The sequence below is a fragment of the Bos mutus genome, chromosome 5, assembly GCF_027580195.1.
Source record: "Bos mutus isolate GX-2022 chromosome 5, NWIPB_WYAK_1.1, whole genome shotgun sequence".
NCBI lineage: Eukaryota > Metazoa > Chordata > Mammalia > Artiodactyla > Bovidae > Bos > Bos mutus.
The window spans coordinates 34,819,452-34,891,540 of NC_091621.1; the positions used below are offsets into that span (position 1 = coordinate 34,819,452).

A 72,089-nucleotide genomic window follows, 5' to 3' on the forward strand; every position below is an offset into this window, starting at 1 on the left:
TGGAAATGAAATAATAATAAGACTTGAGGCATGCCCTGGGATTTTATTATAAATTTATTGTGATCATAAATATGGAATTTACATGCAATATATATATTTCAATATTAGATTTTGTTAAATTAGTTCAGCATTTAGTCATTACCTTGTTGGTGGTATGTTATGGTATGTTATTTATATTCCCTTTGTGTTACATACTCGACTTCTGAGACCCACAAAATGAATTAAAAATCAATTCTTTACCCTCACAATATATTCTAAAGCAGAGTTTACATATGTTCTCGATGTTTTAACCACTTAGGAGGTTTTTGGCCAAAACACCTGTGAGAAATTAAATCTGTTCTGTAATCTTTGTGCGTGCACGCGCGCGTGTTTGTGTGTGTGTGTGTGAGTAAAATTGAGGGTCTGACATGGAAATTGAGCCATAAATGACTTAATGACCCACCTAATGATCTACAAAGAAATCAAATGACTTCCTTCTCTAAATTCCTAAATGAAACTCCCAGGGCAGTCTATCATATTCACTCACCAGGGAAGTCTACGTGTTGTCTTGAGCTGCCATTTTCCAAACACACGCTTGAACGAATCCCAGACCTGGGGCTTGGGGAGGTTGACATTGCTGTGCACCATGGGTGAGTGTCCCGTGGAGTTAGTTTTCCCTCCCACCTTTATCCCCCTGTTTGTTTCTATCTCAATCCCCTCTACCACATTTCTCCCACGCCTGCCATCACCCCCTCCTCCTATTAAGCAGCTAGGAGTAGGATGGCCAAGAGTTTTTCTAAATTCCTGTTTCCAAAGCCAAGTCAAATACATTTTAGGACAGTGCATTTTCGCTTGCTTTGGACTATCCTGGGTCTTATAAGGAGTATCAGGAATTTCAGTTTTAGAGAGACTTTGCTGATCCTGTCGACCCCCTGGATTCTGAGAATAGGATTTATGTTGCATTTGATCTAAGCTTATTACACAAGGCTTTAGTGAAGAAAAAATGTTTCAAAAGGCCTCACTTTGCAATATTTATTAAAACACATAGTGTTCTGAAATCTCATTATAACATCATTTTAGGGTTCAATTCACACAAATGCAAACACAAAATCTTTCAGTACTTTTTGTAACTAAATTTACTTGGATGAATTTCAAGATAGATCAAGTTTATAGTCACAAATTGAATTGTTATACCCCAAATGTGAGCTGTGTCTACACCCATGCCACCTACTAGTGAAAGCATGTAACAGTGAATAGTGACTACAGAGTTTTGTATAGCGGATTTGGGCTGGAAAGCTGGAGCTTGTGGTGGGGAGCTGCATTTGCATGGCAAGCACATTTTTCTAAATAAATTTGCTTTGTTTCTAAAATGATTTTTATGTTACAAATCAATCAAAATAGCAGCCTTCTACTTCCAGACGCCTTTGTTCACACCTTATTAACAGTGAGACATGTCAAGTGACTATTTTGGAAAATATTATTTCATTTTTCTTAAGGCAATTGATAGATTGCCTTTGTGTGTGGGACTCAAGCCTCCTCCCCATATCCAAGCCACCCCTTGGTGCCAAGAATACTGAAAGTTAAAGCAATTAAAAAAAAAAAAAAAAACAAGAACCAAACACAAAAATCTCATTTTGATCATGTGAATTTGTTGGTTGATTCAGGTCTTGGATTCCCCAACCCCAGCTCTCATAATCTAATGAGTATTGGGAGATGATGCAATTGTAAACAATACACAATTAAGGAAAAAGGAAGAAAATATTAAACCTGGGAAAAGAAAACAATGATAAAAATTCACATATCAGGCCATATTAGCAACATGAATGTAAAAATTCTAGAAATTCAAGGAAGATTCTCAATTTTTTCTCTTTTTCTCCCTCTCTAAACCCATTATACTAGGGGGTTGGGGCTGAAGTCCGTGTTCTCACTGTCTCTGTTTCTCCATTCCCTACTCCTTCACATTTTTGGCTTGTAGCCCTGTACTACCACTTACATGTTCTTCTTGTAGAAGTCAGCCTGAGAACTCTGGCCATGCTCCCTCATGACTTATGACTCTTGTTTAGTGGCTCTCCATTCACAACTCATGGGTATTTCACTTTTCACATAGATAATCCTTCTATTAATAATAACCTGTCCTCAAATTTTCTCTCTTCTAATTTTCTTGTCCTGCATCCCACTTACATTATTGATTTCTATTGTCATGCATACCATACACAGGCTCTTTATCAATAATGGCATCTCCTTTATCCTAGTAATTTTAAGTGTCACACTTTCTGACTCCTTCCTCCTTTCTTTCCAACTTAATCCTTCTAGAACTTGGCTCAAACTGTTCTCTGGACCAACTAGGAGGAACAGTCCGCATCCTAACCCTAACCCTATTTGATTCCCCTACTGTTTCATTGTTTCCCATTCCCTCTGGTCTTTATTTTGCTCTTTACCCAACTTCCACTCCATAGTCTTTCTTCACCATCACCGTTATCACTATCCTAACAGTCACGACCTCCGTCACCTTACTCCACTTTCCCTTCATCTTGCTTATCTGGAAAATCCTAACCGTGCACAAATTCAACCCTGCATCCACATGGCTGAATGTGGCCGGAGAGAAAAACCCTACCATACTACCCAGTCTCCTTTTCAATTCATGACTGCCACCCTAAGGTGGGTTCTCAGAGATGCCAGGCAATCCCACCTCCTGTCCCTGATTCCGTGGTTCTTCTAAATGGTTATCTCATTCCTTTTCTCCCTAAGTCTCTAAAACCTCTTTCTACATCTCTACCCTCAATTGATTACTTTCTGCATCCCTAAAATTGTATTGTATATTCTCACCACCATATCTACCAACCTACTAGCACCTGTATCCATAAGCTTTTGTGTCTATGTATTACTGTGGAAGAAATATCCACACTCCTCTTGCCTAATTTTTCTGACTGTGCACTAGATACCTTCTCTTTCCCTTTTCCCGAGGACTCCACTGCAGCAATTCCCCCTCTTTCCTGGAATCTATAAACTTTGCCTTCTATGGTTACACAATTTCATAAAGATACAAACACGCTGTAATGTCTGTCAGCTAAAACAGAACAAAACACTTAAACTACTTTCCTTTCCATACACTGCTCCATTTCTCATTTCTCAGCTAAAAAATTTTCTTCAAAGAGATTAAAAGAAAGTTTACTAGATTTCTTGCTGAATATGTGTTAGTGGCTAAGGAATTACAGCCAAACTGTATATCAGAAAAGTGCACTGGGTTCTGGGGAAAAGGCAGGAGGAGAAGCAGATGTTTCTCAGACTAAACCTGTTTGACTTGGTAACAATTTCTGCCCTCACACTTCTCTCTTTGTACATCGAAATCTTTAGTATTCTTAATGATTCTTATTAATATGAAGATCTAGCTTAAAAAGAGTTTGAAACCTAAAATTGTTTTTATTTTGTCAGCACTATTTTATGAGACATATATTTTACCCACAAACACTGTAAATTTTGGTAAATCTGAATCAGCATTTTGTTTGGTGAAACTCTTACTGGGAGTTTAAGGGAAAAGTTGCTAAGCATAAGGGAAAGGAGGGAAGAAGTGTCAGGACAGAATTCATCCTGCATTTATTATAGTCCTTTCTGTTAGAAAATTTTCTAAATGTTTAGAATACATGATATATTCATTAGAGTAACACCTGATGACCATAAATTATATGAAGAGTATTTATTCAGTCATTGCTTACAACTTTCTTTAAGCTTGGCAGCTAAGTGAAATCCTGCTTTAAACCATGTATACATGTGTGTGTGTGTGTGTGTGTGTGTGTGTGTATATATATATTTCTTGAAAAGAATATTTTGAAACCCAGTGCCCACCCACCATGGTGTACAAGTGGTCCAAGCAGAAGAAAAAAGTCAGAGAAAAATGTCTTTCAGTTTAAAAAAAATTAAGTACTATTTCAATAAGTTCTTTTTCAAATAGCATTTTTCAGAAGTTTTACTTATTACCTTAAGATAAGGTCCTAGTCAATGGGCCCAGGAGTACGGGCCCAAGAGTATGAACTTTGAAAAGACACTTTATTCATATTGTGAAATAGCTTTCAGGAATGGTTGTATCTATTTATTTTCCCATCTGTAAGATAAAATGTTGTCTGTCCATTTCAATTACCACATACATTGAGCAGATGAACAGTAGACCATGTAACTGGAGACGGCAATGGCACCCCACTCCAGTACTCTTGCCTAGAAAATCCCATGGATGGAGGAGCCTGGTGGGCTGCAGTCCATGGGGTCGATAAGAGTCGGACACAACTGAATGACTTCACTCTCACTTTTGACTTTCCTGCATTGGAGTGGCAACCCACTCCAATGTTCTTACCTGGAGAATCCCAGGGAAGGGGGAGCCTCTTGGGCTGCCGTCTATGGGGTTGCACAGAGTCGGACATGACTGAAGTGACTCAGCAGCAGCAGCAGCAGACCATGTAACTATTTTGCTACTATTTCTGATCTATTTTTCTTATAAGTAAGAGTTCCATGAACACACTCTGGAGTATGGCATTGAAGACCCCAGACTGGGTTGAATTCTTGTTTCACATACTAGCTGTGTGACCTTGCACATTGGAGCCTCAGTTTCTTCATCTGCAAAATGTAGAAATAATGGTGGCTCAAAAGGTTCTGATGTGAACTGAATTTATTCACCTAAAAGTAATATATCATTGCCCTTTGTCTGCATTCTGACATTTTCAGTTCCCCCATTTAATGAATTTATTCGATCTATAAAATAATTCCTTGAAGAACTAGAAAAATTTGGAAAAAAAAAAAAAAAAAAAAGAAAGCTGCCTAGTCAAAAGTAAAACAGAGCAAAGGTCTTTTGGACAAGTGAATTTTCCAGAGTAAAAGGTAATGAATTAGCCATCTTGAGAAAGATGTGCCATAGAATTGATAAAGACTCTGTCATATTTATTCTCCTAGGAAAAGATAGAATGCTATTAAAATGGTTTTGCAACTCTTAGTCATTTTGTCTCTATAGTTATAGCATTTCACAATGTAACCAACACCTGACTAATTCATGAGTCCAGAAATTAGCATACATCAGTAGTCAAGAGACATGAAACTGCTATAGAAATAGAATCTTGCTTGAAAAATTATCAGGGAAACATAGGTTTCTGAAAAAACACTTGATCCCATTGATTTCTATTTTTGCATTTCGTGTGTATATGACTTCTGTATTTACTTATTTATTTTTTTCCCAGAAAAATTCAGCATCAAAGTCATTCCTGGAGGCCATGTAGAAAAATGTGAAAACCAAGGTGAATAAGAATAAACAAAAGCCATGTGTATCGAGCAAGCTATTTGAGACATGCTTAGGAGATGCTGTCTTTGGAAGTTTCTAAAGGCAGAGCTAAGTGACCCAAATATCATCATTTCTGAAAACTAGAACTATATATATATATTTATATATAAAGATGCTCTCACTATTCCTGAGAACCATTTTCCTCTCTTATTCTCTCTTCCTTAAGGATACTTCAAGATAAAAGGGAACAATGGTGACTTTGATTTTTTTTTTCTTTTGTGTTAGTGCCAGGCTCCTCCCCTCCCCTTTGGCACTTCTGGAGTCAGCAGAAGCCTTTCAGAGCCCTCCCTGAGCTGGGGCCTTCCAGTTTGCAGAGGCCAGAGTTCTGGCAAGAATCCAGTTCTTATCACTCAAACTCACTGTTGTTTCTTCGCTGGAGTGGGTAGGAAAAGGCAGACAATTTCATGCATTGCTTGCATCCAGAAGAAGTCTTTATTTTGAATCTGTTCAAATAATATCTTTTTCAACATTTTCTATCTATAAAACTTAATGCAAATTTTGAAAAGGCATTTCAGCAGAAACCAGATTTCCTGACAGTTGCTTTCTATAATTCATTGGCTGGCTGTGAAGAAGCCTTTCATCCAACATAAAATGGCTTTCATTAAAATCTTTGTACCAAAGATAAAATAAAGAAAAATCTATTTATGAGGCCCAAACAAAATCTATTTTTACCATCTTATTTTGGCAAAAGGTTTCAGTCATACAAAATTATGGTATAAAGTAAGAGAACAAATAACTGTTTCTAGCACTTAGTTAAGAAACGAAACATTATAAAAGGAGTGGAAACATCCTCTGTGCCTTCTCCACTTTTACACCTAACCCACAGATAATGATAGTCCAAAACTCAATGCTGATCGTTTCTACTGTGACTTTATATTTTAGCATGCTAAACCTTCAGAACAAATTTAGCAACCTAAGTCAACGCACATGGAAGAGTAGAATAAAAATACATGGAAACTATGTATATGGCTAAAAAATAGAGAACTTTACAGTCTCTCCACTTTAAAATTTCATGATTCTATAAAATGTGGGAAATACAGTGAATCAGCCAATTTGTTAACACAAAAGCAAATGACAAGTTTGAAATCCAATCCAAGCTTGCCATTCCTTTAAGTAATTTGCATTTATTCATTGCAGTTTTATTTGATTGAGTATATTATTATTACTCTATTATTACAATTACCCTTGGAAGTTTTAAAAATGAAAAAAAAAAAGATTCCTATTCCTAAGGATATGACTTGATTTCTTCCCATCCATCTTTCTATTGATATATACTTATAAGACAGACCCTGTGAGACTGTGAATTTCAATTTGCACTGTAATTCAGCCACGTGGGGGATTAAACTTTGAGTTTGAGTTTTGGTTCTGAGGCTTCAGAAACAGTGGCAGTGCCGAGGCAACAGTTTTCCTTGGGTTTCTCCACCAGCTTCGCCCTTTATGGGTCCACTCTGGTAGCTGGGCAGCCTAGAGCCCCAGATTTACCTGCAGACTCCAGCTTGGCCACCTGCACCTTGCTTCAGGAGAGCTAATGAGTGGGTTTCCTCTGATGCATCAACTCCCCCTGCTGAGAAACATAATTATTACTTAGCCAAGAAGACATAAATCTAAGAGTTATATAGTCCCTTCCCCAGACCTGGAGTTGGGAGTTAATAGGCTTGTGTTCATGATTTTCTTTGTCCATGCTCTGCAGTGCACTGAGTGGCAAACCAACCAGTGTATTTTTTAATTTTCACTAAAATACTAATATTATCTGGTTGCAATTTCTTGTTCACTTGAAACCTTATGTACTATAATTATCTGATTATGTGATAATATATGATGTTTAAATAACTGTCTTGCAGTAGCATGCCAGGGCCAACCAATGTCCTCTTGACTAACGAGCACAGGGTCACTGATGCCTTTAAGTCCAGCTTTATCAGAGCAGTAGTTCCTGAGATTCCCACTGTTATGTGAATGTCTGTTCTCTGGAGCTAATTCTGGTGGCAGTAACTGTTGGTTGGGATTCAACTGGGGAAGCAGAAGCAATATAAGTATTATGAAACAGGGACTAGAATTTAGTCTATGTTTTGTAGGAGAAGCTGGAGACATAGAGTCTGGAAAGGGGAGTTGGAAGATCAGAGAGTATTTTTGTTAAGCAGCTCTCCTAAAGCCAGGTTCATTCACTGCTAGGAGTGAACACACAGGAGAGCTGGTGGGAAGAATAGGGAAGACTCTTCATATGGGGATGGACCTGCAGTCTCCAGCATCATCAGACCAGCTCTCAGCAGGAAGAGCTGGATCTGGAGTGGGAGAAAGGGACCACAAGCTGGACCCCACAGCACCTGTGCATCGTCTCTTACTGCATCCAACCACCGACTCTCAGAGAGTAATCACCCCTGTGTCATTTCTGACCCTTGTATCTTGCCAGTTTCTCTTTTGGCCAGTTCCCACCTAGAACCCCGTAGGAAAGAAGGTTCTGGGAAACAAAGTTCTAGCTTTGCCAAGCTGATGCAAAACAAAACCACCACACCTTCTTGTTCTTGGCCCCATTTGCTGACTTGGAATCTATCTTTAGACTTAGATTTTCTCATTCATTCTTGCTCAGACTTGTCTACTACTTTTTTTCCCCCTACTGTTGTTATTATGCTACTAAGAGTATTAGATCTACTCTTTGTCCATACCAAGTATCTGAATTTGGTATGTCCTTATCTTTGATTTCACCAAAAATATTGGGCTTTCTTATTTTAATGCATATTTTCTGAGTATCTAACTTCAGTCTCTAGGATACTTGGCTTTCTTATTTTATCTACATTTTCCCAGCAGTCTTTAGAACATTTATTATATTTGTGGCCACCAGCATCTCTTGAATGTTATGAGTTCTTCCATCATAAAACATAAGCTGCATCTCATTTTCCTGCCTCCAGTGATCCAAGTTCTGCAAATCAAGCTCACCTTCATGGCCTCAGATTGGTATTAACTTTCTGGATGCAGCGATAGCAGAACTTTCTGTGGGTGTGTTCTGTTCTGAGAGGTGTGCTGCCTGTCCCCACAATATCTCACACCCACGAGCATCCTGATACTTAGATAATTTTTGCATGCAGAGTCTCCAAGATGATTTTCTAGGCCTCTCAGAGGCTCCTATAAACTTCCTATGTCCTAATGTTCTTTAGTACAGCACTTCTCAAGCTTTAATATACTTAAGAAGTAAGTCTAGAATAGGACCTGGGATTTTATGTTTCTAGTAAGCTCTTACTGGTGGCAAAGTTTGTGGTCTTGTGAACTAGCTGATACAGGCCAAAACTACTTTTAACTTTACTACTTTCTGCCATCAGTGATGAGGCCAGAGTAGTGGGGAATAAATAAGAACTCTAACTGTATTAGTGGTGAAAGATCCAGCTGGAAATCTGGAGAACACTGGTGTTCCTAGGATTTTAGGGTGGTGAACCTCCTGCTGTAAATAGAAGTGTGACCATTATTTCTTTCTACCTTTAGGGAAGAGGGCCTTCTTACAACATTTTACTTATTATTTCATAAGCTTCTAAGTATGATTGGCAATGCTGGATGATCTCATGACTTCAGGCAATATCTATACACTGTTGATCCTTACTTTTCTTTGTCCATTCGAGAACTTATCCCTGACCCATGAACTTAACATATCTAACCATCAACTCAACATTTTCACTTGGAAGTCTCATTTTACACTTAACACAACCCAACTTGATCTCTGGCTTCAAAGTCACTGGAGACAATGACTGCAGCCATTAAACCAACGGATGCTTGCTCCTTGGAAGGAAAGCTATGACAGACCTAGACAGTGTATTAAAAAGAAGAGATATCACTTTACCAACAGAAGTCCACATAGTGAAAGCCATGGTTTTTCTAGTAGTCACATATGGATGTGAGAGCTGGACCAATAAAGAAGGCTGAAAGCCAAAGAATTGATGCTTTTGAACTGTGGTGCTGGAGAAGACTCTTGAGAGAGTCCCTTGGACAGCAGGGAGATCAAACCAGTCAATCCTAAAGGAAATCGACCCTGAAGATTCATTGGAAGGCTTGATGCTGAAGCTTTAGCTTCAATACTTTGGCCACTTTAGGTGAAGAGTTGACTCATTAGAAAAGACCCTGATGCTGGGGAAGATTGAAGGTAAAAGAAGAAGAGGAAAGCAGAGGATGTGATGGTTAGATAGCATCCCTGACTCAATGGATATGAATTTGAGCAAATTCCAGGGGATAGTGGAGGACAGAGGAGCCTGGCATGCTGCAGTCCATAGGTCACAAAGAGTTGGACATGACCTAGTGACTGAATAACAGCAAATCTGATCTCATGATGTTTTCCCCAAACCTTCTCCACTCATAATCTTTCTCATCTCAGTCAATGGTAACTGTATCATTTGAGTTGCTTATGTCCAAACTCTAGAAATGTTCAGGTTCCTCTTATTGTAAATAGTATATAATATATCAGCAAGTTCTCTGCAAAACCCAATTCTTAGCACCTACATGATTCTCACTCTTGTGTAAACCATCATTTCTCACCTGGAGTGTAAGAGTTCCAGTGCTCCTCTCCTTTCCCTGCCTGTCTGCTTGTAGCACAGAAGTTGAAGTTTTACTGATAACACAATTCATGTCACTCCTTTGCTCATAATATACCAGCTACTCTTCTTTTCTTTCAGAATAAAAACCAAACTCCTTACCATGGCCAGCAAGGCCCTAAACAACTTGGCCCTTTTCCAATGTTTGACTGTATCTTTTACAGTTTGACCCTTTACTTTTAGCCAGATTGGCCTTGCTCTCAAACAAACCAGTCACAGACCTACCTCAAGGCCTTTGCACTGGTTAGTCTCTCTGCCTGGAATGTTTTCCCCAGATAGTCACATAATTTGTTCCTGCACTACCTTCAGGTTTTACTGAAAGTCCCACTTTCTCAGTGAGACCTTTGCTGGCCATACTGAAATTCAGTCCTCTCTCCTGACTTTTCTTGTACGTCTTCTCTACTTTAGGTTTTCCCCCTGATCTTACTACCATTGACCATGCGCATACCTTGTCTTGTATATTATCAGTTTTTCTTATAAGAGTGTAAGTTCCATTAAAGAGAGGTTATGCTTTCTTTTTTTTTTTTTCCATTGCTCTTTATACAGTGCCTAGAAATGTGCCTGGCATGTAGTAGGTGATCACCGAGAATTTGTTGGATGAATGAATTAATGGGAGAGGAGGTAAGTTGGTTTGAAGACTACCAGTTGACAAGAAGTTCATTTTGGCCTTTTGGGTAGATATAGGCATAAAATAGGAGGATTCAGGTGCAGTTAGATAAGATGACACTATATGGGAACAATTCTTTGTAGTAATGTTTATTTAGTACTAGGAAATATGGTATACTAGATGTACAGAACTTAGTCTTTGCTCCTAAAAATATAGAAATCAAATTAAGAAAGAAAATATTTCTGAAAACAGATGTAATACAAGCTGAGTGTTGGTAGGTGCTATAATCAAGTAACTTTTTCAAGGTTCACATAGATATACTGTGGTGGAATGGTCACTTTTAAAGCCTTACAAAAATGAGATGATACCTGTAATCATACAACCCAATGCTAAGTAAATGGTAACCATTATAAATAATAGCAAGTCTTCATAATAATGCCATTAGAAGTAGGAGAGGAGCTGAATGAAAGAGTGCTTGTCTCAGAATTGGCATTAAACTACCATAATTTTTCTGATTAGTTAAGCAGGACTGCTTATTATGTAAAATTGCAAAATTGAGCAAGGTCAAAATATCAAATGAGGAAATTGAAACTCACTGATAATCCTACCATCCAGAGCTAACCAATTTTGATGCATATAAATGAGATCATAAGGCATATTCTCTCTTGTATTTTTTTACTTATTTGGAAAATTTCTCTTTTTCAAGTAAACATCTTTTAAAAATAATTTTAAGTGCCTAAAATGTTTCCTTTTATGAATTTTATATAATCTTAACAATTATTCTCTAATTGGATATTTATGCCACTCCTTTTTTCAAAATCATAAGTAATAATGTCCAATTTTTTATTATTTCCCTAGGATGGATACCACAAAATTATAATCTTAGTCAAAGGTTTGATTGTGTTTAAAGAAAAACAAAACCCCAAACTGCTGTATAGTACATATCTTCTAAAAAATACCAATTTACTTAGTATGTGAAGGCATAAATCAATAGAGATAGATATTTTCACCAGCTACATAATTAGAAAAATGTACTTTTCCCATGTTGTAATACAAACCCTTTAATTCTGTGTTACCTGTTGACTTGGTGAGTATTGAACTCCCTTGGCTCCAACCAGCCATTTCACTGTTGTTAGGAAGAACTTGGAGGTGAAACATTTGGATACCTGGGAGTGTAGTTCTGCTTTGCCCATCTAGTTTGTACTTATCACTGGAAGGGATGTTCTTACATGACATAAGAATGTTTAAAATGTTGCCTCTGAATCCATGCTGGATTCTGCTGGTGAACTGTTTAAGAGAGGTGAGGGAAGAGAGCATTGCACATCAACCCCACCCCCACCCCAAGCACTGACTCTGGCAGCAAGCAAGTCTGGGAAACCTCATGATGCCAAAGTCAGCTCTTGTACAATGGTGGAAATGTCTTCGCAACTTCAAAGCATTAGCCAACATTAACTCATTCACCTTCATGCCATCCCTGTGAGGCAGGCACTGCTAGTTAGGAAAAAACTAGCTAATGACTATAAGATTCCTTTAAAATAAAAATGCTATCTAACTGCTGAATGCCAAATCATAAAAAGCAGATAAGTATTATTGTGCCAGTTTTATAGACTGGGGAAGTAGGTCATGGGTATTAAGTATTAAGTAACTGCCCACTGGGGACAGTGTAACTAAGGGTAAAGGAGAATTCATAATTAGAACTCAGACATCCTCCAGTCTGAGAGGCTCTGCTCAGAGATTTGTACCAGGCCTCTTGGCAATGGTATTATGCACTGGGACCTATTAGGACCTGGGAACTGCTAGTACAGATCAGCTGCTTGAAAGCAAAGGATTCATAGCTTGTACTAAAATGCTTCTTATTTTTGGCAGTAAAAAACCTAGCTACAATTGAAGCCAGAGATGGGTCATGGCAGAGTTCCTTCCTTTGAGCTTCTATTGAATGGTAAATATGCTAATATAATAGCATCTCTATCTCCTAATAGTTATTTCTTTGACGTACATGTCTTTCACTAAAGACATCTCTGAGATCATGAATTGCAGCTCATTTTTTTTTTTTTTGTATCCTTGGTGCCTGGCTCAGTTCATGGTTGTTTAGTCACTAAATTCTGTCTGACTCTTTTGTGATTCCTGGATTGTAGCCCACTAGGATCCTCTGTCCATGGGATGTCCAAGGCAAGAATACTGGAGTTGGTTGCCATTTCCTTCTTCAGGGGATATTCCCTACCCAGGGATCAAATCCACATCTCCTGCATTTGTGAGTCAGATTCTTTACCACTGAGCCACCAGGGAAGCCCCTTAGTTCATGGCATCTTGAATGAAATAAAATTTCATTGAATGTACAAAAAAAAAGAGAAGAATTAGAAATATGGCAGCATCATAATCTCATACAACAAATATACCTGCTAAAAAAAGTACTTCAAGGATTCTTAACAAACATTCATATAAGAATCAATTGTAAATCTTTTGAAAAAAATATGTAGTACCTATGACAATCCAGCCTTGTAATTTATAATCTCTAAGATCTTTTTGATGAGACTCTAAGATTAATCCTGATATTCACTACTGGTAGAGAATATGTAATCTGTTTCCTTGAAAATCCTTCAGTATCCTCTTATCACCTTACTACTGAATGACATAGAAGTCCCTTTTACATGATACACTTAATTTAGTGAACAGTATGAAAAGGCAAAAAGATAGAACCCTAAAAGATGGAATCCCCAGGTCAATAGGTGCCCAATATGCTACTGGAGACCAGTGGAGAAATAACTCCAGAAAGACTGAACAGACAGAGCCAAAGCAAAATCAACACCCACTTGTGGATGTGACTGGTGATGGAAGTAAAGTCTGATGTGGTAAAGAGCAGTATTGCCTAGGAACCTGAAATGTTAGGTCCATTAATCAAGGTAAACTGTAAGTGGTCAACAGGAGATGGCAAGCTTGAACATTGACATTTTAGGAATCAGTGAAATAAAATGGACTGGAATGGGTGAATTCAACTCAGAAGACCATTATATCTACTACTGTGGGCAAGAATCCCTTAGAAAAAATGGAGTCACCATCATAGTCAAAAAGAATCCGATGCAGTACTTGGATGCAATCTCAGAAACAACAATGATCTCTGTTTGTTTCCAAGGCAAACCAGGCAATATCATGGTAATCCAAGTCTATGCTCTGACCAGTAACGCTGAAGAAGCTGAAGTTGAACGGTTCTATGAAGACCTACAAAGATATCCTTTTCGTTATAGGGGACTGGAATGCAAAAGTAGGATCAAGAAACACCTGGAGTAACAGGCAAATTTGGCCTTGGAGTACAGAATGAAATAGGGCAAAGCCTAATAGAGTTTTGCCAAGAGAAATCACTGGTCATAGCAAACTCCCTCTTCCAACAACACAAGAGAAGACTCTACACATGGACATCACCAGATGGTCAACACTGAAACCAGATTGATTTTATCTTTGCAGCCAAAGGTGGAGAAGCTCTATACAGTCAGCAAAAATAAGACCAGGAGCTGACTGTGGCTCAGATCATGAACTCCTTATTGCCACATTCAGACTTAAATTGAAGAAAGTAGGGAAAACCACTAGACCATTCAGGTATGACCTAAATCAAATTCCTTATGATTATACAGTGGAAGTGAGAAATAGATTCAAGGGATTATATCTGATAGAGTGCCTGATGAACTATGGACCGAGGTTCATGACATTGTACAAGGTGCAGTGATTAAGACCATCAGCAAGAAAAAGAAATGCAAAAATGCGAAATGGTTGTCTGAGGAGGCCTTACAAATAGCTGAGAAAAGTAAAGAAGCAAAAAGCAAAGGAGAAACGGAAAGATACACCCGTTTGAATGCAGAGTTTCAAAGAATAGCAAAGAGAAATAAGAAAGACTTCCTCAGCGATCAATGCAAAGAAATAGAGGAAAACAATAGAATGGGAAAGATTAAAGATCTCTTCAAGAAAATTAGAGATACCAAGGTAATATTTCATGCAAAGATAGGACAATAAAGAATAGAAATGGTATAGACCTAACAGAAGCAAAAGATATTAAGAAGAGATGGCAAGAATACATAGAAGAACTGTATAAAAAAGATCTTCATGACCCAGATAATCATGATGGTGTGATAACACGCTTAGAGCCAGACATCCTGGAATGTGAAGTCAAGTGGGCCTTAGGAAGCATCACTATGAACAAAGTTAGTAGAGATGATTAAATTCCAATTGAGCTATTTCAAATCCTAGAAGATGATGCTGTGAAAGTGCTTCACTCAATATGCCAGCAAATTTGGAAAACTCAGCAGTGACCACAGGACTGGAAAAGGTCAGTTTTTGTTCCAGTTCCAAAGAAAGGCAATTCCAAAGAACGCTCAAATTACTGAAAAATTGTACTCATCTCACATGCTAGTAAAGTAATGCTCAAAAGTCTGTAAGCCAGGCATCAATAGTACATGATCCATGAACTTCCAGATGTTCAAGCTGGATTTAGAAAAGGCAGAGGAACCAGAGATCAAATTGCCAGTATCCATTGGATCATCAAAAAAGTAAGAGAGTTCCAGAAAAAACATCTAATTCTGCTTTATTGACTATGCCAAAGACTTTGACTGTGTGGATCACAACAAACTGTGGAAAATTCTTCAAGAGATGGGAATACCAGACCACCTGATGTGCCTCTTGAGAAACCTCTATGCAGGTCAGGAAGCAACAGTTAGAACATGGAACAACAGACTGGTTCCAAATCGGGAAAAGCGTATGTCAAGGCTATATTGTCACGCTGCTTATTTAACTTACATGCAGAGTTCATCATGAGAAACGCTGGGCTGGATGAAGCACAAACTGGAATCAGATTGCCGGGAGAAATATCAATAATCTCCGATATGCAGATGACACCACCCTTATGGCAAAAAATGAAGAAGAACTAAAGAGCCTCTTGATGAAAGTGAAAGATGAGAGTGAAAAAGTTGGCTTAAAACTCAACATTCAGAAAACTAAGATTAGGGCATCCAGTCCCATCACCTCATGGAAAATAGATGGGAAAACAATGGAAACAGTGAAAGACTATTTTGGGGGACTCCAAAATCACTGCAGATGGCAATTGCAGCCATGAAATTAAAAGATGCTTACTCCTTAGAAGAAAATTATGACCAACCTAGATAGCATGTTAAAAAGCAGAGACATTACTTTGCCAAGAAAGGTCCGTCTAGTCCAAGCTATGGATTTTCCAGTAGTCATGTATGGATGTGAGAGCTGGACTATGAAGAAAGCTGAGCACTGAAGAATTGATGCTTTTGAACTGTGGTGTTGGAGAAGACTCTTGAGAGTCTCTTGGCCTGTAAGGAGATTCAACCAGTCCATCCTAAAGGAAATCAGTCCTGAATATTCATTGGAAGTACTGATGCTGAGGCTGAAACTCCAATACTTTGGCTACCTGATGCAAAGAACTGACTCATTTGAAAAGACCCTGATTCTGGGAAAGATTGAGGGGAGGAGGAGAAGGGAACGACAGAAGATGAGATGGTTGGATGACATCACTGGCTCAATGGACATAAGTTTGAGTAAGCTCTGTAAGTTGGTGATGTACAGGGAAGCCTGTAGTGCTGCAGTCCATGGAGTCGCAAAGAGTCAGACATGACTGAGTGAACTGAACTCAACTGAGAGATATTGATAGAAATAGAAGAGAAATCACATGGTTTTAAACTTTATATTTCAGGCACTGTCCTTGTTGCTTGCGTAAGTGATCTTAGTCTTCACAATGACTGGGCAGTGCAGGTGTGATTGCACTGATTTTCTTTATTTAAAGATGGGGAAATTGGACCTTCATTTTTCAAGTTGAAGAAGGAGATCACAACCCACTCCAGTATTCTTTTTTTTTGGGGGGGGGGAACACCCACAACACCTAACAAGATATGATAAAGGCAAGGCTTTCCATAAATTTAAAGTGTTTATCTTCCAATACCCTCTTTGCTTCTCTCTGTTTGATTATTTTCTCCATTTCAAAATCAAAGCCAATAGGCATGGTGGGTGGCTTCTCTGGCAATTTCTTAGGCAAAATGCATCCACTATAAAGAATTCAAGAATCCAGTTTCCATGCTTTAAATTTGTAGAGCCCCGCATCTATAGGATTACATTTCTTGAATTTTGCATTCTTTTCCAACACCTCTTGCTGCATTTTCTGACTCTTGCTTCTCAGCACTTTTTAGGATCTTCTGTGTATGGGAAGAAGAACCCAAATCAAGTTCAAGGGAAGATGTGATGTTCACTGCCCTTGTAGGAGTCCACATTTATGAAGAAGCACTGTGGGAAGAATCTATTCGTAGCCACCACGTCTTGGGTCCTCTGGATGACCTACATTTTCCACATGGAGCTCTTTCCCTCCTGAATCCTCCTGCCTTTGTTTGGAAGAAGAGAACTCAAAACCACCCAAGAGGGTGAGGATGAGGAGCAGTTAGGAATGATAAGAGCTCAACAACTGTCCCATGATGGAAAACCTTTTAAGCCCAAAATCCCACTGAGGAGAGCTGTGGAAATAGGCCATTTCTCTTTTGATTCAAAAAAGTCACTTACAGAAGGAGAAGAAAATAAAACAACTACAGAAAGTGGAGGTACCCAAGTTCTAGGCTCTTCCTTTGTCTCATTTTACCACCATTAACCTGAAGGAGAAGAAGATGAAGAACACAACTCAGGCTAAGCCCTCTGCTTGGAGCCTGGCAGAAGAGGTGCCTGAAGGTGCAGACTTGGGTTCTCTCCATGCCCCGGTGACAAAGAAGGTTCCCTCCTGGTGTGATGGAAAGAGCAGCTCTGGTTCCTGGATGGTGTCTGCAGCCAAGTCTAATGGTGGAGTCAACTGGAGAACTTGTGTGGTACCCACACAGTGAAGGGCCGCTCACTTACAGTAATTTGTGTTGCTTCCATCCTCCTCCTCTTTTTTATATATAAGTCAGAATATATGGTTGATTTAGTTTGTAATTTATTCACTTAAGGGTTCCTCTGGTGGATCAGAGGGTAAAGCGTCTGCCTACAATGTGGGAGACCCGGGTTCGATCCCTGGGAGGGGAAGATCCCCTGGAGAAGGAAATGGCAACACACTCCAGTACTCTTGCCTGGAAAATCCCATGGAGGGAGAAGCCTGGTAGACTACAGTCCATGGGGTTGCAAAGAGTTGGACATGACTGAGCAACTTCACTTTCACTTTCTTTCCAGTCTTCTTGCTTGGAGAATTTCATGGACAGAGGAGCCTAGCGGGCTGCAGTCCCTGGGTCACAAATGTCAGACATGACTGAGAGACTAAGCACACACACACATTTCAATTTGTTGCCAAAATATTGGCTCTCTGTGCACTGATGCTAAACAGAAATATGGAGACAGAGTTATGGAAAAGGAAAGAGTGGCTTTATTTCTTTGCCAGGCAAAAGGGGAACACAGTAGGCCAAGTTTCAAGAACTTGACCCCCTCCCTGGGGGATAGATAGGCAGAAGGGGGGAGGTATGGATAAGGATCAAGGCAGTAACAGTTGCTGACAAGATTAGGGTGTGTCAGTCAGTCAGTTGAGTTGCTCAGTCGTGTCCGACTCTTTGCGACCCCATGAACTGCAACCCACCAGGCCTTCCTGTCCATCACTTTGATGGTTAAGTGCATCAAGGTCTTGCTCAAGGTGAGTTGTTTGCTATCTCTAGGAATCAGCTGACCTTTGTAGGGTCAGTTCCTCCCCAAGTCCATAAACCACCAAGATGTCAAAGCATTATAAAATATATAAACATTTTAAAAATACGATTAATACACCCTCTGTTTTTTAATTAATACACCAGAATATAGTCAAGTAGGGAATAGACTCAATCCAGTTCCCATTTAAAACCTATAGCAGCAAGGAGAAATGAAGCTGTAGAAATAGCTTTAGGATATGCATAGCAGATATCAAGGCAAACACCTTTTTAGAATTACTTTTCTTTCAAGAATATTTTAAAATATGAATTATGATTAAGTTCCCAAAGATTTACAATTGTATTTCATTACAGTTCAGTTCAGTTTCTCAGTCATGTCTGACTCTTTGCCACCCCGTGGAAGGCAGCATGCCAGGCTTCCCTGTCCATCACCAATTTCCGGAACTTACTCAAACTCAGTCCATTGAGTCAGTGATACCATTCAATTATCTCATCCTCTGTCATCTCCTTCTTCTCCTGCCTTCAATCTTTCCCAGCATTAAGGTCTTTTCAAATGAGTCAGTTCTTCGCATCAGGTGGCCAAAGTATTGGAGTTTCAGCTTCAGCATCAGTACTTCCCATGAATATTCAAGACTGATTTCCTTTAGGATGGACTAGTTGGATCTCCTTACAGTTCAAGGGACTCTCAAGAGTCTTCTCCAACACCACAGTTCAAAAGCATCAATTCTTCAGTGCTCAGCTTTCTTTATAGTCCAATTCTCACATCCAAACATGACAACTGGAAAACCTATAGCTTTGAATAGATGGACCTTTCTTGGCAAAGTAATGTCTCTGCTTTTTAACATGCTGTCTAGGTTGGTCATAATTTTCTTCTAAGGAGTAAGCATCTTTTAATTTCATGGCTGCAGTCACAATCTGCAGTGATTTTGGAGCCCAAATAAATAAAGTCAGCCACTGTTTCCACTGTTTCCCCATCTATTTGCCATGAAGTGATGGGACTGGATACCATGATCTTAGTTTTCTGAATGTTGCACTTTAACCCAACTTTTTCACTCTCCTCTTTCACTTTCATCAAGAAGCTCTTTATTTCTTCTTCACTTTCTGCCATAAGGGTGGTGTCATCTGCATATCTGAGGTTATTGAAATTTATCCCAGGAATCATGATTCCAGTTTGTGCTTCATCCAGCCCAGCATTTCTCATGATGAACTCTGCATGTAAGTTAAATAAGGAGGGTGGTGGTATACAGCTTGATGTACTCCTTTCCCAATTTGGAACCAGTCTGTTGTGCCATGTCCAGTTCTAACAATTGCTTCTTGACCTGCATACAGATTTCTCAGGAGGCAGGTCAGGTGGTCTGGTATTCCCATGTCTTGAAGAAATTTCCACAGTTTGTTGTGACCCACACAGTCAAAGGCTTTGGCATAGTCAATGAAGCAGAAGCATATTTTTTTCTGGAACTCACTGCTTTTTTGATGATCCAATGGATGTTGGCAATTTTATCTCTGGTTCCCTTGCCTTTTATAAATCCAGCTTGAACATTTGGAAGTTCATGGATCATGTACTATTGAAGCCTGGCTAGGAGAATTTTGAGCATTACTTTGTTAGCGTGAGAGATGAGTGAAATTGTGTGGTTGTTTGAGCATTCTTTGGTATTGCCTTTCTTCAGAATTAGAACAAAAACTGACCTTTTCCAGTCCTGGCTGCTGCTGAGTTTTCCAAATTTGCTGGCATATTGAGTGAAGCACTTTCACAGCATCATTTTTAAGGATCTGGAATAGCTCCACTGGAATTCCATCACCTCCACTGACTTTGTTCTTAGTGATGCTTCCTAAGGTCCACACTTGACTCATCATTCTAAGATGTCTGGCTCTAGGTGAATGATCATACCATCATGGTTATCTGGGTCATGAAGATCTTTTTTGTACAGTTCTTCTGTGTATTCTTGCCACCTCTTCTTAATATCTTCTACTTCTGTTAGATCCATACTATTTCTCTCCTTTATTGAGCCCATCTTTGCATGAAATATTACCTTGGTATCTTTAATTTTTTTGAAAAGATCTTTAATCTTTCCCATTCTATTGTTTTCCTCTTTCTTTGCATTGATCGCTGAGGAAGGCTTTCTTATTTCTCCTTGCTATTCTTTGAAACTCTGCATTCAAACGGGTATATCTTTCCTTTTCTCCTTTGCCTTTTGCATCTTTTCTTTTCTCAGCTATTTGTAAGGCCTCCTCAGACAACCATTTATGTTTTTGCATTTCTTTTTTTGGGAATGGTCTTGATCCCTGTCTCCTGTACAATGTCACGAACTTCAGTCCATAGTTCTTCAGGCACTCTGTCTACCAAATCTAATCCCTTCAATCTATTTCTCACTTCCACTGTATAATCATAAGGGATTTGATTTAGGTCATACCTGAATGGTCTAGTGGTTTTCCCTACTTTCTTCAATTTAAGTCTGAATTTGGCAATAAGGAGTTCATGATCTGAGCCACAGTCACTCCTGGTCTTGTTTTCACTACAGTAAAAGATGTGAAAACAAAAACAAATTAAACTAAGCCAATGATCCAATGGGAAGCAAAATAGACATAGAACCTGCAATCTTTGTCCTTAAAGATAAAAGAGATTTCCAGTCAAGTCTCTGAACTCAAAAAGTTGTTATTTACAAGAATAGGCATGCTGGTCCACGTGCTCATGACCAATAACTGTTTGGTAGCTCTGTTTTCTTAAACACATCCCCTGCCCCACCTCCCAACTCCCACTCACCTCCTCCCCCATAACAACAATGGTTTCAGGACAATTTATCATCTAGAAATAGGTTTGAGAGTAATAAGATAAGCATATAATTAAACAAAGTAGAAGGTTTTAGTCTGTTGAAAACTCTTGAATAATGTCAGCCAATGTTCAGAATGTATCTAAATGTCAGCTTCCTACTCATAAAAAAATTAATAGTGAGTAACAAGAAGCAGTTGGATCCACTGAGAAAATACAAATCATTCTGTTTTCCCTGGCAAATTAAATCATAAATATGATATACTGGTTGGAATTTTTTCTCCTTAATGCACGTTTTCATTCCAGGTCAGGAAAAATTCATAAGGTCCTATCCCTATCCATGGTTGGAACACCAGTTGCCTATATAAGAGGATTAAAGATTAAAAAACACTTGAAATAAAGTGAAGGCTTACTGGAGAATGTAGGGGCTAACTTAAGAAAACATCTTCACATATACCTTTCTCTGAAATCATTAGGGAATGGTGCTCATTTAAAATGCTTCTCAATCAAGCTGTACCTGCCCAATTCAGTATTGCTCTTGGGTGGGGTGAGAAGATATAATTGTGAGTAAAATGATTATAACTGACATTCTTGGGATCTCTGCACATATTCACCTCATTTGATGTTTAGAACAATTCCATAATCCAGGTCACTGTTTTCTTTTTAAAGGTAATGAAACAGATGCTCCAAGGTATATATGAGAACCCAAGTATGAAAGTGAAGTTGCTCAGTTATAGCTGACTCTCTGTGACCCCATGGCCTGTAGCCCACCAGGCTCCTCTGTCCATGAAATTTTCCAGGCAACAGTACTGTGGTGGGTTGCCATTTCCTTCTCCAGGGGATCTTCCTTACCCAGGGATTGAACCTGGGTCTCCCTCTTTGCAGGCAGATTCTTTACCTCTGAGCCACCAGGGAAGACTTGTTTTCATTTCAAAGATAATGAAAGAGAAACTCCAAACTATATGTGAGAACCCAAGTATAAATAGCCAGTGATTGGCTAACCTGGGACTCAAGTTCACAGCTTGCTGTTTACAAGTCTTATGCCCTTTCAACCACAACATCTTATCTCCTTGCCCATTGTTTGTCCTGGACAGATGTGTGATGAAATATACTAAGTTGACTTCATATTTTGAAAGAATTAAAAGATTACATAGACATTTTTTTCTTTAGCAATCTTTTTGTTTTGAAATTTAAAATAAGCGTATGAATAAAAAGTGGACTTGGTCCCCAAAACTCTGGTACTTTTTGACTTGTGATAGGACAATAGAACTAAGACCACAGGGGTCCACCTTTCTCTGGTTTGTTAAAAAAAAAAAAAAAAAAATCCATCCCCTACTTTCAGACGTCCAGCCCATTTGCAGCTAATCTGGGAGATACTGCAAGCTATCTGTTTTCTTTCCCTTTCCTACCAATCCAGATATTAACCCTAGTCTAGTCATCAGTCAATCCCTGGGTCAGGAAGATCCCCTGGAGGAGGAAATGGCAACCCACTCCAGTATTCTTGCCCGGAAAATCCCACGGACAGAAGAGTCTGGCAGGCTACAGTCCAAAGGGTCACAAAGAGTCAGACATGACTGAGCGACTAAGCACTAAAAATGAAAATGTTTTATCAGTGGAAGATGCGAAAGTGACTCCATTTTTGAGGTGTACATGGAAGAGAAGGACAGGTGGGGAGAAAAGGGTGTTATTGAGGTTATGTCTTCAAGGATACAGATCATTTTCACTGTTATTGGACTGGAGCCTGTGCCCACCAGCAGTAATAGACATGGAGAGTTAGTTACTATGCTATTTTCACCATCTCCTAGGAAGGCTCCCTTCAAATGGTTCAAAACCTAGTGATTATTCCACTTGTTTCTGCCAAGTGACACAAACACCATTCTGGTTCTGACAGCAGCCTAAAGGAGGCTTCACTTTATTACTTAGTCCTCCCCTGAGAAATGACTATTGTGGTGGGGATGTGAGTGAGTAACAAAGAAATCTTGAAACTGAAACACTAGAGAAATTAATTTTTCCCGGAAAGTATCTCCTAGGCACAGTTTCTCTCTTGAGATTATTGCCTTTGACAAAGATGGAGGCAGCACAGAAAGCAGTGGTTTGTATCGTTTTCTCTCTGATCCCCTTTTGTTAATACCAAACATTGTTGGCTTTTTGGGTGTAGGATGAGTTTCCTTATAGCAACCAATTCTTCTCATCTGCTTCATCTTTATGGAAGTTATTTATTTATTTTTCAGCGAGGAGGAGATCCTCTCAATGTTTGTTCTGGCTCTTAAATATGATGAATCTCTGACTCTTCAGTCTTGGGTCAAAATCTCAGTGGTACAGCTGGGCTAAATGAACCTACCCTTGATTACATCTGAACTTCCATCCATCTTACATTTAAGAAAAAACAGCTTTCTAACATGCTTCAGAGCTACTCTAATAAACCTAATGGCAAATCACCTCTCCCAAAGGTCAAGGGTAGCATCTTAATTCAAAGCTTGAGTACGATTGGGATTTAATTGTAGTAAATGCTGTTAATGCTGCTTTTAGCACTGAAATGGATGGCTTCTGGGTTGAAATACAGCTTGTATCTCAAAATATAAAAATAAAGTAAATGTTTACTAGTTAGGCCAAAAAGATGTAGACCTAGTCAAAGAGAAGTAAAATAAAAACAGTCTGTTTTGATGCTGTCTGTGGCAGAGGAGGAGAGAGAATGCAGAGAAGAGAAGGCATTTTATTTAACATTTGCTGCCCTCAGTAGTAAAATCTAGGTCAAGTGGTAGCACATACTTCTAATGTGCTATTAGATCATACCAAGTAGTTTTACAAGACGTAATCTACTGATATAGAAGTTGCTGTAATGGAAATTTCAAGTTTTGGATTCATGCCCTACAGTGCCTGCATAATTTCCCATCTGATATCACTTTTAGTGTTGGCTGTTTTCATATTGCACTTGGACATAAAATTCAAAACCTTTTCTTTTCATTATACTACTTGCATAATTTCAGTTTTAAGACTAGCATAAGCAAATATCCTAGTTTATCAGCTGGAATTTGTAGTGGTTAGATATATATTGGGAGAAGGCAATGGCACCCCAGTCCAGTACTCTTGCCTGGAAAATCCCATGGACGGAGGAGCCTGGTAGGCTGCAGTCCATGGGGTCGATAAGAGTCAGACATGACTGAGCGACTTCACTTTCACTTTTCACTTTCACGCACTGGAGAAGGGAATGGCAACCCACTCCAGTGTTCTTGCCTGGAGAATCCCAGGGGCGGGGGACCCTGGTGGGCTGCCGTCTATGGGATCGCACAGAGTCGGACATGGCTGAAGCGACTTAGCAGCAGCAGCAGCAGATATATATTGGACTTTATAATAAAAATAATTGGGGACAAGAAAGTTGGAGTATTGGTGGGATAGGTAGGAGTGATGTTAAATATATTCACATCTGATTAATTACAAAAAGAGCAATAAATCATCAATTCTGATAAACACCTTGTCCGTTTGAAGTTAGGCCTATTTTCTTTGAGCCCAGAAAGGTGAGTATAGCTTTCCAGGTGAAATAAGATGGCTTAAGATATATGTCCAGGCTTCCCTGGTAGCTCAGGGAATATGCCCTGGTATCTTCCTTGGTAAAGAATCTGCCCTCAATGCAGGAGACCCCAATTCAATTCCTTGGTTGGGAATAAACCCTGGGCTGGGAATAAACCCCGAAGAAGGGATAGGCCCCACTCCAGTGTTCTTGGGCTTCCCTGGTGGCTCAGATGCTAAGGAATCTGGCTGCAGTGTGGGAGACCTGGGTTTGATCTCTGGGTTGGGAAGATCCTCTGGAGGAGGGCATGACAACCCATTCCAGTATTCTTGCCTGGAGAATCCCCATTGATGGGGGAGCCTGGTGGGCTACAGTGCATAGCGTCACAAAGAGTTGGACATGATTGAACAACTAAGCACAGCACAGCAAGATATATGCCCACCAAACTTGTTCCGAGCCACCGAAGGAAATTAATACTGCCATATCCCACATTTCTAATTTGTCTTCCACATGCTAATAATGAGAGTTAAAAATGTGAAGCTTAGCATATGTCAGTTATGAAAGAGATTTGATAGGGGAAATTTAATCATAATAGAGAATTGTATGTGCAGTTAACTCCTGATTGTTACCACTGGCCATTAGGCTGTGTGTGCAAACTAGAGACATTTAAATTACTTACATTGGGATAAAAACGTCATTGTGTGTGTGGTATTCTTTATCTCATTGAAAGCTTGACACATCTTGCCTAATGATGTCATTAGATAAGAGAATGGGCTCTCTAGGAATTTAATGCTCAGATCTCTCTTTTTTGTTTTCCAATATGGAGAAGGCAATGGCACCCCACTCCAGTACTCTTGCCTGGAAAATCCCATGGATGGAGGAGCCTGGTAGGATGCAGTTCATGGGGTTGCGAAGAGTCAGACATGACTGAACGACTTCGCTTTCACGTTTCACTTTCATGCATTGGAGAAGGAAATGGCAACCCACTCCAGTGTTCTTGCCTAGAGAATCCCTGGGACGGGGGAGCCTGGTTGGCTGCCGTTTATGGGGTAGCACAGAGTCAGACACGACTGAAGCGACTTAGCAGCAGCAGCAGCAGCAGCAGAAGTGATCTATTATATGTCATATAAGCGGAGAGTGGGGACCCTAGACGCTCATGGTTTTCATGCTAAGTATCCACATTTCCCTAAATTAGTGACTCAAGATGAAAAATAAAAGACAGTAGCTTCAGTAAGCAAAAAGTCATGGCATATAAAGTAGGTTGTAGTTAGCTAGTAAGGTGGGGCACAGAATACTTTTAAAAAACCATAAAATTCTCAATGATTATAGCTCTTTGTGTCAAAATATTCAAGGCTGAAATTACTGAAACCCACAAGAGCAGGTGTTCTGAATGGTAGTCTAAGTTGTAATTAGAGTTTCTAAAGAACACTGTGAGGTGAAGTTAATTGAAACAGACTATATGGTTAATCATGGAATGATTTATTAAAAAAATAAAAATAGACTGACAAGCTATAAAAAGCCCCTATTTCCCAAATCTCTATTTTGACTAAACATAGAGCTGAAATATGTTGCTACTTTGATTAAAAAAATGTAAACAATTTAGTTATGTCTTTAAAATAGTATATAATTATCTCACTTTTTATGATTTGACACCTCATTATTTACATAATATGTAGGTTGTTTCCAAGGTTCAGAAAACCATTCTGAGAAGACAGATTATAGGGATAAGTGGTAGGACAGTGTTTTAAATTCCACTTGGATTAAGGGACTAAAAACATAGGATGAAATAGAGATGTAGCCCTCTTCTCTTGATATTTGTAACCACTTGGGATATTTCATATTTAAATCACTGTAATCTCTATGTGTCTATCAATAACTTCTTAGTCATTGCTTTGAGTGTTTTTCAATTCCCCCCCAAAACTGAGCCAGAGCTCTACAATTAGTACGAAAAGAATTTTAATGGATGATGTTAGGTGCTAGTGTGACAAGTTAGAACAAGAGTCCTTCGGAGGTATGACTTCATTTGCATACTGGTATGTGGGGACAAGGATCACATATGATTGACAAGGAGAGAATCAAAAGAGAGGAGCTGGAAAGAGTATTAGAGGTATCACACCATCACCTTTATTATGCAGGTGACAAAGTTGAGGTCCAATGAGATTGAGAGATTTCCCAAGTTTCCAATAAAGATCACTAGGTTCATAGAAAAAGTAACATGATCAGTGCTTAGTTGCTTGACATCATCAATGAGAAAGGTACAGACAAAATACTGTGAGATTCAAGAGAAAGGAGATATTACATTCAGTAGGAATAAAAAGGACATCACAAAGAGAGTGATAATTCCCATAGCTTAAAAAAAAAATGGGAATTTAGAATTCTCAATGTTTGAGATGGAAGTCAAGAGGAATGAAAAAGGGAAATTATTCTACTGTAAACAATGATCTTGTGACAAAAAAAAACATTGGATACCTTAGAGCAAGCTTTTTCAACCTCAACCCTATTGATATTTGGGGGCAGATAGTTCCTTATTGTTTGGGGGCTACCCTGTGCACTATAGAAAATTTAGCAACATCCCTATGCCCTACCCATTATATTGCCAATAGTACTCCCACCCCCACACTCCTGAATTCTGACAACCCAACTATTTCCAGTTTGTCAGGTGCCCTGGGGAAGGTGGTAGAAATTGTTCCCCTGAGTTCCACTGCATTAAAGCAAGAGAGAGCCTTAAAGAAGGGTCTTTGTCACTGTATATACATTCAGTTCAGTTCAGTTCAGTCACTCAGTCATGTCCGACTCTTTGCAACTCCATGAATTGCAGCACGCCAGGCCTCCCTGTCCATCACCAACTCCCAGAGTTCACTCAAACTCATGTCCATAGAGCCAGTGATGCCATCCAGCCATCTCATCCTCTGTCGTCCCCTTCTCCTCCTGCCCCCAATACCCTCCCAGCATCAGAGTCTTTTCCAATGAGTATATACATTAGTCAATCCTAAATGTTTGTTAAAAATAAAGAAGAAAGGAAAGGTTGAGAAGAAAGAAAGAGGAAAAAAGATGAAAGGATAGAATATATTTCCCCCCAAAACTGTAACTAAGTAAAAAACCATTTAAATAAATAAGATTTTTTTTTAATTTTATGGAAAGACTGTGATGAACTTCATCTTATACTGAAATATCCAAAAACATTTTCACAGATATAAAAATATACCAGTTAACTCTAATTTTTTTACTTTGGGATATAAAATTCAATGTAATGAAGGAGTTTATTGTACCTGACAAAGGAAGAAGAGAGGAAGAGATAGTTGGGGTATTAGTGGGATGGAGTATGAAGAGTCATTCGTTGGAAGGTGGTAGAGAGTCAGGTGATCCATTCTTGGCAGGAAACCTGTTTGTGACTCATGGTTACTCTGTACTAAAACCACATTTAAAAATAAATAGCACAGAGACACATCTTCAGGCCAAAATAAAAGTTAAAGTTAAGCATGTTTTGGGACATAAGGAAATAGTACAATGAGCACAAAAGAGTGAAGAGTAAAATCTGCCTCTTTCTCCCACTCACAAACAATATGCTTTGTGTTCATCAAAATATAGTGCATAAGTCAAATCTATTTCCTTTGATAGACTCAAACCAGAAATTCATCAAGTAAATTGGTAAGAATATCTTCTCCTGAAGAATAATGTCAAGGTATCATTGTTTAGAGTGTAATTTTTTGGAGGGTTAGCAAAAATCACAGATATCTTCAAGAGTGATTCAAGTATGTATATGTCAGGGCTAACGGGCAAGAAAGTTGTGTAAGTAGAATGGAGACATGATTTAATAAATATGGCTTAGAGGGTAAAGTGTCTGCCTGCAATGCAGGAGACCCAGGTTTGATCCCTGGGTTGGGAAGATTCCTTGGAGAAGGAAATGGCGACCCACTCCAGTACTCTTTCCTGGAAAATCCCATGGATGGAGGAGCCTTATAGGCTACAGTCCATGAGGTCACAAAGAGTCGGACACGACTGAGCAATGATACATTTTTTATGGTCAAGTAGATGGGACACAATGATGAAAACAACATGGAACCTATCATGTAGGAAAAATTGCTCTAGATATCAGAGCAGCATGAAATTGAGTGTGACCAGGAGACCTGTGAAGGTCACCATTTATGAGTAAGAGTCCAGAAGAAGTGGTTGGGGGAAGAGCACATTCTAGACTGAAGGAGGGCTGGAGGTTAAGCAGACAGGGTAGGTTTGTGAAACTGAATAGCACTGAGGTTTCTGAATCTAGTTTAGAGGTGAGGTGACATGGATACAGGGTCCTAGGTCAGATCATAAAGCAGTTTGCGTATGTTGTCGTTCAGTCACTAAGTCATGTCCAGCTCTTTGCAACCCCATGGACTGCAGCATGCCAGACTTCCCTGTCCTTCACTATCTCATGGAGTTTGCTCAAATTCATGTCCATTGAGTCGGTGATTCTATCTAACCACCTCATCCTCTGCATATGTTATGAATTAGTTAGGTTTTGCTGTATAACAATCCACCCCTAAGTTTAGTGTCTTAAGTAGCAAGGATCTGTTACTTCTCATGGCTCTGTAGGTTGGCTGGTTTGGGCAGAGTCAGCTGATTCCTGCAGCACATGAGCAGTGTGGCTGGGTGGGGTTCTAGAATGGCTTTCATAAATGACTGGTAGTTGGTAGGCTGGGTGTTCCAGAGCAGGGTCAGCAAAATTCCTCTATATGGGATCAGGCAGTAAAAAGGTCAGACTTTGCAGGTTAAAATAATGATGATATTACATATGTACATATATAAAAAGAGATGAAACTATCTCCATAGATTTTTTTTTCCATAGATTTTTTTAATGGACAGAATTAAAGTAAAATAAAAATTGAGTAATTTATTTTGTGATACAGGTCTTCTAATAAGGAGATTTGAACTTTTTTGGGGGGAAGGGGTAATATCATAATTAGGTTCAAAGGTAGGGCTCCTTATCTTCAAATCAATTGTTAATGTTTTTCTATAAAAACATTCTTAGCTCAGGCTGTACCAAAACACAGGGCAGGTTGAATTTGGTCTGTGACTGGAGTTTGCTGACCTTGGTTCTAGAGGCCATGGCTCTGCTCCACTCTCTAGTAGGCCTCATTCTCCAGGATGGAAGCATGGGCTTCTTCACATGGGTTGACTCAGGAGACCAAAGGTAGCAAGAGAAGGCAAGTCCCAATGCACAAACACTCTGTAAGTCTCAGATACATCACATTTTTCTAATGCTCCATTGACCAAAGCAAGTCATATGACCAAGGCCAGATTCCAAGGGTGGAAAAATAGATTCCATCTCTTGTTGGCAGGAGTAGCAAAGTCATATGGCACAGAGTATGCATACAGGGATGGGAAAAGTTGTGACCATTTTTTGTAAACCATCTTCCACACATTGCTAAGAGTTCTGAATTTATTTTGCAGGGAGGGAGGCAGTAAAAGTGTTTTGAGCAGATAACTGCCATATCTGGGACTGAGCTGCAGGGAAAGTAACCAGGGAGTCATTTAAGAGACATGGCATCCATGGTGATAGATTTAGGGTTAGAGACTAGAGGGAGAAGATCAAGTAGCAGCAACTACAATTCAAAAAATACAAATACAAATGTGCCTGTCCTTTATGTATTTTTTAGCATCTGAGAGCCTCTTTGGACAGTTCATATCATGCATTTCCTGTGTGTGTGTGTATGTGTGTGTGTGTGTGTGTGGTGTGTGTGTGTGTGTGTGTGTGTGTGTGTGCATGCATGCGCCAGTGTATGTGGGTAGGGACAGGTACTTATAGTAGGAATGAAAGCAAAAGCAAGTATTACTCCAAAATCTGATATCTAAAATAACATTTTGTAGTAAGACTGTATTTATAGAGAATGATTTGGTGCTGGGGAGGTGAAATATTTGTTGAATTTCCACATTAACAAATCAAGAGGCAGGCATAGCTGAATTGGAGTTTTCCACAAGGGATGCCCTATACACCCAGGAAGAAAAGTGGGGAGGGGACTTGGTCTCTGCAGTTCCAGAGGTTTGAGAAGAGGAAAATGCAGGGAAGCAGGAGGGCTGAGGGAGGGGACACTTGGGTGGACTTCTCTCCCCTGAATGCATGATTGATTCTGTGGAGTCTAAGAGGATAGGTGGTGCTCAGTCAAAGTAATTCTGCATTTTCTTCTCTTTTCTTTCATAGCAAATGCTACTATCAAACTCCACTCGGGCCAGAGACCCTTGTGGTGTTAGTGAAAAGCTTCCCCTCACATAGCACCCTACCTACACTTGTGAGTTCACCAGCCAGTGGCTTCAACTTCAAGCTCTAACAATGGGCAGCCAAGTGCCTCCATCTTTGTAGCCTGTTTAGGTAGAAGGAAAGCCAGAGTTGACAATTTCTGAGCTATTTTTGATTTTTGTGTGCTGTGAACTGGAACCAGAAAGTCCCAGACACCCATGGAGGGGCCACAGAAAATATCTGAGCAGAGAGTCAGTATTGATATAAAACAGAAGTCACAAGATAGTTGCTGTTAGTAGAAGACTTGATAACTGGTTGGATTTGGGAAACTGAGAGAAAAGGATGAATCACAGTATATGGTAAGATTTTGATCTGAATAATAGGGGGAAATGAAGCCACAAAAATATGTACATCAGCAAGATGAGTTCATTTAAGGTAAAGATCTGGTGCTGAAAAATAAGGGTTGGAGCATGGAAAAGTTGAGAATAATTACTACATAAAGTACCACATATTTATCATGTTAAGCAGCAGGGGGTCCTCAGGATCAGGGAAAAGATTATTTATAGGAACTGGGTCCTTGTAGCTGAAAGAAGACTAAAGAGAATCTTGGTGGTGAGTCACAGATTTAATTTTTCCTTTAATTGGCTCCAAAGAGTGGTCTATAGATGAATTGAAATTTTTGTATGTGAGCAAATGCAACACATCTAATACACAATAGTTTGGGATTGAGAAAATAGTAAATGCTCAAATAAAATTTAGAATGTTCTTATTTTTACCTTTAGAAACAAACTAGTTGTTTCAACCTTTTTTGGTTCTTCTGTTTCAATGAAGAGCAGTGGGGCTAGGAGGCAGGCGAACTGGAGCAGACACTGCAGTCACTTCCGGCTCTTTCGGTTTTGTTTCCCTTCTCCTTCAGGTGATCTCCCAGCACTACTACTTCTTAACACTACTGGTGAAACAGGAACTGTCTTCTGAAAGTCCTTTCTCTTCCTTGTGAGAAGTTCAAAAAGTCTAAAATTTGTAACGGTCTAGACCATGGAAACTCAGTTCCTCCTTTGGCACTAACTTGTAGATTTTAATCTGATGGACCTCTGCTCAAGTGGGCCTTTATTAGAATATTTAAAAGGTATAAAAGAGAGAAATTCTAATAGAAAGTGGGCGGAGATGAATGAAAGTTACGTATTTGTAGACCAGTTGAGTAACCGGAAGATATTAGGCTGTGTGTGGGACAGTCAGGACACGTTCTTGTCACTGATCTTCCTCGCACCAGTGTTCCACTCCTTTCTCCCATGAAACATACGACTAAAATTTTCACTCTCCACTCTAGGGCTTCAGGGTGTTGGGAAAGTGTGGATCATTCCTCCAACTGGTAGAGGAGGAGACAGGAAATGGAGACTTCTGAGAGTTGGAGAGTGTCCCAGAGAAAAACGATATTGGACAAACCTCAAGAGTAGCAGAAGACCTAGTGATTGAAAGCAGGGTTAAGTCAGTGGAGGACATGAGGCATGGATGGAAGGACCTTGGAACATGAATTGAAGGAGGAATTATAATGGACACAATATAGGTTTTTAAAAATGTGAATATTTTCTTTTAAATCACATGCTGAACTTGTGTGCAATGAATATAAATAAGTAAAATTCTACTCATAAAAGCCTTTTCCTAGGTGACTGTAAGTCTAATATAATGTTTGTTCAGTCAATGTGATAAAAGCAAAAGAATTCTGCAGGCGAGGATATCTTTTAATTGTAAGAGGCCTTTTCTTCTTTTCTTCAATTGGCCATGCTGAGCAGAGAGACCTTGGAACAGAATATTAAACAAGCCACAAAATGTTTCACTAGACACAATTAGTGTCAGGTAAATGTCTGCTCTTCAAATGCCGTGAAATATTTCATGTTACCAGTGTTTTAGGTGAAATCTTACCCCTGAGTCTTAAACAGAAGGTGATGCTGGTACATTTAGATCACTGGCCAGCATCTCATTTGCAGTTATTACTTAGTAAAACTGACTTAATTTAATGTTTGTCTTTCTCTCCCTCCCTTCTTTCCTTCTTCCTTCCTCCTTTTTCTCTTTCTTTCATCAACAACAAACCTACAGAATAACCAGGCAACTGAATATTATTCATACATAATTGCCACATCCTGTTAGATAATGAGCATACATATGAAAGGCTCATAAAATAGCAAATTTTTGTTGAACAACACACTTCCTACACACTCCTCATTCCCTTCGATCTGGCTTCCACCCCCATCATTCCTGAAATAGCTCTTGCTAAGGCCACCAATCATTCTTAGGACCTGGAATTTAAAGGATACTGTTCAGCCTTCATTTTACTTGATTCCTCAGCTGATTTCACAACAGCAAATCATTCTGTCCTTAAAACAATCCTTTTCCTTGTCTTCTGAAACAAAGCCATTCTCCTGGGGTCTTTTTCCCTCTTGCCCTTTTCAGACTTCTTTTGCTAGCTCATTTTACTCTACCCAGTCTTTAAATATTGAAGTTCCTTAAGGCTTGTTTCTGGAATTCTTTCTCTTCTCATCCGATATTCAGACTCATTGTTAGACTGATCATCTATGTGTCACTGACTCTCAAATTCATATTTTCAGTTTGAATGAGTCTCTCCAGAGTCTCAGATCTATGTATTTGGCCTGCTTGATACTAGGAGGTCTCACAAAGACTCCAAGATGACATGTCCCAAACCCAGCTCATGATGGTACCTGCAACCTCCTTCAGTAAACCCTACCATAATAAGTGGTGTCATCATTCACAGAAGTTCAAAAGCCAGAAATCTAGGCATAATTCTTGACCAGATCTAATTCTCTGTTCTCCTTACTGTTATCACTGTGGTCAAAGCTATCTTCACCACTTGCTCTGACTAATGCTGTTGCCTCCTAAAGAATATTTCAAACATTCAGTCTTTGGACATTTTCATTGCCACCCAAATACATTTAAAAATGTAAATTTTATCACATCAATATCCTGCTCAAAGCCTTTGAATGACTTCCCATCGTTATTAGAATAAAATCTCTTCTCCTGACACTCTCTCACCACCTTCTTACCCTTCCTGTGATGCAAATATTAAACTTGTTAATTACTTTGAATGTATTATGTTCTCTTCTCACTTTCACATGTACCCATCCTCCTACCTGAAATACTTTTCCGTCTGCACTTTACTGAAGATTTCTACTCTGCCATCAGATTTCATCTCTACCATCATAGTCTCATGGAAACTTCATGTTGTCTACAGTATTCTATGCTCTCAAAAATCCCTGTTATTTACCTTTGCAGAATTTGCCAGAATTTACAACTCTCTATTTATGAACTCATTTACTTGTTATGTGTCTTCCTCACCAAACTGCAAGCTCCATGGGGCCAGAACCCATTGCTTTTCTGCTGATCATTCTGTACCTAATGCTAATCATAGTGCCTGGCACATAACTGGTATGTTACTTGTTGAACCAATGGAGAGACTATTTCTGTGCTGGTTTCTGACTCATGCAAAAGAAAAATGAGTTAATTTTAGTTAACTTAAAATTAACTTTAGTTAATTAGTTTAGAGACCACAAGTGGTCTTTATTTTAAGGACTACAAGTCTCTATAGACATATAAATTCATAAATTTATGAACTTGTTAGGGAAGGCACCAAAATAATTTAACCCTGTGAAAAAAGAAGACTTTAAACCTATATAACATTCAGCCTAGAATGTCCTTGGAGTTAGAAGTAGATTTTTTTCTGAGATCTTTGGAAAATTGACTGTTATTTATAACTATTATTGTTTCTTTCTTGTAGTTCAGAAGATCAGTGAATGATGGACAAGAGCAGTGACTAGAGTATGATGATGACAAGCTTGGGCAAAGTGGGCAGTATTCAGCTCCCAGTTCCACTGACCATCACAGAAAGGTGATGGTGGGCCCCACATGTGACCCTGAGAGGCCCATGCAGAGCCTTCAGAGCAGGCTTTGAGAAAGCATGTGCTGGTATGTGCTGGGATGCTGAGTTTTTGTCACGAGGGGAAAAGAATAGATGATTATTGACAAACACTTCACAATTATTTCTTGTTCCAACCTGAAATGAAGCATATAGAATGTCCATGTGCCAGTTTATGGATCCTATCACCAAAAAAGTCAGAGGCTAAAGGCTGGAGTCTGCAGGTGTTTCCTTTCAGAATTTGTTCCCCACCGCTGCCTTACTGCTGCTGCTGCTAAGTCGCTTCAGTCCTGTCTGACTCTGCATGACCCCATAGGTGGCAGCTCACCAGGCTCCCCCATCCCTGGGATTGTCTAGGCAAGAATACTGGAGTGGGTTGCCATTTCCTTCTCCAAGCCATGAAAGTGAAAAGTGAAAGTGAAGTCGCTCAGTTGTGTCCGACTCTTAGCTGTGTCCTACCAGGCTTCTCTGTCCATGGGGTTTTCCAGGCAAGAGTACTGGAGTGGGGTGCCGTTGTCTTCTCCACACCCCCGCCTTAGGAAGAAACTAAAAGTAAACAAAAATATGGTTATTCCATTGGCACCAGAATAACACGTATGTATTTCTAGATTGCTGAAATTCAGTTAAAACAATAAGGATGAATGCAGGAATGAAAATACGACATGAGAATTATCCTTTCTGCATTTTCTAGTTATCTGAATAGCTGTCACCAATTGAATTCAGAATTCTAATTCTTCTAACAGAAACAGTAAAGAGAGAATGGACTCCAGCATTTCAAACAGCTTTTGTGTCACTGGCCTTGAAATTTTGTCCGTTTTCTTTTTCAAGGTAAGGGATCTGGTTTTGTTCTGTTTATTTTCTTTAGTCATGCCATGAGGAAACAAGGTATATAAGTTAATTATTTTAATCCAAATAAAATGATAACAGACTGTAATTATATGATATGCTTCTCAACTGGCCAATTTACTTAAACAGAATATAAACAAGGTTTTTTTTTTTTTTGGTGATTTGTAAACAAGTAGCCAAAATATTCCTCATGGAAATGGATTACTCTAAAATCACACCATCCTAGAAAAAATCTAGTAGGGAATAAAATACAAATCTTATTCTATTCTATCCCAGATGTCTTGTCTATACTACTATAATTTCAGAAGATTTAAAACAGTTGTTGAGACCCATAAGAAACTGTACTAAGTTATTATGACCTTACCATTTTTACCCTTCAGGGACAATTTTCTCTGTGAGTCTCAGATCTGGTGTAAAATCTCATAAAATTTTATAAGAATCTCTTATGAAATAATTGTCATCTTTAGAGAACATGGGTATTAAAATCAACAAAAATAAAAATCACTTACCAGGACTCAACCATGCTGGCACCCTGATCTCAGATGTCTAGCCTCCAGAACTGTGAGCCCTCATGAATAGGATGAAGAATCCAAAGAGCTAGCTTGCCCTTTTTTCCTACTTTCTCTGCCCTCCTTTAAGAAGTTGTCCTTCTGCAATCTGGAAGAGGGCTCTTACCAGGACCCGACCATACTGGCACCCTGATCCCAGATGTCTAGCCTCCAGAACTGTGAGAAATTCAGTTCTTTGTTTAGGCCACCCAATTTACGATATTTTGTCATGTAGCCTGAGCTGAGTAAGATACTTACTGGATTAGGGTGGGTCCTAAATCCAATGACTGGTGTTTTTAGAAAAGAAAGGAAAAAAAGATCCAGACATAGAGATACAGATATAGAGGGAAGAAAGCCATGTGAAGATGGAGATCAAGTGCTTCAGCCACAAGCTAAGGAACACTCATTATTGCCAGGAACCCTCAGAAGCTCAAACCAAGGAGGAATTCTCTTCTAGACACTTCAGAGGGTCACTGGCCTTAATGACACCTGATTTCAGACTTCTGGCCTCCAGAACTGTGAGAGAATAATTGGTTGCTGTTTTAAGTCATCTAGTTTGAAGTAATTTGTTATGGCAGCCTAGAAAACAAACACAACCTCCCAAACTTTTCCCCATCTTCTCCACTTCACAGTTGAATTTATTGAAGGAATCACCTACAATTGCTGTGTGTGTGTTTTTTTTTTAATCGAGTGACATTCACACCTTATCCACTGCAGTCTGGGGTCTACCCTCCTCATCATTTCACAGAAATTGCTTTCACCAGATTTATCAAGAGCCCCTTTTGGCCATATTCTTCTCAGCTTTTGCATTATTTCATTATTCATTATTTCCTTTTACCATTTCCTCCCTGAATTTGTTGACTGCATCCACAAAATTTTCTCATTATTTTTGTGGCCACTCTGTTTCAGTTATTATTTGAGTTCCTCTTATCTTTGTTGGGCTTCTCTTGTGGCTCAGCTGGTAAAGAATCTGCCCGCAATGTGGGAGACCTGGGTTTGATCCCTGGGTTGGAAAGATCCCCTGGAGAAGGGAAAGGCTACTCCATTATTCTGGCCTAGAAAATTCCATGGACTGTATAGTTCATGGGGTCCCAAAGAGTTGGCCACGACTGAGCTACTTTTTCACTTTCTTTTTTGTTGTCCCTTAAATGTTAGTATTTGTCAGGATTCTGCCCTGGATCCACTTCTCCATCTATGTACTCTGGAAGTTTCATTCACATGTATCTATTCTCTCATGTTTACCAAGTCTGTCTTCAGGCCAGATCTCTCTCCTCAGTTTCAGACTTGTTATCAGCCCCATAATTTAAGTGAGACTTCTCAAATTACTTGCATCACAGGTCCTTCGAAATCAGGATGATCAAAACAGAAATCACCATTTTTTCTCTCTCGGATCTCCTCCTCCTCTCTCCCCAGATCACAGCATCATCTTTCTCCCAGTTAATAAAGTCAGAAGCCTGGGAGTCATCCTTCATCCTTCCTCTCACAGCCTGAATATAGCCTATTAGTCCTCATAGACAAAGCTCTAGACCCACGTGCTGGCATCTCCACCCTGACTTTCTGCCGGAGTACACGAGCTCATTTCCTCCTTCAGATGCCCTCGAGTGTACTTGGAAACATAAATTTGCTTGTGTGACTCTCTTGCTTAAAAGCTTGCGATGTCTTCCCAAACATTGCAGGATGACGTCCAGAATGGGCAGCAAGGCTCAGCTTGACAGGCTCCTCTATGCTCAGGCCAAACAGAAAACCCTGTCTTTAGCCCTTCATGTGTGCTCTGCACCCTCTGGACACTCATCCCAGGAAGCCTTCTTTGCACCCCATGATACTCATCCCACTGCCTGGTAATTCTGTTTTCCCTAGTGGTCCTCTGAAATTTGAGAAGCTCATCCATCTTATTTACCATGGATCTCCAGTGCCAACCAAAGTGTCTGGAGTAGAGAGGGGCAACAAATAATACCTAAATGAATAACCCAGTCCACATAAAAAGAAAACCAAGGCTCACAGTAATTAACCCATTTGGCCAAGCAAATGCAAACCAGGGACTTACTTTTCTAATGTCTTTTCCATTCCTTTATATTCCCTTAAAAAAAAGGGAAACAACTTGCATTACATAAAATTAAATCATAATTGTTAGACAATATCACTTGTAAATTATAATGCACAAAATTACAAATGACAAAAACCAAGAAAGGCTTAGTTGTGAATACTATCCCTTGCTACTGGTTTTATATGTTTTTTTTTTCTTCTAACCATGGCCTTGCTTTCTCTGCCTTTTCATGGGCCAATACTGTCTGTCACATTTGTAGCTTTGAACTCTTCTCCTTCAGTTTGCACTCAGCTGCTGGTTAGTCCACAGGTGTCAAATGCCATATACTGCGCTTTGCTCTCTCCCAACACTAGTAGTGCCCTGGAAAAGCCTCCTGTGCATTTTTAGCTTAATCCACCCATTTGCAAGCTCTGACTCTGCTCTGAACTTTCACTCACCTTGCCTGCCTTTGAGCTGCCTTTGAAGGGGCAGGCCTGTCATGGGTCTGAATCTGCCACAGCTGTTCCTAATTCTTTCATTCCTAAAGCACTCCTGCCTCAGAGCATCAGAGCGGCGCCTTGCCTGCTTCTCACAGGAGTGGCTGTGCTGGGAGAAGTGGGGGCTTGGCTCCATGCTGCCCGGGGTGGGGGGTGGGGCTGCCCCTCTCCCTGGGGCCTTGGGAAACAGCTGACCTCATCCTGGTCAGAGAAGCAAGTTAGTTGTCTTGGCTTTTTTTGTTGTTTTATTTCGTTTCATCAAAAATAGAGAAAATGGACAATAGAGAAAATTGACAAAAATAGAGGAAATTAGAGAAAAAGAAAAACCTCACAGCACGTAGTTTCAGCAACCAATCACCACTGCCATTACGATTTTGATATTTTTCCTTTCAGTCTTTTTATCCATGTGTAAAAAGTTAATTTTGACACAATTATTCTTTTCATGCGTATCATTTTATATTTTTGATTTTCACTTAGCACTGGTAAAGTCTATTTTGCATAATATTTCACTAAGTGGATATCCCAGAAAATAATTATTCTCCTCAGCTTACACGGTTAAGTTGATTTCATTGTCACTGCGAAAAATAACTGAATAAATGTGATTTAAGCACGTGGAAGAAAGAAAACCCTGAGAAGAACCTCTGTGCATCTAACATCTTGTCTCTATTTAGATTTCTCCCCTTAAGATTTACATCCCAAAGTGAAATTACTGGTTAAACATGAGTAAATATCACCGAAGATCCTAGTTCATTTGCTCCATTGTTTTCCAAACATGTAGCAATTTAGTGTAACTGGGGATGTGAGGGTGGCCATTGCGTTCATTCTTGCCAGGCAGTTCTTATACATTTGAATTTTCTCCCTAATTTCATACATCAATTATGAAACTATTTTTTTTTTATTCCTAGAGAAGCTTAACCTTTTTCCAAATGTTTATATTGTGTGTTTTTGCTGTGAATTTCTCTTCATGTCCTTTAATCATTAATGTATTTGGGATTTTGTGCTTAAATTTCTTATAGCTTGTTATTTAATAAAGAAGTTAACTGTCATATTTGCTGCAAATTTGTTTTTCCTTTGGTAATTTATATTATACATGTTTTACCTATGATTTAAAAATTTTAATGTAGTTAAGTCTGTCTATATTTTCAATTTGTACTTTCATTAAATTTTAAATATACTTCTCACTCTTGGTCTGCTCCTCCACTCACCCAAACATTTAGTGTTGTACAATTCCATATTATCTTCTAAGATCTTATGGTTTAATATTTTTACAGATAACATATGGGATTTTATTCTAGTATATGAAGTAAAGTGAAAATCTGTATATATATATTTCTAGATTTTTAACCTAATGTCCTCAGAGCATTTAATTTTGTCTTTTCCTTTCTTTTCTTTGCATCTAATAGCATTTTTAGGCATATTGTATTAAAAATGGCAATCATATTTAACATTACTTTGTTTCTAATTTTAGTAAAATGGACTAGATTTTGTTACCAGTATTTTATTAACTATTGGTTAAATTAAATATTGCTTATCATTAAAATAAAATATCCTGATTTTTTAAAAAGAATTTTTGAATTAAGTTTAGATTTGAAGTTTTATCAGATAATTTTTGTAAATGTTTCAGAATGACCTACAGATGTGAAGGTATGTCTTATTCACCCTGGTTTTCATTCACTTATGAATTCCTAAAATAAATATTTCTTGGCTTTGACAAACTATATTTTTAACCGTATACTGAATATTTTGCTGAGACTTTTTCACATCTTATTAATAAGGGCTTGGTTTATAATTTTATTTGGTGTTTATTTTTGGCAGAGATTTGATTTCAGAAAAACATTTGCTTAGAAAATTTAGGGGAAAGCATTTCATCTTTGTGTTTCCAGGAAATATTTATGTGGCATAGAACTTTTCTCTGACAACTTGAAATAATTTTATTCTCAAAAGCATCTCGACCTGAAGCCATTTGGGGCAAGTATTTTTTTTTTTTTTTATGTTGTTTTCAATTTCTATATGTTATTGCTCTCTGAAAGAAAGTGAAAGTGAAAGTTGCTCAGTCCTGTCTGACTCTTTGAGATCCCATGGATTATACAGTCCATGGAATTCTCCAGGCCAGAATACTGAAGTGGGTAGCTGTTTGCTTCTCCAAGGGATCTTCCCAACCCAGGGATTGAACCCAGGTTTCCCACATTGCAGGCAGATTCTCTACCAGCTAAGCCACAGGGGAAGCCCTATTGCTCTCTGCGTACTTTATATTTTCTGTTTTTATTTGTGATTTATTTTTTCCCAAAAATTACAGTTTAGTTTTCTTCTTTCTCTTTCTATTTGCTCAGTAATGTCCGACTTTCTGCGACCCCATGGACTAGACAGTCCATGGAATTCTCCAGGCCAGAGTACTGGAGTGGGTAGCCTTTCCCTTCTCCAGGGGATCTCCCCATCCCAGGGATTGAACCCAGGTCTCTCGCGTTGCAGGCAGATTCTTTACCAGCTGAGCCTTAGTTTTCTTAAAATTCATTAAATAAATTCTTTATATAAAAGTTTCACATGCTTAATGTTTTAATTGTTGTCTGCTTTATTGTTGTTATTGTTCAATCACTCAGTCGTGTCTGACTCTTTGTGACCCCATGGATGCATGGAAGCACACCAAGCTTCCCTGTCCTTTACCATCTCCCGGAGCTTGCTCAAACTCATGTCCATTGAGTCGGTGATGCCATCCAACCATCTCATCCTCCCATCATCCCCTTCTCCTGCCTTCAATCTTTCCCAGCATTAGGGTCTGCTTTTTATATATATATTTAAATCTTATTTACTTACTTTTTAACTTTATCCATTAAATTTGCTAACATATTATTTGAAAAAAGCTTATTTACTTATTTTATTTATTCCACATTTGCTTGTTTCAATGCAGTAATTTCTATTTTATACACTGTCACTTATTTTTATCTGTTCTCCTTAGGACTGTTAATACCAACAGCTTGAGTTAAATGCTTATTCCATTTATTCTTTATCTCTTTTGAGATAAAAGATTATTTTTGTATTTTAATTGTTCTTTAAGTTGTGTGCTATTTCATTTTTTATTTCTTACTTGATCAATGATTAATTAAATCTTTTCCATAGTTTTGATTGGCACTTTTATTATTATTGCCTTGAATTTTTATTTATAATTTTGAGTTTTCCTTGTGTTGTGGTGCAAAAAATTACAGAGCAAATATTTCTCATTTTTGGAATTCTAGTTGTTCATAAATATAAGCTCGATTTTAAATGTTGAAGATGATGGTTTTTTTTAAATTAAATTGATAATCTTTGATACATCTGGTACATCAAATTTTAGATTAAATAAATTTTAAACATTTTCTATATCTTTAAGTCATTGATTTTGTCTCTTATTCTACCATAAATCTACTAATAACAAGCTGAACTGTCTACAGTTTTGATTTGTCAGTTCCTTATTGTCTTTCAAGCATGTTTGACACATTATTGGTACTTAACCATTCTCCTTGAATATGCTTTTTTGGTACATTCTACCTCTCTATAATGATTTTATCTCATTTAACATTTTTCCCCTATAAGTGCTTCCTTATCTAGTATTTCTCCAGCCACTCTTGCTTTTTTTATATGTATTTTACACATTCTCTTATGTTTGCTAATCCTTTAACTTTCAACTGTCTGTCTTTACATTTCTTTCACCTTGTATCTATCCTTTAATATACAGAATGTGTTTTATTGACTTTTATCTTCAAAAATTTACAAAACAGCATTAGTTTTTAACTATTTTAGTGTATTTGTGATTCATAAAACTTTGGCACTTGAACATGAAAATAGAACAACTTTAACATTCAGTTCAGAAACATTTTAACATTTAATTCATGATCATTTACAAGTAAGATAAAACTGCTTGCCTAGCTAGTTGCATGCTCATCACTGGGCAATTTTCTAACCCTAGTTTCATTTCTTCTGAGTTTCCTTTGCCAGCATCTTCCCCTCTCCAGAACCTTGAAGCAAGTGGAGTTCTTAAGGGCTCAGTCTGAGATCCTTCCTCCGTAAGAAGTGACAGATGAGTTGAGATCTGAAATGTAGGTAGGAGTTAGTCTCACAAATTGTGTGGCAATGATTTCATCCCATCTTGTGCCATCAAATAACATTTATATGTAGTCATTTCTAAATCATCTCAGGAAGTCCAAGAGGATTTCTTCATACCTCATTTCCTCTTGCATACAGATTTCTCAGGAGGAAGGTAAAGTGGTCTGGTATTCCCATCTTTTTAAGAATTTTCCACAATTTGTTGTGATCCACACAGTCAAAGGCTTTGGCTTATTTTGGTCAATAAAGCAGAAGTAGATGTTTTTCTGGAATTCTCTTGCATTTTCTATTATCCAATGGATGTTGGCAATTTGAACTCTTCTGCCTTTTCTAAATCTAGCTTGAACATCTGGAAGTTCTAGGTTCATGTACTATTGAAACCTAGTTTAGAGAATTTTGAGCATTACTTTGCTAGTGCGTGAGATGAGTGCCATTGTGCAGTAGTTTGAACATTCTTTGGCATTGCCTTTCTTTGGGATTGGAATGAAAACTGACCTTTCCCAGTCCTGTGGCCACTGCTGCATTTTCCAAATTTGCTGGCATATTGAGTGCAACACTTTCACATCACCTTTTAGGATTTTAAATAGCCCAGCTGGAATTCCATCACCTCCACTAGCTTTGGTTGTAGCTTCCTAAAGCTCACATGACTTCAAACTCCATGATGTCCAATTCTAGGTGAGTGACCATGCCTTGTGGTTATCTGGATCATTAAGTTTTTTTGTTTTTGTTTCTTGTATAGTTTTTCTGTGTATCCTTTCCATCTTTTCTTAATCTGTTCTGCTTCTTTTATGTCTTTTCCATTTCTGTCCTTCATCATACCCATCCTTGCATGAAATGTTCCCTCGATAGCTCCAATTTTCTTGACGAGATCTTCAATCTTCCCCACTTTGTTATCTTGTACCATATTTCATTTTGCTTTCATGATCTCCTTTTAGTTTCTTCAATAACCTGAGTTCTTTCATAGGATTCTTCCACACTGTGCCCTCTGCCTGGAATGTTCTTCCTATATGCTTCATGAAAATCATGCTTTCTTCTACCTGCAGTTCTCAGGTCACCTGTCACTTCCTCAGAGAAGCCTTTCCTAATGCCATTGTGTACTATATGCTTCACACTCTCCATCTGTATTTCCTCTCATGGTAATTTATACATTTATATTTACTTGTGTTAATTTGTTTAATGATAGGAAGCTTTGAGATGGGCGCCAATGATTCCTTACCTCCTGGTTTCATGCCCTAGAATAATCCTTTGAGGATGGGCTGGACTAGTGACTTGCTTCTAATGAATACAAATCTTTGGGAGCCATTTTTGATGCCATGTTACTTCTGTTCTATATTCTGACTGGCTGGCTCTGGGGAAAGCCAGCTGCCATGTAAGCTTCCCTTGGATATGCTCAGTGGCGAAAAATTGAGCCAGCAGTCATCAAGAAACTGAGGCCCTCAGTCCAACACTCCATGAGGAACCGATTCCTGCCAACAGCATCAGAGTTACCATCTTTCCCCCAACATGTCAGGAAACAGCTTTGGTAAAAGGTTAACCAGTCTTTGCCACAATAAGGCTGGCTGACTTCATTTCCCATTCTCATTTTTTGAGACAAAACCTATTCCTCAGCCAGTAAACTGGTGATTTGTTACTTAATTAATTGATTCAATAAGTGCTTACAGAGTGACTGCTATGTTCCAGTTACTGAGTTAGGCATAGGAAGAAAGCAGTGTATGAAACACACAAAACCCTTCTGTTGGTGCAGTTTATGTTGTAGAAAGTGGATACAGAGGTTGCAAATGTAACATATGTTACATACTGATGAATGTTCTGGAGGCAAATACAGTAATGGGAGCAAGGAGTGTCAGAGTGGGATTCTGGGTCACTATTCTATTTTGGGTGTGGTCAGAACATTACTCCCTGAGAAGCTGATATTTGAACAGCAACTCCAAAGGAGAGAGAGAGAGAGTCACTCAGCTTCCAGGAGAAACATGTTCCAGGTAGATGAAAATCCTATATAAAGTCCTAAAGTAGGCATACATGAATCCTCCAAGACTATATTGCATTCTGGATATTTACCAAAGGCAGGGATGATAAAATCTGACTATTGATTGCATGTGGAATGTGAGAGAATGAGAAACTTGAAGATATGTCTAAGGTTTCCTGTTGAGTGTCTGGATGAACGAAATTACCTTTCATTGAAATAGAAGAGTCTGTGGTTTGTGGGTTTTTTTTTTTTTTTTTTTTGAGGGAGGGTGTGGATAATTGCAGCTTATTTTGTACTCATGTTTTGGGATCATGTGTTATCATTCACTTTTTTTTCCACCTGTTGATCTTTTCAGAATGTCCCATTACCCACTACTTGTCAGGCTCACTCCCACAGGTGATATTGTATTCCATGGAGGCATCACCTTCTCTGGGTGCCCCCTGCTCTAGTAAATCTCATGCTTATCTCAGTTATGTGCTGTGTCGGCTGTGCTTGGTCATTGAGTCCTGTCCAACTCTTTGTGACCCCATGGACTGACAGGCTCCTCTGTCCATGGGGATTCTCCAGGCAAAAAATACTGGAGTGGGTTGCCATACTCTCCTCCAGGAGATCTTCTCAACCCAGGGATCGAACCCAGGTCTTCCACGTTGCAGGTGGATTCTTTATCATCTGAATCACCAGGGAAGCCCTATCTTGGTTACAAACTTAACAACTGTTTCGTCCAATTCTTCCTGATTAGAATGCAGGCTTCTAGAGAATAAGAACTATGTTCTATTTATCTTTTCAAATCCAGCGCCTAGCAGAGTGCCAGTTACTAAGCTGGTAGTCAATAAAAATAAGTGTTTTTGAATAAGTGAACAAAATGATTTAAGAAACTGAACAATTGAGGTAATGCAAAGAGTAAAGCATCTTCCACATATGGACAGTGTGTGGTGAACTTCAAATGGATAAAAATTGCTGAGACAGGGAATGTGCAGCTGTGTTGGGCTGGAAGAGAATGGTGGGGAAGGATGGTGGGAAGCCAAGCTGGTGAGGGAAGGTGGAGAGGGGAGGGGCTCCAATTATGCTAACAGGCTTGGCAAGTGTGTTGATAACAACACTAACAGGTTGTGATCAGAGCACCTCTTTTGTCCTTGATAGTGTGCTTTTTTTTTTCCGCCAAAAACAGAACAGGGATTCTGTTTGATTTCTTTTTTCCCATGTAAATCTAATTTAGAGGAAAACTTTTCCACCTAACTTTTAGGATATTGCCCCTCCCCCACCAACTTATGCTGAAGAATTTATTCATCTTTATGTTGATTTTTTCTGCTTATTCACTCGTCAGTAATTAGAAGAGTTAGGCTGTGCTGCTGTCTCATGTTCCCTTATGTGAGATTACATAAGCTTGCTCATGAGATTGAAAAGTCTTTCAACATATTTATTAGTCACTTGTAGTTTTTGGTGTTATTTTTTCTAATTGTGTTTAGTTTTTAAATTTCTATGCTTGTTATTCTTTATTGACTATCTTGAGCTGTTTATACCCACTCCAGTGTTCTTGCCTGGAGAATCCCAGGGACAGTGGAGCCTGGTGGACTGCCGTCTATGCCGTCGCACAGAGTCGGACACAACTGAAGCGACTTAGCAGCAGCAGCAGCAGAGCTGTTTATATATTAACAGAAAAATTAAGTTTTCAAAAATTTGTCATTAAACATGACTAAATTATTTCTAGTATTTAGATCAGATCAGATCAGTCGCTCAGTCGTGTCCGACTCTTTGCGACCCCATGAATCGCAGCACGCCAGGCCTCCCTGTCCATCACCAACTCCCGGAGTTCACTCAGACTCATGTCCATCGAGTCAGTGATGCCATCCAGCCATCTCATCCTCTGTTGTCCCCTTCTCCTCCTGCCCCTAATCCCTCCCAGCATCAGAGTATTTTCCAATGAGTCAACTCTTCGCATGAGGTCGCCAAAGTACTGGAGTTTCAGCTTTAGCATCATTCCTTCCCAAGAAATCCCAGGGCTGATCTCCTTCAGAATGGACTGGTTGGATCTCCTTGCAGTCCAAGGGACTCTCAAGAGTCTTCTCCCACACCACAGTTCAAAAGCATCAATTCTTCGGTGCTCAGCCTTCTTGACAGTCCAAGTCTCACATCCATACATGACCACAGGAAAAACCATAGCCTTGACTAGATGAACCTTTGTTGGCAAAGTAATGTCTCTGTTCTTGAATATGCTATCTAGGTTGGTCATAACTTTCCTTCCAAGGAGTAAGCGTCTTTTAATTTCATGGCTGCAGTCACCATCTGCAGTGATTTTGGAGCCCAGAAAAATAAAGTCTGATGCTGTTTCCACTGTTTCCCCATCTATTTCCCATGAAGTGGTGGGACCGGATGCCATGATGTTCGTTTTCTGAATGTTGAGCTTTAAGCCAACTTTTTCACTCTCCTCTTTCACTTTCATCAAGAGGCTTTTGAGTTCCTCTTCACTTTCTGCCATAAGGGTGGTGTCATCTGCATATCTGAGGTTACTGATATTTCTCCCAGCAATTTTGATTCCAGTCTGTGTTTCTTCCAGTCCAGCGTTTCTCATGATGTACTCTGCATATAAGTTAAATAAGCAGGGTGACAATATACAGCCTTGACGAACTCCTTTTCCTATTTGGAACCAGTCTGTTGTTCCATGTCTAGTTCTAACTGTTGCTTCCTGACCTGCATACAGATTTCTCAAGAGGTAGATCAGGTGGTCTGGTATTCCCATCTCTTTCAGAATTTTCCACAGTTTATTGTGATCCACACAGTCAAAGGCTTTGGTATAGTTAATAAAGCAGAAATAGATTTTTTTCTGGAACTCTCTTGCTTTTTCTATGATCCAGCGGATGTTGGCAATTTGATCTCTGGTTCCTCTGCCTTTTCTAAAACCAGCTTGAACATCAGGAAGTTCACGGTTCACATATTGCTGAAGCCTGGCTTGGAGAATTTTGAGCATTACTTTACTAGCGTGTGAGATGAGTGCAATTGTGTGGTAGATTGAGCATTCTTTGGCATTGCCTTTCTTTGGGATTGGAATGAAAACTGACCTTTTCCAGTCCTGTGGCCACTGCTGAGTTTTCCAAATGTGCTGGCATATTGAGTGCAGCACTTTCACAGCATCATCTTTCAGGATTTGGAACAGCTCAACTGGAATTCCATCACCTCCACTAGCTTTGTTCGTAGTGATGCTTCCTAAGGCCCACTTGACTTCACATTCCAGGATGTCTGGCTCTAGGTCAGTGATCACATCATCGTGATTATCTGGGTCGTGAAGATCTTTTTTGTACAGTTCTTCTGTGTATTCTTGCCATCTCTTCTTAATATCTTCTGCTTCTGTTAGGTCCATACCATTTCTGTCCTTTATCGAGCTCATCTTTGCATGAAATGTTCCTTTGGTATCTCTGATCTTCTTGAAGAGATCCCTAGTCTTTCCCATTCTGTTGTTTTCCTCTATTTCTTTGCATTGATCACTGAAAAAGGCTTTCTTTTCTCTTCTTGCTATTCTTTGGAACTCTGCATTCAGATGTTTATCTCTTTCCTTTTCTCCTTTGCTTTTCGCTTCTCTTCTTTTCACAGCTATTTGTAAGGCCTCCCCAGACATCCATTTTACTTTTTTGCATTTCTTTTCTATGGGAATGGTCTTAATCCCTGTCTCCTGTACAATGTCACGAACCTCATTCCATAGTTCATCAGGCACTGTATCTATCAGATCTAGGCCCTTAAATCTATTTCTCACTTCCACTGTATAATCATAAGGAGTCCCTGTTAAATTGGCTATTTCTCATTTAAATACCTACCATGACCAAGAGATCTGTTTCAAGGACAGACAACTCATTTGGGATAATAAGATTTACACAATTCTGGTAAAACTAGCAGTGTAGTTTAAAAAAGTCAGAGTATATGCAAATGTAATCATTATAACTGAATAACAAAGACATTAGTATATTTCTTTTTATTACTTGATTGTACATAACACTATAACTTATTTAAAGAGATATATTAAGCTTGGGAATGAAGACTTAGGCTGTGGAATTCTTTCCAACTGCTCCGTTCTTTATAATTGCAAGATTTAGAAATAGTATTGTAAAAAATTAACAAACAGAAAACTCAAATTAAATAGAGTTTACAAACCAGCAGGGGGAGCTCTCATGTCCTGTGACCTTGGCAGAAGCCAACAGGGAAAAGACCTCCCTCTTCCCTGGCCAACAACTCAACTAATGAAAAGCCACAGATTCTGTTTTTGTAGCCCTCTCAACTTCCTTTTTCCCTCTGAAAAAGTGTTCTTCCCTGGCCTTGTGGGAACTTGCATATAAGTTCACCGTAGTTGCTGACCTCAAATTTCAATTATCTGCTAATTCTGAATAAACCCATTTTTTTTTTTTTTCTAGAGAAATAACTAACTGGCAGTCTGTTTGTTTTAGATCAACATTTTCTGGCCCATAAGGGATGAGAGGAGACTTCTGATGGCTCCAGGGATGGTGAGCGAAAAGATGAGCTACTCACAATTGAGCCGTAGTTGCCTACTGCTGTTCTCACAGATCCTAGAGTTTGAAGTCTTGTCTTTCTCTTGAATCTGAGCTTCCACCCTCTTTGTGTCCGAAGCTCTCCTGGCTGTGTTTGGGTCTATGTTAAGGTTTTGCCCTTTCTGGTTAAGGCATTTGGGGCTGATTTTGAGATTAGACTGTTTCAGCTGAAATTGGTTAGATTTTTGACCCATTCCCTCAGGAATAGGGGCTGTTTCATTGAAACTGTGCTCTTTTCAGTCATTGGTCTATTCCTTAAGAATAGGGGCTGTTCTATGGGAATTGCCTTAAAAGCCCTTGGCCTGGCTCCTCCATGACAAATTTGTCCCCCTGCTACTGGTTGGTATTAAGTTTACAGGTTGTTTGAACTGTGTGTGTTGTAGGATGTTTGAGGTGTAATTGGTTTAGGCTATCTGAAAATTATTCTCTTATTTTAGAGAAAAACCTCTGAGAAATAGGATCCCAGTTATTTAAATATTATGAGGGCACCACTCACCCACTCACAGGAACTCTGGCTGATTTTATATTTAAAACCCATAGTCCTTTTGACCAAAGGCAATTTAGAATATCAATGGCAATTATGGGGAACTTTCGAAACCCCCAGACTTAGTCTTCTTAAAATTGATTTGAACCACCATAGCTCAAAAATTCCAGAACTGAATAAAATGACTATTTCAATTGGTAATTTTAGGCTTCCAAATGTTATCAGGAGCCTAACATTGCTTTTCTGAAATAATGTTTTAAGCTGAACTGAGGCAAACAAACAAAGAAGAAATAGATTCTGAATCTTCAGGCTCTTCTTCCTTGGCATTTTTTCCAGGCTCTGCCTCTGGTGCCATCCTCCTTTTTCCCTTCAATGTCTCCTATATCTCCACTGTACCCTCAACTCCCCCATACTAATTCTGTCACTGAACCTTCATTCTTCTCTAAAACTCTCTCCACCCCCTTTGTCTTGAACTTCTGAGAAATTGTCCATTTAAATTTAAGCCTTCTGAGGATCTACAGGGTTAAACCCTTATTTTTTATATTCCTTGGAGAAAGCTGAATTGCAAGCATAGTCAAAGATTTTCCCAAAGTAATAAAAGATCATCCCAGATTAGCTGAAAAATTTAATATAATCATTCAAATGATCAACTTCATTTTTCTGACTTATATCAGCTGGCTCATAGGTTTGTCAATGAAGACTAGGCCCAGCTTTGGATGAAAAAGGCTAGTTTGGAAAATTCTAAGAGGATTTTAGAATTACAGCTGGGAGACCATCCTGCTATTTTTAGGTTTATATGATCCAGATTCTGTAATTTCTAGGTTACCTCATCAAGAAATTCCTAAGGCTTTCCCAAAGCCTGTTGATTGCAGCAAAATTCCAACTTGTAAAAAAATTCTAATGAACCTATTCATGACTATTACAGTTGACTTCAGATTGTTTTTAGAGAAAATTCTTGTCTTCCTTCAGATGTTGATTCCACCTGAGTAGACTTTTAACTCTGTGTTTATTAATGAGCTGAACTGGGACCTTTACCTTGTAGTAAAAATGACCAGGATGGCATAGGAAACTATGTCTAATCCAGATTTAATCAATCTAGCAATCCAGCTTTCCTGTACTCTAGGTGAGTCATCTGAAAGGAAGACCACTAAAATTGTTAGTCTTAAACTGTAGCGGTTGGAGGTTTATAAATGAAACCTTCTACTCCCTGCTATTATGCAAATAGCCAGGACATTGGAAGAAAGATTATTACAAATTCAAGCACGCCAGGTGCCTTCAGATCTCTAACCAACCTTTCCAGCATCTTCCCATTTCTTAATGATGAGGCTCTAAGGAACTACAGAGGCTCTTCCAGATCCTCCTTAATTGGAGAAAAATCCCTCCAAATTGGGGATGAATTCTAGTCCTCAGTGCCACACTCAAGGTGCCCAACTCCACTACAGTAAAATAGCCTCTGCCTCAGATCACTAAAACAGTTCAAATAGAGGGGCTTTCTCATGAAATCCTGTTTCTGAACCTGTTCCATTTTGTTAGGCCCTTTGTGAGATATATACCCTTTCCTCCTTAGCTCCTCTGCACTTATCCATTTGTAGGCTCCCCTCCCTGCTTGTTCCTTGCAGAGTAGCTTGGTGGCCTCCTCTGATGATTTACTTGTAGATTCTTCCTGGGCTCATACGCATGTGCCAGAGACTGCATAAGGCCCTGGGGACACTCACACAGTATGATCAACATCCAGGTCCTGGAGAATTCCCAGAGTGGGATTCACTTGTAAAAAGAGGTGAAGAGCTTGGCCTGGTACACATGTGCTAGACATCATCAGAGCAGCAGAGATAGAGTGAAGGAAGAAACACCATCTTCATGAGCTCACCATTCTCACTCCTGATCCAGATTAGAGCCTGAAAGGCACATAGATTAGTGGAGGACCCAACAAGGCCTGAATCAGCTAGTTTCCACATCTGAACTAGATCTCAGCCCAGAGGTGTATTTATCAGACATTTATGGGGTCCAAGGCAGTTCCCACTGACCCATGTCTGACTTGATTCCTGTTCTCCGCCTCTCACCAGTTTTCATGAAGGAAACTGCCTGGTGTGTCACAATAGATGGAGATGGCAACCAAACGAAGAAAGCTACTCTCTGTGGACATTTAGAACAGTATCAATGCCATTCTCTCTCAAGCCTTTATGCTTGCATCCACTTAGAAGGAGCACAGATTTTTATTGTACAGATGGCCATGGTTGGATGCAGGTGGTGATGCAGTACTGATTCTCCTCATCTTAAGACTTAGGAATCCATCATTCCTCTACCTTCCCATGGCCTGGTTACCTTTTGTTTCTTCCTTCTGCTTCTCTATACCTTTTCCCTATTAATGCCTTGCCCAAGGCTCTTGGTCCTGCTTTTTCCCATGGAATCCGCCACTGCTCTCTGTGGATTTCTAGTGCCCTTGCTTCTGGTGCACTCATTTTAGCATTCAGCTGCACACAGCTAAGATTCCTTCAAATATCACTGGGAAACTGTGACCTACGGACAAAGGATTTCTAGAACAATCTTGTTTTGTGAAGCTTGTTTCTATGGGAGAGAAGAGATTTTTAAAATAAGCAGTCTCATTTTTGTCTTGTGGGAAAAAAATATCAACACCTATAAGGCAGTCAAATTCAATTGAGATATATGTATTTAGGATTCAAGATCCAAAAGGATCCTCAAGCCATAATTTGCTGCATTTTTATATTTATACTGACTTAAAGCAACTTCTTTGATTTGTTGCTTGGGGAAGCTGGTAGAAGAAACTAAGGTCCTATTTCCTCTGGCAGGTTCCACATGACACAAGTGGGCACACTCCTGTCACACTGCCAAGTTTCTTTTTCCCCACCTTGCAACACACAACCTCCACTTCATCCTAATAAAAAGGGAGCTTAGTGCCCACCCTGATGTTTAACACTCACCCTAAAGAAGACCTCTAGCTGCTCTCTTCATTTTGTACAGGGTTTCTTGCCCAGCACAAAGAAACTGGGACTGTCATAACTGGTGGAAACAGACTTTCCACGAGACAAAGACAATCCTATTCTTGGCAATATTTTCTGAAGCAAAACATTAGGCCTCAGTTGGTGAACCTTGGAGTGAAATTGTCCCAACTCTGCCTGGAGGCTCCTTCTTTCTCAGATTTCTTCAGTATTGGCTGAAGCATGTAGATCCACCAGGGCGTACCAACAAAAGCAAGGTGCTTTGCCTCAGCACTCCAGCTAAGATGGGGGAAGGATTGAATCTAAGGCCCCTACAATGAGAGAGCTTCAGATATGTGGAGGACAGGAAGGAAGCTACATTTGAGAAAGTACCCCTTTAATGCTGATGTTTCTGGGGAACAAGGGCTGGGATTACTGAAATCTCAGGCCTGGCAAGTGGCCTACACAGGAGGATCGGGAAAAAGGATTAAAATCGTAATTGATGCCAAACTCATAGTAGAAGTTTAGAGTCTCTCCAGGAGGCGGGGTGTGAGAGGAAGGGCATTGTGTTTGGAACTGAAGGGTTAATCTACAGTGCCTGGTTCCCCATTTGCTGGTTGTGCAATTCTGCATAATTTATCCCCCTCTTTTTTCTCATAAGTTAAATAAATACAGTTGTAGATTCTTTTCTTGTGTACAATCAATCAAAATGTCATGAGCTGAATATAAAGACCTACTCAGAATTGAAGGTTTATTATTAAATGAAGTGATTATTATCCCAGTAATAGGGATTGTGAAACCCAGTTTTGTCCACTTAGAACTCTATTGAAAATTTTCCTGAATGTCAATGGTGATTTTTTCCTGCCTTGTTGAGGTATAGTTAGTATATAGCATTCTGCACATATTTAAGGCCTACGATTTGATAAATTTTGGCATGAATATTACAATATAATAAAAATTATATCTGGTCTCTGTCTCTGGTCCTTGGCATAGACCTTCAAAAATCTTTAAAATTTCCTGAGTGGTAAGATTGCCTTTGTTATGCCATGATGTGGCTGTTGTGGGATCTTAAGTAGCTTCAGGGGGATAGTGAAAGACAAATTGCCTGGTCAGATGGTTGTAACCTTGAGCCAAACTCCAGGGAGGGGAAGGGGCTGGAGACTGACTTCAGTCACTTGGCCAGTGATTTAATCATGCCTGCACAATGAAACCTCAATAAAAACTTTGGACACTGGTGCTCAGTAGAACTTCCAGGTTGGTGAGCACATTGATGTGCCAGGAAGGTGATGTAGAAAATCTGTCCAGGACTCCACAGGGAGAGGATATGGAAGCTTTGCTCCCAGAACTCTTGTAGGCTTCACCTAGGTGTATCCTTTATAATAAAACTGTAACTGTAAGTATAGTGTTTCCTTAGTTGTATTAATTGTTTCCAGGGAATTACTGAGCCTGAGGGGATCCCTAAATATATAGCCAGACTGTGAAAAGTGTGGGAGGCCTAGAGATACCCCAACTGTGTCTCCTGTCTGACAGTTTTGTGGGTGACTTTGTCCTAACTTGTAGGGTATGATGCCAACTTGAGTGGTTAGCAGAATGCTTCTGCTGTACTCTTAGTTAGGAGGGAGACAGAGCATTTGGTGTCAGAAAGATATGATTCATTAGAAGGACCCTGACTCACTGAGACATATGATTTGGAAAGAGAGAGGATAAAAGGGTAGGGGATAAGAATCTTTTGATTCCTGGGTGGCCAAAATATTACCTGTGGTATGAAATAGCAGCTGTGCTCCTATCATTTACTCAAACTAAAACTTAATAGAATTTAGAGATGATTCACCCAACTCCTGAGGAGCTGGCCCACTGGATGCATAAGTAAAATAATAAGAAAAAGATTAAATATTAAATTCCATGGTTATTGTTATCTTTAACAGCTAAAGTGAAATTAAAACAGTACTGAGTCAGATCTTGGTGCTGACCAAGTTCAGAATATGGTCAATCTTAGCTATCATCACTGGCCTCAAAGCTTTCCCCAAAGGGAAGAGTTATGTTTAGACAATAGAGAGTACTTCTGAGATCTCTGGTCATCAAAAAGGTCATCCAAACTGGGAACATGGTAAGACCATGAAATTACCAAAACCAGGAGTTATAGTATGAAGGACTTTTCTCATTTTTTTTGGATTGGTATCATCAACTTCCTGAAGAACTTTTACTGAAATGGAATGTGTGAGGGTCTAATTTGGGGACCGTATCTTTGGTTTTAAATATTACAGAGTGAAAGAGTATGTTTGGGCATTATAGAGCAATCATAGATGGCTATGAATAAACAAAGGTCCATATAGTCAAAGCTATGGTTTTTCCAGTAGTCATGTATGGATGTGAGTGCCATAAAGAAGGTTGAGCACTGAAGGATTGATGATTTTGAACTGTGGTGCCAGAGAAGACTCTTAAGAATCCCTTGGACAGCAAGGAGATCAAACCAGTCAATCCTAAACGAAATCAACTCTGACTATTCATTGGAAGGACTGACACTGAAGCTGAAGCTCCAGTATTTTGGCTACCTTATATGAAGAGCCAACTCATTGGAAAAGACTCTGATTCTGGGAAAGATTGAGGGCCAGAGGAGAAGGGGTCAACAGAGGATGAGATGGTTGGATGGCATCATTGACTTAATGGACATGAGTTTGAGCAAACTCCATGAGATAGTGAAGGATAGGGAAGCCTGGCGTGTTGCAGTCCATGGGGATGCAGAATCGGACACAGCAGAGTGACTAAACAACAAAAACAATAAATAATTCAGACACATTGCAGGTTATCCTCAAGTTAACATCTATCCTAGTGGACTAGGTAAAAGGCATTATAGAGTTTGTTTACTCTGAGAAGGGGAACTGTCTGTCTCCCTGTACATAAATGCCAAGTGGTACATCTCAGAAGAAGTAGCTAATATGCTTTGCATGCAAGTCATGCTAAACTGGCTTTATGGTGCATGCATGTGTACTTATTCATTAAGTAGAGTCCAACTCTTTGCAAGCCCATGGACTGTAGCCCATCAGGTTCCTCTGTTCAAAGGGTTTCCCAGGCAAGAATACTGGAGTGGGTTGCCATTTCCTTCTCCAGGGAATCTTCCCAACCCAAGAATCAAACCCATGTCTCTTGCATTGGTAGGCAGATTCTTTACCACTGAGCCACCTAGAAAGTTGACTTTATGATGATCAAGATACTAATCCATGAAACATGCCCCTTTTACAAGTCACGGTAAGTGCTGTAATTAAAATACTCTTTTGGTCTGGGAGACCATATAACCTCACTGCTGCAAAATTGAACAGCTGTCCAAAATGACTTACTGGATTTTTCTGTCTCAGTTTCCCCTTATGGGTCTTATAGATGCTAATAGAAATAGATTAATTAACACAAAAATGAGAAAAAGCAGAAGAGATATGCAAGGACTCATCCTGATAGAATGGAAATCTTTACATGTGTTTAAGGAATGGGGTGAGTAAAGTAGACATTAATAGGGTTGAAGCAAAGGTCCTCATGGAGCACTATCAAAGGATGAGTAGACCAGTGATATCTCTTTTTGATCCTCAACACTAAAGGTCCTTAAATATGTCTGTCCACCCTATGTGACTCAGTTTGGAGGAATATTAAAAAGTCAGAAGACAAAGACTACATTGAGAAACACAACCTGAATTACTTTGGACCACAGCCAAGTGGATTTCAAGCAGATTTATCAAGCTAAATATTGACAAAATGTCCAGTGTATCTTGGCTCAATCCTCTGCTTGGGGACCTGAAGCCTTATGCTTATGACTAAGTGGAACGACTAGGAAGTGGAGAAGAGAAATTTCTCAGACTTCTTGACAATGGAACTTCACGAACTGTTTAGTACCAGAATCTGTTGGTGAGAACTTAATGGAGCCTACAATTAAATTGAAAAATCATAGAAATTCAAGAGTTGACAGGATTAAGGTGAAAACTTTGGATGGAACTTGGAATTTTTACATATGCCCAGTGTAAAATAGTTGAATCTGTTTTACCAAATTTATTATAGAGATGGATATTGTGTCTGGCTGAGGAGTGCTTCCTCTACGTTTCATTATAAAACAAAAGGCACACAACACCACCGTTCAGCAATATTGGACACAATATATGGGAATGCATAGGAATGCCAGAGCCCATACAATACAAAATAGAAGTGGAATGTTGGTACAAACCCAATTCTCTGTGCAATAACTTTGTATAGAGTGTAGACTCGGGTTTGTGGCAAAATCCTATGAGCTTTTCTCCCAGTGACAACTGCTGGGATCATGGACTAGAAAATTTCCATTTGAGGAGAAACTACTACCTTGCTTTTAGACATTAATTCACCCTGTCCCTGTGACTGAAGGACATAAAATAATATTGAAACCCATAATACCTTGGGTGATAGTAGAGTGACACTCTAATGTGGAAGGCAATGCCCAGATGAGTTCCATAATAAAATGGAAATAGTTTTGTCAAGAGTGTGCTATGAAGGTAATGCAAAGAACTTCTCAGCATAATCATAAGTAGGTACATTCTTTCCCCCTAGATCTGACTTTGGAACACACAAGGAGCTGCCTGATTCTATTGCCACTCAGACAGTGCCCTATTATTAGCTCTTGATTGACCAACACAGAGCTGCTCAACTTTTGGTTATCAGTTCCAAAGTGGACTGTTTGGAAGTCTACCACTCTGATTAAGGAAGGTAAACATAAATTAGCTCAATGGGCTAACTTGCATGCTTTCTGATCCTATGTTTAGGTTTTTACTGATGCATGGATGGTGACCTGGCCATATGGTCAGGCAGGAGGGCAAAGGGAAACCCATCTGTTAGAAGGATGCCCAAATACGCTTTCACTCTACCTGGCCAAAGGGGGTTAACAGTGAATGCGCCTGTATTGTTTACTGGTAAGAATAGTCCATTAGCTCTGTACACATGGAGAGATGGGGAAATAATAGTTGAGGTTAAAGGAATAAACACATGGGTCATACAATGAGGGAAATCCAGTATCCTTCAAGAAAAAACTCTTAGTTCAATTATGTCAGATGTTTGAAAGGGTGAAACCATGTACAGCTGAGACCACTCCTTTTAGAACCTGACAACTTCAAGAAGTCTGCAAACCTGTGTGACCTTGCCCCAGGAAACATTTTGGTCATAAAATTTGATGATGGGTTGGACTAATTTTAAATGCTTGAAAGGAACTCAGTACAGTGCCAGTACCTTCTAACATTTACTTGCAGATTACATCTCTTATATTGCAATACAGTCTAACACTGGCATTGTTGGTAAATATATGATATTAAATTTGATAGTCAATTAGGGAAATACATTTGAGGTATCATCTTTACCCCACACTTGCTCCTCCAAATATTAGGAGCTCTGCTTCCAGGACCCTCTCAGATCCTGCCCTATGTGTATTTTTCATAATGAAAATGTAATAATAAGGATAGTACATTTCTGAGTTCTGTGACTCATTTCAAGTGAACCATATCAGACCTGATGGGTCACAGTAACCCTTGAATCTATAGCCAGTTTTTTGGAAGTGTGGGTGTCCTGGAGAACCCTAGCCAGTGGCTGGTGTCTGAGAAATAAGGCAGCTTATGGAAGATTTTGTCCTTAACTTTGGGATCTGACAGTAACTCTGGGTGCTTAGTGTCAGAATGGCATTGTAGTACATCCAACTAAGGTGGACAGTGGACACTCATATACCCAGGAAGCAATGGTGAAGTGGGATTTTTTTGATGAGAAACGTAAAAATTGACTCTTGCAGTTTGCTGTACAAGGCAGGTAGAATTCCAAGGGAAAGACACAGACATGCCCACATTATTTACCACAAAACTCACATATAGGCACACCCCAACCCCCATGGCATATATCCATACATCTCCAAGGAATACAACTGCTTATGGGAACAAAGCCATGGTTTTTTACCTATAAAATAATTTTCTTTCTCACCACCCTCAATCTTCATTCCCAGCAGAAAGGGAGAATCACGTTAATTCTCTAAACAAAAGCCATCAAGGAAGACTCACATTAAAAAAAATTATTTATTTTTTTAATTGAAAGACAATTGCTTTACAGAATTTTGTTGTTTTCTGTTAAACATCAACATGAATCAGCCATAGGTATACATATGTCCCCTCCCTCTTGAACTTCCCTTCCAACTCGCTCTCCATCCCACCCCTCTCAGTTCAGTTCAGTTGCTCAGTCATGTCTGACTCTTTGCAACCCCATGGACTGCAGCACGCCAGGCCTCCCTGTCCATCACCAAGTCCCAGAGTTTACTCAAATTCATGTTCATTAAGTCAGCGATGCCATCCAATCATCTCATCCTCTGTTGTCCCCTTCTTCTGCTGCCTTCAATCTTTCCCAGCATCAGGGTCTTTTCAAATGAGTCACCTCTTCGCATCAGGTGGTGAAAGTATTGGAGTATCAGCTTCAGGATCAGTACCTTCCAATGAATATTCATGACTGCTTTCCTTTAGGATGAACTGCTTGGATCTCCTTGCTGTCCAAGGGACTCTCAAGAGTGTTCTCCAACACCACACTTCAAAAGCATCAATTCTTCAGTGCTCAGCTTTCTTTGTAGTCCAACTCCCAACATCCATACATGACTACTGGAAAAACCACAGCTTTGACTAGGCAGAACTTTGTTGGCAAGGTAACATCTCTGCTTTTTAGTATGCTGTCTAAGATGGCCATAGCTTTTTCCAAGGAGTAAGTGTCTTAATTTCATAGCTGAAGTCACCATCTGCAGTGATTTTGGTGGTGTGTTGCTCAGTTGTGTCCAACTCTTTGTGACCCCATGGACTGTAGCCTACAAGGCTCTTCCCTCCATGGGATTCTCCAGGCAAGAGTACTGGAGTGGGTTGCCATTACCTTCTCCAGGGGATCTTCCCGACCCAGGGATCGAACCTGGGTCTTCTGCATTCCAGGCAGATGCTTTAACCTCTGAGCCACCAGGGAAGCAGTGATTTTGGAGCCCCCCAAAAATGTTTGTCACTGTTTCCACTGTTTCCATCTATTTGACTTGAGGTGATGGGACCAGATGCCATGATCATAGTTTTCTGAATGTTGAGTTTTAAGCCAGCTTTTTCATTCTCCTCTTTCACTGTCATCAAGAGGCTCTTTAGTTCTTCTTCACTTTCTGCCATAAAGGTGGTGTCATCTGGATTTCTGAGGTTATTGATATTTTCCCCAGCATCTCAATTCCAGCTTGTGCTTCATCCAGCCCAGTGTTTCTCATGATGTACTCTGCATATAAGCTAAATAAGCAGGGTGACAATATACAGCCTTGATGTACTCCTTTTCCTATTTGGAACCAGTCTGTTGTTCCATGTCCAATACTGTTGCTCCTTGACCTGCCTACAGATTTCTTAAGAGGCAGGTGAGGTGGTCTGGTATTCCCATCTCTTTCAGAATTTTCCACAGTTTATTGTGATCCACACAGTCAAAGGCTTTGGCATAGTCAATAAAGCAGAATTAGATGTTTTTCTGGAACTCTCTTGCTTTTTTGATGATCTGACAGATGTTGGCAATTTGATCTCTGGTTCCTCTGCCTTTTCTAAAACCAGCTTGAACATCTGGAAGTTCACGGTTCACATACTGTTGAAGCCTGGTTTGGAGAATTTTAAGCATTACTTTACTAGCGTGTGACATGAGTGCAACTGTGCAGTAGTTTGAGCATTCTTTGGCATCGCCTTTCTTTGGGATTGGAATGAAAACTGACCTTTTCCAGTCCTGTAGTCACTGCTGAGTTTTCCAAATTTGCTGGCATATTGAGTGCAGCGTTTTCACAGCATCATCTTTTAGAATTTGAAATAGCTCAACTGGAATTCCATCACCTCCACTAGTTTTATTCATAGTGATGTTTCTTAAGGCCCACACTTGACTTCGCATTCCAGGATGTCTGGCTTTAGGTGAGTGACTGTCATGAAGATCTTTTTTGTACAGTTCGTCTGTATAGTCTTTCCACCTCTTCTTACTATCTTCTACTTCTGTTAGGTCCATACCATTTCTGTCTTTGATTGTGCCCATCTTTGCATGAAATCTTCCTTTGGTATCTCTCATTTTCTTGAAGAGATCTCTAGTCTTTCCCATTCTATTGTTTTCCTATATTTTTTTGCACTGATCACCCCTCTAGATTGATATAGATCCCCTGTTTGAGTTCCCTGAGTCACAGAGCAAATTCTCATTGGTTATCTATTTTGCATATGGTAATGTAAGTTTCCACGTTACTCTCTCCATACATCTCACCCTCTCCCCTCTCTACCCCTTCGTGTCCATAATTCTGTTCTCTATGTCTGTTTCTCCCCTGTTGCCCTGCAAGTAAATTCATTCTTTCCATCTTTCTAGATTCCATATATATGCATTAGTATATGATATTTATTTTTCTCTCTCTGACTTATTTCACTCTCCATATAGGCTCTAGGTTCATCCACCTCATTAGAACTGTCTCAAATGCACTCCTTTTTATAGCTGAGTAATATTCCACTGCATATATGTACCACAGCTTCTTTATTCATTTATCTGTTGATGGACATCTATGTTGCTTCCATTTTCTAGCTATTGTTAAGTAGTCCTGCAATAAACATTGGGGTACATATCTTTTTCAGTTTTGGTTTCCTCAGGGTATATGCCTAGGAGTGAGATTGCTGGGTCATATGGTGATTTTATTCATAGTTTTTTTTAAGGAATCTCCATACCAGATGGCCCACCTTTCTTATCATCTGTTTTCCCCACACTCCCAGGAAATGACTGACCCAGAATAAACACAGATTTTTTTTCTCATGAGGTCATCTGCAGTTACAGAAAAGAAAACACTATAAAGATCAGGTCATTCTTTGTCCTGTTTGCATAGATCTTTTGTTCTCTTGTTGACTTTACAAAGCTGCATGGGAAACAGTGGTCATGACAAAATAACCTATAAGCAAGAGCAGAGAACACCTGCACATACCAAAGACATGACCTTCCCTTGAAGAATGTGTCTCTTAAGTCTATCTTGGTTCAAAACTATAATTTTTCCTCTTAATTGAAGAGGAAAAATCTGTGCTGAAGAAATGTCACCTACCAACAGTTTATAACCTGATGCTCCTGTACTTGAGTGCCTCTTGAATCAGCCAACAGTTCATCAGTGATTATCCTTCCAGCCCTCCATGGAAACAGTAACTAACCTCTATAATGTACATGATAAGTTTTCATACCTGAACTAGACTAATAAAAATATCAAGAAAGCAATATTTCTATCTCAAAGACCATCTTAACTTGGCGTTAGATGGGCTTGCTCATCTACCCTGCCAACAGGTTGTCTGGAGGACTAGGGGATGTAGATGAATGTTTAAGAACATTGCTAGGACTCCTTATGCATTTCTTTAATCCAGTTATGTATGAATATTGTAAAAACAGTATTGGACATCACCAAGCTAATAACCAACTGGTACTATGAACTTTTATTTGTTTCTGTCCCTAAGTTATGACTCTTCTAGAATTTGAGTATTTCTAGGGTTGTGATATCAAATACCACTAAAATGTCTCCTCTGTTCTTGTTTGTTAGGTCAATTCTAAGGAATAATCCAAACCATGTCAGAAATTGACTAGGTTACCCTTCTTCTTGCCTCCAAACTCTTAGAATCTGCCAGCTGACCAGAAGCATCTGATCTTTCTATGTGCCTTTTAGACATGTCTCAAAATGGCTAAACTGACAAAATGTGGTCCACTGGAGAAGGGAATAGCAAACCACTTCAGTATTCTTGCATTGAGAACCCCATGAACAGGGTGAAAAGGCAAAAAGATAGGACATTGGAAGATGAACTCCCCAGGTCAGTAGGTGCCCAATATGCTACTGGAGATCAGTGGAGAAATAACTCCAGAAAGAAAGAAGGGATGGAGCCAAAGCAAAAACAATACCCAGTTGTGGATGTGATTAGTGATAGAAGGAAGGTCTGATGCTATAAAGAGCAATATTGCATAGGAACCTGGAATGTTAGGTCCCATGAATCAAGGCAAATTGGAAGTGGTCAAATGAGATGGCAAGAGTGAACGTCGATATTTTAGGAATTAACGAACTAAAATGGACTGGAATGGGTGAATTTAACTCAGATGACCATTATATCTACTACTGTGGGCAAGAATCCCTTAGAAGAAATGGAGTAAGCATCATGGTCAACAAAAGAGTCTGAAATGTAGTACTTTGATGCAATCTCAAAAACAACAAAATGATCTCTGTTCATTTCCAAGGCAAACCATTCAATACCACGGTAGTTCAAGTCTATGCCCTGACCAGTAATGCTGAAGAAGCTGAAGTTGAACAGTTCTATGAAGACCTACAAGACCTTCTAGAACTAACACCCCCAAAAGATGTCCTTTTCATTAGAGGGGACTGGAATGCAAAAGTAGGAAGTCAAGAAACACCTGGAGTAACAAGCAAATTTGGCCTTGGAGTACAGAATGAAGCAGGGCAAAGGCTAATAGAGTTTTGCCAAGAGAAAGCACTGGTCAAAGGAAACACCCTTTTCAAACAACACAAGAGAAGACTCTACACATGGACATCACTAGATGGTCAACAGCAAAACCAGAATGATTATATTCTTTGCAGCCAAAGGTGGAGAAGCTCTATACAGTTAACAAAAACAAGACCAGGAGCTGACTATGGCTCAGATCATGAACTCTTTATTGTCAAATTCAGATTTAAATTGAAGAAAGTAGGGAAAACCACTAGACCATTCATGTATGACCTAAATCAAATCCCTTATGATTATACAGTGGAAGTGAGAAATAGATTCAAGCGACTAGATCTGATAGACAGAGTGTCTGATGAACTATATATGGAGGTTCATGACATGGTACAAGAGACAGAAATCAAGACCATCACCAAGAGAAAGAAATGCAAAAATTCAAAACGGTTGTCTGAGGAGGCCTTAAAAATGGCTGTAAAAGGAAGAGAAGCAAAAAGCAAAAGAGAAAAGGAAAAATATGCCTGTGTGAATGCAGAGTTCCAAAGAATAGCAAGAGGGGATAATAAAGCCTTCCTGAGTGATCAGTGCAAAGAAATGTAGGAAAACGATAGAAAGGGAAAGACTAGAGATCTCTTCAAGAAAATTAGAGATACCAAGGGAACATTTCATGCAAAGAAGGGCTCAATAAAGGACAGAAATGGTATGGATCTAACAGAAGCAGAAGATATTAAGAGGTGACAAGAATACACAGAAAAACTTCAAAGAAGATCTTCACCATCCAGATAATCAAGATGGTGTGATCACTCACCTAGAGCCAGACATCCTGGGATGCAAAGTCAAGTGTGGGCTTTAGGAAGCATCACTATGAACAAAGCTAGTGGAGGTGATGGAATTCCAGTTGAACTATTTCAAATCCTAAAAGATAATGCTGTGAAAATGCTGCTCTTAGTATGCCAGCAAATTTGGAAAACTCAGCAGTGGCCACAAGACTGGAAAAGGTCGGTTTTCATTCCAATCCCAAAGAAAGGCAATGCCAAAGAATGCTCAAACTATTGCACAATTGCACTCATGTTACACGCTAGTAAAGTAATGCTCAAAATTCTCCAAGCCAGGCTTCAACAGTACATGAACTGTGAAATTCCAGATATTCAAGCTAGTTTTAGAAAAGGCAGAAAAGCCGGAGATCAAGTTTCTAACATCTGTTGGATCATCAAAAAAGTGAGAGAGTTCCAAAATACATCTAATTCTGCTTTATTGACTATGCCAAAGCCTTTGATGGTGTGGATCACAAGAAACTGTGGAAAATTCTGAAAGAGATAGGAATACCAGACCACCTGACCTGCTTCTTGAAAAATCTGTATGCAGATCAGGAAGAAACAGTTAGAACTGGACATGGAACAACAGACTGGTTCCAAATAGGAAAAGGCTGTATATTGTCACCCTGCTTATTTAGCTTATATGCAGAGTACATCATGAGAAATGCTGGACTGGATGAAGCACAAGCTGGAACCAAGATTGCTGGGAGAAATATCAATAACCTCAGAAATGCAGATGACACCACCTTTATGGCAGATAATAAAGAAGAACTAAAGAGCCTCTTGATGAAATTGAAAGAGGAGAGTGAAAAAGTTGGCTTAAAGCTCAACATTCAGAAAACTAAGATCATGACATCCAGTCCCATCACTTCGTGGCAAATAGATGAGGCACAGAGGAGACAGTGGCAGACTTTTTTGGGGGGGGGCTTCAAAATCACTGATGGTGACTGCAGCCATGAAATTAAAAGACACTTACTTCCTTGGAAGAAAAGTTATTACCAACCAAGACAGCATATTAAAAAGCAGAGGCATTAATTTACCAACAAAGGTCTATCTAGTCAAGGTTATGGTTTTTCCAGCAGTCAAGTATGGATGTGAGAATTGGACTATAAAGAAAGCTGAGCTCCGAAGAATTGATGTTCCAACTGTGGTGTTGGAAAAGACTCATGAGAGTCCCTTCGACAGCAAGGTGATCCAACCAGCCCATCCTAAAGTAAATCAATTCTGAATATTCATTGGAAAGACTGATGTTGAAGCTAAAATTCCAATATTTTGGCCACCTGATGAGAAGAACTGACTCATTTGAAAAGACCCTGATGCTGGGCAAGATTGAAGGCCGTAAGAGAAGGGGATGACAGAGGATGAGATGGTTGGATGGCACCACTGATTCAATGGACATGAGTTTGAGTAAACTCTGGAAGTTGGTGATGGACAGGGAGGTATGGCGTGCTGCAATCCATGGGGTCACAAAGTGTCACAGCTGAACTACTGAACTGAACTGAACCAATTGTGGGTGATGTCAGGCAGCAACCAAACTCTTCCATATAGGGTGTGACCATCAAGTGCACACTCTATATGTGAAACACTTGGTCATATCCACTAAAGGCAAATAGAGACATCCCCCTTGTCCCAGTGATTCTTCTGGTAGAGAAATACTTGACAAAAATGCCTGCATGTGCTCTCCAGAAGACATTTACAGGAATGCACATAGCTGCATTGTTCTTAATTGTCCATAGTTGTACTCTACTGAAAACCTCATAACAGTAGAACATGTCAACACATTCCCATATATTCCAACAACTGTATGCTTTATCTTCATGAAAAAGAATGATCCTCAAAGATACACAGTTCCATGAGTGAATCTTACAAAATATAGATTGAATGAAGCCAGACACAAGAGGAATTGTGATTTCCTTTATTTGCAAGTGGTTGACAGTAGTGACCCTTGGAGAGAGGGTCATGATGGAAAAGAAGCCTAGATGACTTTTTGGGTGCTGGGTTCCACTGAAGTTTTTAATACTTTGTCTTTGTTTTTTAATCTAGAGAATGATATACAGTTTGCTAAAATTCATTGTGTTATATATACAACCACAATATGAAAGGTTTTTCATTATATATGTAATGTTTCAATTAAAAGTAAAAAAAAAATAATATTTCAAACATGTTATGAAAATCTCAGCAGTCATACATAATTGCAGACAGGGTATTTTGAATAATTTAATATCACAAAGCCCAAATCACACCTCTCTGCCCAAGGGCAACAATTACCTGGGGATATTTAGAGTAAGTATTTGGCGGCAGCAAAAGGTCCTGGATTGCAGCAGGAGCCTGGAACATAGACACCCATTTAACATCACAGCCAGGACCACCCCATAGCAGCACTGTCTATCACTCATCTCTTCATGAACCTTGGATACAGGAGGGAGAGTCTCCTACACATGCAGAGCACATCAATCTTGTGGCTTAAAAAAAAAAACAAAACCACACACACACACACAAACACCCACTCACACACAGTGAATTCTATTTCTTTATGAACTCTCTTTATCCACCTGTTAGATTGTAATTTTCCATGATTTAAGCCACTTTTATTGAGCATATTGTTTGCAAAAATGCATACTGCATTTTTTAGGAAATCTCATGCATACAGAGAATGAGGAGTCAATCATGTGGTGATGGAGATTATACAGATTGCTTACCCTTCCTCTATTCCCCCTTCTTCCCTAATAAGAGGATCCTGATCCCAATTTATTTTAGGTCAATGATATGCTCATCTAAAATAAGAACTGACACATGACTAAGTTGATTAAGCGTTCTGGTTAATTTAGTCTGCTTATGATGTCAAGAGCAAATAACTTGTTTGTTTTTCCTTTCTGCATAAATATATCCAAATATGAGCAATCAAACACACAAAATGTACATTTAAAATTTCATGCTAGTTTATAACACAACAGTAATAAAAGGAAAGAGAGGAGAATTAGAAACAACTAAATGTAAGATCCAGATAACTGGAGAGGATAGACCTGTGAATTTTCAGATAATTAGAAATTCACCTATATTTCCCCACCAATTTAGATATCTGGGGGCTTGAAACTCTAAAGCTGTCAGAATCATAACTGTCTTAAAATATGTAAAAAAGTAAATGTAGAACTAAAAACATGGTCAAGGATCATGGAACTACTAGGAATGAAAAAACACAAAAAGTAAAATTAAAAACTCACTTAATGGGCTATTCTAGAATACAAGAAATAGATAAAAAAGAAACATAGAAATAGAAGTTAGATCTGGCATATTTTTAAAACTCAGGTATTCAAAGATATGTAATACTCAAATAAGAGGTTAAATATTAAGAAGAACAAAATGAGAATGTCTGAAAATTGTCTCAGTTTATTCCAAGAAGAAAATAAAAAGAATGGAAGACAGAAAACATCTGAAGTAATACAGCTGAGCATGTCTATGCTGCTGCTGCTAAGTCACTTCAGTTGTGTCCGACTCTGTGTGATCTCATAGACGGCAGCCCACCAGGCTCCCCCGTCCCTGGGATTCTCCAGGCAAGAACACTGGAGTGGGTTGCCATTTCCTTCTCCAATGCATGAAAGTGAAAAGTGAAAGTAAAGTCGTTCAGTCGTGTCTGACCCTTAGCGACCCTATGGACCACAGCCCACCAGGCTCCTCCATCCATGGGATTTTCCAGGCAAGAGTACTGGAATGGGGTGCCATTGCCTTCTCCGGAGCATGTCTATAGATTTGATAAAATATAAGAATTCCCAGTTTTAGCAAACAGGAGGAAAACCATGATGTGTGATTAAATGAAAAATCCACATACAGGTATATTAAAGTTCACCTCAAGAAAAACAAAAGAAAAAAGATGAGAAAAGACATACTATAATACTGCAGAAGAATAATCAGCAAAAGTAGAAACAAAATAAACTAAAAAACACCTTACTATGCTAAGATTTAAAGGAACTCTTGTGTATAATTATAGACGTAAGCTTTTATTCAAATAACAGTGAAAATAAAGATGATTTTTCAAGACAAACTGAGGTAGTTAAAGGGAGAATGATCTGAGAATGAAAGCTTTCATTGTCAGAATGTTCAGCAAATATTGGTAAAGAGAAATGAAATAGTCACCAAATAAAATAATGATATTTTCCAAATTGAAGGTTAAAAAAGTTGGAAGCAAACTACAAAATAAAAGAAACACACAGGATTGGAAGTATGGCAATCAGATTTGAAGTGTTTTCTTTTATGCGGAGTGAAGGAAGCATATTGATTACTTTGCATTTTAAGTTAATTTTGCTTGTTAAAATTTTACGAGTAACTTTAAAATAGTAGAGTCTATGAATTCCATAATAACACAGCAGTAAAGGTTACAAAATAATAATTATAGTGAGTATATTCCAAAGTAGAAGAATCATAAAACTATCAGAGCAAATGGCAAAAGTAAAAATAAAAAAAATATATCAACACTCATACTAAATTTAAATGGACTTAACATGAGAGTTGAAAATTTTTATCCAGATTTGATAAGCTATATAAGGCATCCCTAAATGTAAGCACATATAAATGTTTTCAATTAAGATGTTGGGAAGATCAACACTAGGCAAATAATGGTGAAAAAAACAACAATAACAGAAGCTACATTAATAAATAGCAAACTACGCTTGGAGGAAAATGCATTATTTGTCTTTAGAAGGTCAATATCTAATAATAAATCATCTGATTCAAAGAAAAGAATTCTAATTCCCAGATCCAACACTAACTGGCTATGTGACCTCGGACAAGTCACTTTCTTTCTCTGGACCTCATTTTCCAGATATGTCACTTGGGTATAATAAGAGTACCCAGCTCCATTGTAATGAGATTTATGGAGCATAGTTAGCCTTCTATCAAACACAAGCTTGAGGGTGAACCCTTAGAGGGCGGGGATGAGTCCCACTTCTCCCCACCCTCTGGGCCTCACTCAGTGCCAGGCAAAGAGTAGGTGCTCAGATTGCTTAAGGATCTGAATCTTGCTTCTGCAGCAGTTGAGCTGTAGAGCCAGAGAGCCAGAAAAGGCTCCCAAACACTCTCCCTTCCCAAATCAACTCTCTTGTGTTTTTTCAGCTCATTTTCTGACTAGGTGGAGATAACACCAGCTCTACCACTGCCTGTTGTGCTGAGCCGCTCCTCCAGGGGACCGTCTTCCAGTGGAAGCTGAAAAGGAGATGGTTAGGGGTGGAGGGGGAGTGGAAGCCCCTCCAAAGCTAGGCCAGCACACCAAGGGGACCAAGCTCCTCAGACATGGGAGCCAAGGTTCAAGCCCAGAACCACTACTCCTAGCTGTGTGATTGTGGACCTGTCACCCCACCTCCCTGAGCCTGGCCTTCTGTACAATGGGGCTGTTGATGACACTGGTAGCTCTGAGGGTTCTTGGGAAGCAGAAGTGTGGAGCATACAATCAGTGCTCCATAAATACACCAGGCATTGATGTCTCTGTCTTTACAGTACAGCTCCTATCCTCTAGCAATGGGAAAACAGGTTCAGGGAAGATCAGTGACTCTTCCAAGGTCACAGAGATTTTATCTTGCTGGTTCCCTTGGCCATTTTCCTGGCTGCATCTCAAAATAACCAACAGGGCTGGACTTCTGCGTAGACCACACAGGGGTCTCTTTAGGGCTGAGGGGGTATGGTGGGTGGGTAGAGGGGTGCATCAATAATAACAGGCCTCTTTATTGAGGGCCTTGTGTGTTTTCTCATCAAAACCTGAAAAAGCTATCAAAGCAATATTATTGTCGTCCCCATTTTAAAGATGAGGAAACTGAGTCTCAGAGAGATGGTTACTTGCTCAAAGCACGCAGCAGTGGGAAGAAAGGTCTATATGCCTGCCCCAGATCTGTTTGTTGAATGAAAGAAGAGAGAATCCAGGGACACACAATGATTTCTGTGGTTTTGGAAGTTTGGTCTGCTACCCCCAATCCCCAAATGGTGAGAAGTCAAAATGCTAGCATCTTCTGAGCTTCTGGGTCTTTAGAAGCTCTCAGAGTTCTGGGAAGGTACAGCTGTGAACCCACCCACCTCCTATTCCCACCTCTGAATGGTGCTGAGGGCAGCAAATGTGAAGAGTACTTGGAAAGGGCTCTGACAGGGAGAGGAGGCAGCTGAGTGAACTGTCCTCTTTCCTAGACAAAAGATGCACAGAGGTAGCCATTCCAGGACAGCCTTTGGGCCTAAGGACTCTCTCATCTTCCCACATCTCCAGCTGTGGATTCATGCTGGGGGCTGGAGGGACAGCTGGTGGAGGAGGAGTCCCTGTGCAGAGAGTGGGGAAGAACAGGAAGGCTGAGTGGTTCCATAATCAGGAATGGCTCATCTCACCCTCAATGAATTGTTGATGCACCAGAGCACTGCTTTCTTTTCCGAAACTAGGTCTTCAGGAGTGACTCGGAAACCCATCTCAGAGGGTGATGGAAGACCTAGGACCTTCTCACTTGTGTGGCAGCAAAGAGATCCTGCATTTTACGGACTTATTGTGTGTGGGTGAGCAATTCCTTCAGTGACATTTTTGTGCTGTTGTTGGATCTGTTTTTCACAAATTAGTGATGTTTTCAACCATTTAGCTCTTATATATTTTATAGTCCCAACTTCCTTCCTCCAGAAATTCAAATAACATGGAAATTAGAACTTTTTTCTTTTTAATTTATTTTTTTATTGAGGGATAATTGCTTTACAGAATTGTTGTTTTCTTTCAAATCTCAACATGAGTCAGCCATAGGTATACATATATCCCCGCCCTTTTGAACCTCCCTCCCATCTCCCTCCCCATCCCAACCCCTCTAGGTGGATACAGAGCCCCTGTTTGAGTTTCCTGAGACACACAGCAAATTCCCGTCGGCTATCTATTTTACATATTGTAAAGTAAGTTTCCATGTTACTCTTTCCATACATCTCACCCGCTCCTCCCATCTACCCATGTCCATATGTCTATCTCTATGTCTCTTTCTCCATTGCAGACCTGTACATAAGTTCCTCAGTACCATTCTTCTAGATTCCATATATATGTGTTAGAATACAATATTTATCTTTCTCTTTCTGATTCACTTCATTCTGTATAATAGGTTCTAGGTTCATCCACCTCATCACTGACTCAAATGCGTTCCTTTTTATGGATGAGTAATAAAGTAATGCTCAAAATTCTCCAAGCCAGGCTTCAGCAATATGTGAACCATGAACTTCCAGATGTTCAAGCTGGTTTTAGAAAAGGCAGAGGAACCAGAGATCAAATTGCCAACATCTGCTGGATCTTCGAAAAAGCAAGAGAGTTCCAGAAAAACATATAATTCTGCTTTATTGACTATGCCAAAGCCTGTGACTGTGTGGATCACAAGAAACTGTGGAAATTTCTGAAAGAGATGGGAATACCATACCATCTGACCTGCCTCCTGAGAAACCTATATGCAGGTCAGGAAGCAACAGTTAGAACTGGACATGGAACAACAGACTGGTTCCAAATAGGAAAAGGAATACGTCAAGGCTGTATATTGTCACCCTGTTTATTTAACTTATATGCAGAGTACATCATGAGAAACGCTGGACTGGAAGAAGCACAAGCTGGAATCAAGATGCTGGGAGAAATATCAATAACCTCAGATATGCAGATGACACCACCTTTATGGCAGAAAGTGAAGAGGAACTAAAACTCTCTTGATGAAAGTGAAAGAGGAGAGTTAAAAAGTTGGCTTAAAGCTTAACATTCAGAAAAGGAAGATCATGGCATCCGGTCCCATCACTTCATGGGAAATAGATGGGGAAACAGTGGAAACAGTGTCAGACTTTATTTTTTGGGCTCCAAAATCACTGCAGATGGTGACTGCAGCCATGAAATGAAAAGACGCTTACTCCTTGGAAGGAAAGTTATGACCAACCTAGATCAGAGCAGATCAGATCAGATCAGTCGCTCAGTCATGTCTGACTCCTTGCAACCCCATGAATCTCAGCACGCCAGGCCTCCCTGTCCATCACCAACTCCCAGAGTTCACTCAGACTCACGCCCACCGAGTCAGTGATGCCATCCAGCCATCTCATCCTCTGTCGTCCCCTTCTCCTCCTGCCCCCAATCCCTCCCAGCATCAGAGTCTTTTCCAATAAGTCAACTCTTCGCATGAGGTGGCCAAAGTACTGGAGTTTCAGCTTTAGCATCATTCCTTCCAAAGAAATCCCAGGGCTGATCTCCTTCAGAATGGACAGGTTGGATCTCCTTGCAGTCCAAGGGACTCTCAAGAGTCTTCTCCAACACCACAGTTCAAAAGCATCAATTCTTCGGCACCCAGCCATCTTCACAGTCCAACTCTCACATCCATACATGACCACAGGAAAAACC

The 72,089-nt window shown here is 39.5% G+C and overlaps 1 long non-coding RNA gene and 2 other non-coding genes across 3 annotated transcripts; 1 reads left to right on the forward strand and 2 right to left on the reverse strand.

Moving 5' to 3' along the window:
* Positions 1 to 10,428: 10,428 nt before the first annotated feature.
* Positions 10,429 to 20,985, forward strand: LOC138987817 (uncharacterized). Its single transcript, XR_011464111.1, has 3 exons — positions 10,429 to 10,488; positions 12,341 to 12,413; positions 16,656 to 20,985. It is a non-coding gene; the product is annotated as an uncharacterized lncRNA (long non-coding RNA).
* Positions 20,986 to 30,571: 9,586 nt separating this feature from the next.
* Positions 30,572 to 30,717, reverse strand: LOC138988034 (small nucleolar RNA SNORA62/SNORA6 family). The gene has a single exon (XR_011464378.1). It is a non-coding gene; the product is annotated as a small nucleolar RNA SNORA62/SNORA6 family (small nucleolar RNA).
* A 28,638-nt stretch (positions 30,718 to 59,355) lies between these two features.
* TRNAS-GGA (transfer RNA serine (anticodon GGA)) lies at positions 59,356 to 59,427 on the reverse strand. Its single transcript has one exon. It is a non-coding gene; the product is annotated as a tRNA-Ser (tRNA).
* Between the last annotated feature and the right edge of the window lie 12,662 nt (positions 59,428 to 72,089).